The following is a 72,089-nucleotide window of genomic DNA, read 5'->3' as shown; positions in this document are numbered from 1 at the left end:
CCCTAATTTAGACAAAATAATTGGGTAAATGGAGTTCATATCTTAACAGTGTCCTATAAAACAAATACAAAGAGTAAAGAAAATATCAATCATTTGTCACCGGTAAGATATGAACTCCATATACCTGATAATTTTGTCTTAAAGGTCACATATTGTCAAAATCAACATTTTCTGGCTTTTATTATCATAATGAAGGTCTAGGTGCTATGTGTTTACCTTCTAAGTGTCTACACTGACGATTGTCAGACAAACACACACTGCCTATATTTAGAACAGATTTAGAAGCTGTGCCTGAAAACGAGCCATTTTGAATTCCTGCATTTTGAGATGTCACAAATGCCTAAGCTCCTCCTTCAGTCACTGCACACACACTACAGCTTGTTCCCTGTGGCTGCCTGCTTGTGCGTCTTTCAAATCGGCAAATCAGAAGAAAGGCTCGTGAACATTAATTAGACAGACCAAAATCGACCTGTTTTTAGCAGAGCTACTGAGAAAAGAGCTTGCAAAATGCTATTTACTTGGTGTTTGATACTTATAACTGCAAATATAACTTCATAAGTACATAAAAACGTAAAAAAATATATTAAAAAAAAGGTTACAATATGAGACCTTTTATTAGGGACTTCCCAAAACTTGTGAACTCAGAAAATGAACTAAAATGAACTTTTCAAGAACTTGACCCAACACTGTTTGCATTATAAGTATAACTTCATGTACGTTACAGACATTACAGAGAACAGCTGAGGTGGCAGGGGAGATTGAGATGACCAAATCCCACCTGAACAAAACAAGTGAAGATCTTCAGCAGTGGGTCACAGATGTTCAATTGTGGGCAGCATCAAGTAAGTTTGTTACTAAATCTAAAGAAATCATGTCATGTGTGCAAGGGTGTAAAAATGAGTTTGATATTGAGGGGGACTCATTTTAGTCAACAATCGTTGTTTTTATTGGGTGGGACCACATTAACTGCCATTAGGATCATGCCCCCCCTTCCCCACCCGCTCCTACGCCCTTCCATTTGTGAAATTTGAATGTTATAACTTTTTGAATATTGTTTATACGCTTATCGTTTTGTTTGCAAACAGCTCCGAGTAGGGGAGAACGGGGTAATGTGAGACATCGGGTAATGTGAGACACCCCCTGTATCTAGGCAATGGAACACAATTTTGGTCATTTGAACATTATGTTTTCAAGCACCTCTCATTTACCCTTGGCCACGAAGGAGAGGACCTCATGGTGCTGTAGTAAGCGTGTTTTTTTTCACAAAAATATTTTTTTTGCATGTAAAAGTAAATTTTCTTGCTGTCAACTTAATCAACTGTTGTGACAAAGCAAATTGATTCAGGTAGAAAAACTTATATCATACATGTTGATGAACTACCAACATATAAAACCATGTGATGATGCTAGCTGAAGATAAGCCTGAATTTCTAAGAGAGAGAGTTTTTTTCTAAAATGTGGCGGTGGGGTAAAGTGAGACAAATGCTGTGGGGTAAAGTGAGACATGAGGCACAAGTTAAGTTTAGTTTTAAACATATTTTAATGTAATATTACATGACATGTTTTATTTTTAATGTCATAAACATTGTAGAAAAGCCATCAAAAAGAGAAGGGGAAGCAAAATCAGTAGCCTGGGGTGCAGTAGCTGAGGCAAAGAGGTGGAGCACCTTCTCCCTCTAACCTTGTCCGAATGGAGCATTTGTCCCCTTCTCGACAAAACCCCCAAGGTCTGTTTTAGGACTGAGGTCGCTCCGACAAGAGCTCTGCACTCTCCCTGGGAACCTGCTTGGGCACGACCGGGCACCCCGACTTAACGGCCCGAAGGAGAGGGTGCGCTCCTCTGGGCCCCAGGCAACCCGGAGGCGCCTGTTTTCCATTACCTTGTCCGATAAGAGTGTCATCTCCCTCCTCTACAACACCCCGAGCGTCCGTGTTTTGGACCGTCGTTGCTTTAGCAGGAGCGCCAGCAGGTGTACAGATCTGACTTTGACCGGAGATGACCCACCATCCCTGGGGCTGGCCCGGGAGGTCTGTGAGCATATAAGATATTTTTGGACATTTTTACGAGGAGGAATATCCTCCAGTGTGTCTTTCACCCCTAGCTCACCCAGGATGGTGCACGTTCACCAGTATGCACGCCCTGGCACAGAGGGACTGGGTGTCCAAACCAGACCCTATTTACTGGAAGTCTCGCCCGCACAAAGTGCACTTTCTCTGGGCTGGGCCAGGCGGTTTCCCCACCCGATCTGACCACCACGGTTCTCTGGTCCGTGTTCCTTGTCCAAGTGGAGCATTGTCCCTCCTCCACAAAGACCCAAAGGTCTGTTTTAGGACCGACTTTGCTCCAGACGGAGCTCCAGCGGTGGCGGACAAATCCGAATCTGGCCCAGGACAGGCCACCCTCCTTGGGCTGGGCAGGGCAGGTCTGAATGCATTGACCTTCCATATGTGTCACAATATTTTGGACATAGTTCTTTTTTTTTTTAGGAGGAATTTCTTCCAGCGTGCCATTCACCCTTATCACGCCAAGGGCGTTGCACCTTCACTTAGATGTGCACCGGTGGGTCATCAAAAAAATATGCTTAATTGACCAATCTCCATGATTCTGTTACTAGTCCGACATTAGTTCTGGAATGTGTGGTTGCCAAGCTAGCTGTCAAGATTCTTACTTTTACAACATGTGTTGTTATGGAAGTTTCAGAGTGGAAAAAGTAAGCGGATCAGTTTACCCCCAGCTGGTTCACTTTACCCCCTTGATTTCTCTGGTCTGTCTCAGTTTACCCCTAAGCTGGGGTAAAGTGAGACACAAGACCTCTTTTTAAAAAACAATCATATTATAAATGCCCTTCATCCTGAATACATTCTAATAATTTCCATTGCTAGGAAACATCCTGAATTAATGGGAAATGTGTAAATTTGACTGATATATCATTTTAGCTGTACAAATGTAAAAAATGTCTCACTTTACCCCACTCTCCCCTACCATCAGTTCACATGATCCACAGGGGCTGCAGCATCTAATGGAAGGCTTGGTCCTTAAAATCCACCAAAAGAAAATAGTTGTACAGAGAGAAAGGTTTGTGATTGTTTTTTTTTTTTTTTTTTTTTTTTTGTAGGATCCTACACATTCTTGTGAAAGTAATCTATGAATCTGAATGGAAATGTCATAATGTGTGTACTTTATTAAAATTATATTTTTCTGAAATCTGTGTTCATGTGTTACCTCCTTGTAGACAGCAACAAAGACAGGCGATGCAAGCGATCTGCCATTGCTAAAGAGAAGAGCAAACTAGAAGAGGCCATAACATCATACAATGCTCTGGTCTCAAATGCAGAGGCTGTGGATCCAGCAGACACCCTTTTAGCACAAGACTTTTCAAAATGGCCTTGGGAAACAGGTAGAGATTGGAACAGGAAATATTATTGTCAACGCAGTATTTAAGTTGTCTTTGTCTTCACTTACCACAATAGTGCACAATTAGATTTCTTGTAGTTTAGTTTTATGTTACATTTATTTATAAAGAGAGAATCAGACTGGGTCCTTGGTCTCTTTTACAGCTGAGCCTTGTGGACAGAATATGTAAAATATAATTACAAGAAACATTATTAAGAATAACAATTACAGCACATTCAACAGAAAATGGTTAAAGTGTAACTCTCGCCAAAATTTAGCCTATGGTGTTTTTTTTTTTATGTATTCGAGTCAACCTTTTCATTAATAGCATAACTTGGATGTAAAAGCCATGTTTAAGATTTATTGTAGTTTCATTGTTCTGTCAAATGGCCGTTTGAATTGAAGTGATAGAGTCATGATGGCATGAAAATTGCTATTCCTAAAACCCTAAAAAGGCTCAACATAACATGAAACTTTTTTCAAAGTATCACCAGGGGCTCTAGACATGAACTCGAACATTGAGAACATTGTTTGTGTTCAAAAAGTTTACAAAAATGCAAGGTTTTGTAAAAATTATTTTTGCAGTTCGTGATTCCGGTGTCTGCCATTTTGCCAGTCAAAAAGTGTTGATCTCTGATTGCAAAGTAACAGGGAGGAGAGTAAACATGAAAAAGCTCCTAAAGCTTAGTTCCATATAAATGCATGGGTAATTTGTTGTTTTGTCATTAGTGAAAAACAATATTGACCTTGTAGTTCCTAATATGGAGTCTGTTCATTCGCATTCAGAGATCGACACTTTTGGACTGTCAACATAGAGGCGGCTGGAAAGAAAAACAGCTACGTTGAGTTGTTCAAAACATTTCTTTTTAGTAAACTCTGTGTACACAAACAATGTTCTCAATGCTTTAGTTCATGTGTAGAGCCCCTGGTGATACTTAGAGAAAATTTTAATGTTATGTTGAGCCTTTTTAGTGTTTTAGGAATAGCAGTTTTGATGCCATCATAGCAATGCCCCTATCACTTCAATTCAAACGGCCATTTGACCGAACCATGAGACTACAATAAATCTTAAATGTGACTTTTACATCCTAATTATGCTATTAATGAAACGGTTGACTCGAATACATTTAAAAAAAAACATCATAGGTTAAATTTTGGCGAGAGTTTATGCTCTAATGTGGCATGGATTTAAAATGCCCTAAAGGAACCAAAGCATCAATCTTGAGTTCTCTCTGTAAATCATTCCTAGTGTGAGGGGCATGGTAGACAATAGTTTTTCTTAAATAACTCGTTTTATTTGCTTTTTTTATTATTGAAAATATAGTGATCCTAGTTTTTTTTTTTAATTCAAATGTGCTGACAAAGTTTGTAACAGAACTAGTTCAACACAACCACAAACAATTACATAGCAACCTGGAGATAACTAAACAACTTCACAAAATAACTTCAAATGCTTTTTAGAGTGATACATCACTTTTGTGACATAAGCATTTAAAATGCTAAATGGCTTGGGACAAATGACTTATAGTGCATCTGTTTACCACTATTACCGTGTTTTACGGACTATTAGTCACAGTTTTTTTACTCGTCTGGCTGGTCTATTCTATATTGGCACTCGGGAAAACACTCATTTTAACTACTTTGTAAATATCAATGAACATATTTAAACATCTAAGTTGTAAGTAGACAAGCATACAATTATAACCATGCCTTTGGTGACCAGTAAAGTGTTTATTTAAAGGGCCTTGAAATATAAGTGCGACTTATACTCCGGTGCGACTTATAGTCCGGAAAATACGGTATGTAGTTTTATATCACATTGCAAGGCCTTTTACTGTCGGTCAATCTTTTTTGTCTTTTTTGCTATTACCAGTATTTCTCTTTACAGAATCCACTGTGCCCTTGAGACAAAAGAAGATTGTGTTTGACAAGATAATGCTGTTGTCTCGTTTAAAAGAAGAAAAGAGATGAAATTCTCTATTCTCATTAAAGAGATGAAACAACACTAGCAGTTCCTGGCTGGTGTCTCCAAGACATTAGGTGATGATATAAAGTTGGTCAGAGGTGACTTGAAAGAAGGGAGTAAGTATTCATTACTGTTTCTGAGATACTGTATAATTTGACACAGGGATGTGCACAGACATTTTGAGGAGCAGGGGCTCAAGTGCAATAAAGGCACTTCTCATAATTACTTTTTTTTTCTTTCTTATTTTTAAACAAAAAAGTATATATATAAACGTAACTCTGACTTCCTTTTTAAAAAATTTATTTAAAAAGTTAATTATTTTTATCTTCCTCAAACTCACGCAATTGTTTCATTTTCAAAAGATGCTACTGGTTTCAAGTATATATTTAGAATAACCTAAATAACTGCATCAAGCAGAGGGGCGTGTTTTACTAATAATTTGTTTATTTTTGCACAAGGCACTACATCATTTTAATTATTTTGGTGTTATCAGAATACATAACACTTTAAAATCAACACAAATATTCACTCTAAACCGAAGAGGGCTGTTGCTGCTATTTTGTTAACTTTACTGAAAAAAATCACTGCAAAAATGATTGACAAAATACAAAAATACAGCAATTTAATAAATTATTACAAAAAAAAAAGGTCTTCCACTTCAAAATAAAATCTGTTACTTCCATTCTCTGGTTGTCTCTCCTTCCTCCCTTACAGCGGCAACCTTCTGAAGGGCCATGTCCCTGTAGATGTTTATGCATGTACACACACACATACACAATAACTGATGGTGACTGACATGGACTTAGTTTCACATTTGAGGGAGGACTGTATCATCATCGTCAAATAAAACCTTCAAAATCCACATTTAGATGGAGTTTGTTTTAAACCTGTACTAACGTTACACTCTAAAAATATTCTGTGGCTTAGTAAATATTACAGAAATATTTAACTTTATTAACCTAATAAAATCTCTGAAAATCTTGATTGTTTGAATTAAACTTACCAAAATAATTGAGTAAAAATTCAATAAAAGCCAATGTCATGTATGTGGTTGTATGGAATACTATTTTATAAAGGTTTAGAGGAAATAAAAAAAAGTTAAATTACTCATAAATAAAAAGTTAATTTATAATTATTGTTATTTTTAATGTTTAATGTTAACTTATTTCTACTCAGTTTTATATATTAATGTACCAGATGCAGTTACTCAGATTTACTACATTTTTTAGAGTGTATCCTCCATCTATTTGCATCTGTAGATTTCTTCTATATTCACCAATTTAACGTTATATTTCTAAATTTCAGGGGGAAAGACTATTGATGTGTAAGTCATTAACTGGGGACGTTCTGTATGCAAATTAGGCGTCAACTAGTTAAAGGGATAGATTTTGGTATGTTTTAGCTTACCTCAAGGGCATCCAAGATGTAGGTGTTTTTTTCCGCAGTAGTTTAAATTTTGATATTTTTAGGTCAAACCATTCTTGTCTGTCAGTCGTATAAGTTACGTTAATGCAGGTCTGTGGTCAAGGTATCAAAGAGCATAAAAGAGTCCAAATTAAAACAATTCCCCATCGTCCAAATTAAACAATTCCCCATCGTAAGGCCACATTGATGGCCTAAGACACGAAACGAGCGGTTTGTGCGAGAAAACGAACAGTATTTATGTCGTTTTTTTAAGCTCACTGCCACGTCCAAGTGATCTGAGGGCGCGCGCGCATCCTGGTGTGTGACGTGTACGCAGACTGGTGCATAGATATATACACTAGATGTCGCCTTAAAGATTCGTTCCAATGAACTGCCGTAGACAAGGCTGTCACGTATCGAAACCAAACTTTGTACATTAACTCGAGACTTCAATGTGAGGATGTACAAGATAAAAAAAAAAAAATTACAAAATTTTACATTTAAATTTTTACTTTTTTAAAAAAAAAATTATTTCAGGCTAATAGACAAACCCATTTACCTATGTCTATGCAAGAGTTTCACCTCACACTTTTAATGTTTATGCATTTAGACAGTAGGTGGCACTGTTGTATTACATTTCACAGAGCTGCCAAGTCAGTGTATATACTGCATTCGTTTTTACTAGGTTTGTCTTAAAGGTGCCATGTGTAAAAATTGAGGTAAAACTATCCCAAAAATGAGCTACACGCATCAAAAGAATGAGAAGAAATAAGGGCGATGATGTCATTAAAAAAATGTCAAGTTATAGTGCTGCAGAGGTATCAACCTTAATTAGCATTAGCATTACTAGCCCACGGCCCGACAGGTGTCGTAATACCAGTTTCGGCCATGGGAGGCGGTATGCGGGTAACATAAACACCAGCCAAACATGCAATACACATTTTGCTAGAAGTTTGTTTTATATGTTTGTGTAGTTTTTTTGGGAAGTTATAACATAGAAATGTATCGAAGGCTGTTCGATAAACGTGCTAATGTTAGCGATGGCTAACCGTAGCTGCGTTTGATAATTAGCTCTAACTTACCCACAGATCCGATCCGGTTTTCACCTGTTATCTACCAGAGCCCGTCTCTACCAAGCTGATGCTAAAATGTAACATTACCTAACCTAAGAAGCTTGAAATGTCTTCGATGATAATGAACCACAAATGGACGCACGCAGGGTCCAAAACACCCGCCAAGCGCCATATGCGGGTAGATTTTCTGTCTGGCGAGTAAATCTCAAAAGGCTATCCGCCACACTGGCGGGTGAACGTTCATACCAAAATATGACATTTTAAGCGCGCACGAGGTCTTCTGCCTCTAAGAACTAGCAAAGAGAGCGAGAGCGAGCCCCGGCCCTGCGCGCGCACTCACTCACTATATTCAGAGCGGTCAAGTTTCCCCGTACTTTTTGACAAGCGTCCTTGACAGGGCGGCCAGAGCTTCTTTGCAGCTCAAGTCGGCGGCGTATACAGTTTTAGTAACGCTCTATCTGTTGACGGCGCTGAGGAAAAAGCTCCCGCCACTGGAAGAAGCTGTCGCCGCTCATTTGTGTCCTCCTGCGCACCCATCAAAGCCGTGCAGAATGTCTTCAGCACTCACGGATTGCGCATACTCCGCCGCTGGCCAGGCTGCTTCTGCTTTACACACCCTGGACGCACGAAACGTAACGGAAAACATTGCAAGGTGTAATGAGACCGAATGTTTTTTGGTGACTAATGATAACTTTGCTAGAAGTGGTATTGCTAATGAAAATCAAACTTGATATATGCTGCTAAATTAGCTTCAGGCGGGCAGCATACGTAACACTCTAAATAGATGTTGTCCCTATTTTCACTTGTATATGTGCAGCTAGGGGCGGAGCATAGAGACTATGCCGTTTCTCGTTTGTTACTCTAGGGTAGACCAATTCACTTTCTGGAGGTATACTGCCCCCATCTGGTATGGAATGTGAAGTATGACTTGATTTTTTTTGCCAGACATGACACATGGCACCTTTAATAAATGCAGGCATGAATTTCGTTTTTTGCACTGGTCTAATTTAATCATATACATTTATTAATATATACAGATTTATATGCATGAATTGTGCATTTCCAATTCTCAAAGCAGTTAATAACAAAAAAAAACCCAAAAAAACTTTATACAAAATACATCATGCTCTTCTTCGCTAACCGAACAAACAATTCATTGTCTGTGGCTGTGTTTGTGCGCACGGGAAATATGCTGCGCATGACAATAGAAAACAAGGAGAAACGCGCAGTCACATGCTCAAACAATCAACAACGTCGCTCTCCATTTGACCGTAAGTGGACTGCGAAGTGGACTTCACAGGGTTTTCCACCATCTTAAGTTAGATTCTAATCCGAAGGAAGCGAACATGTTCAGTTCGAAGGGCACTGCGCACGGCATAGGGAATAAGGGAACATCGATACATCACTTCACAGGAAGTGGAGAGCGATGATAACCCAACTGTCATTTCGCGCACCACATCATCACCAGTCAGAACGGTCATAACTAACGATGGAGGAGTTTACGTATGTGTGTAAGTATTCATACATTTCGCCATTGTTATACAAATGACAGTATTTTAACGGTTATTGTTGTGAATATTACATATACTATTTTTGATGATTATAATTTACCTCAGTGAATGCAGCCAGCTTAGCTAGTTTGTGAAGTAAAGTGATTTTATTTTAGGTAGTTGTAAAATAGTGCAATATAATTGTAAATATATAATATAATAATACAAATTTAAATATGAATGTAGTCCTATATATATTTGTTATATCATAATCTGCTCGACTCCGTCCTTGACTTTCTTTGATGACATTTGCAGGGCGTTTCAAATGAGCGGGTATTGTCAGTGAAGTCCACTTCAACTGGTATACCGTGCTCATGGAGTAGGGGAGCAGTGAACACTGCGTATGGACCCTGTTGAATGGAACGCACATTAGATGTGTAAAAACAAGTGGAAAGCGCGAGCGCGCCGCTGTCTCCTTTCCACAAGCGCTTGTTCTCCTGTGGCGTCTGTCGTTGCTATGCAACCGTGAACTGCACTCTCCATGATGACAAGAGCTGTGTCTGAAATCGCTCCCTATCCACTATATAGTGCACTATTTAGGGTGTCGGCCATTTTGTAGTGGTGTCCGAATTCTGAGTGAACGACATCATTCCCTACATTCTTCACTACTTTTACCCACAATCCTCTCTGAATTCGAGTGTACATACTATGTACACTTGCTGAGACACTATTTCCCACAATCCAACACAATAAGGCGATAGAGCGCGAATGAAAAATAAACAAAAATGTCACCATGGCAACGGTGCACGCGAGTTAGAAAACAATCATTTATAAGACCAGATGCCTGGTTATTTATTTATATATAGACGAATCCGACGAGCGTTCTTTGTAGGCTGCCATCTTGTGGCGACGCCATTACTGAGCTGTTACTAGTATGTAAACAAACCTCAGTGATAACGCAAACGCACCCTCTACAGCCAGGCAGTATGACTTGTTGGGTTGATGATGTTAGACACTGGCCTCCAGTCACAGATGAAGGTACAAACGATCTTACAGATTATTTATGAAAATTGCTTGGCAATAACTATTCTAGCTAGGCAAGCTAACGAGGAAACTATTAAAAGATCTGTCCATTTGGCAACAATAAATAAATGAATGATATCAAATAAACGAATTCATGTTTTTCATTTGTGACCATTATTTATCTCATTTTCACATTTCAAAAGGAAAGGGTAAGGTACAGCTAACTAACTGTTGGTTCTCAGAGTGAGAGTCACAGTCAAGCAAATACAGTAATGTTACTACTGCCCCAACGCGCCCCTTCGGTTGTTTTAAAGGTATTCAAGAGTATTTTCTCCTTCGCCTGGCATCCGATGATCAACAAAATGCCAACTACAGGTCACTGATAGAGGGTCAAAAAAATTATCTGAGCTCCGTATGGGTTGGTCAAATAATGCACACTCTACCAGATGATAAATACATAGTTCTTAAAGGACCTGTCCGATTTTCACAGACCATTAACAACACTTATACTGTTCAAATAACTCTGCAGAGGAAGAATAGTAAAGTTGTAGATGTAACGTTGGTGACAGTCGTAAATCGCGGGCTGTTTATTACAGTGGACGCAACCAAACCAATAGGAGGCAATGGCGCAACGCTACCCAGCAACAGCTCAGTAATGGCGCCCGCTTACTTCCGGTAGTTTCGCCGGATTCGTCTATACCGTTATATCTATATTTGAATAAACAAATGTGTTGTGTTGTGTTGTGTAGTGTTTTGTTCTCTTTTATTTTCACATATAAATGTAAAAAGTAAATAAATATGACAAGCAAGTGTTTTTATTATCTTTTTTTTTTATCAAATAACGCAATAAACGTGAAAAATACATACATACAATTGTTACATACAATTCATACAGCCAAAAAAAGGAAATATTAAAGATGGGTAGGTAATGTTTATGACAAATTGTCTGAGCTCTCTGGCGCGTGATAATTATGTCAGCGTCTGAATACTTTGCTGATGTAGTGCACTCAACTGCCATTCACTATGTAGGGATTAGTGAACGAGTGAACGAGTGAGCGGTTTCAGACACAGCTAAGGAAGTATCAGCAAAAGATTAATAGATTTCTAGCCCTTGCATTAGCTTTACTACTAGATATATTTATGGAGATGGAAAATAATAAGGCGCCCTGTACAGCTATGATCAGCTGTTCGGCCGAGCATTCAATGTTGTTACGCTGCAAGCTGATGGTTCGTTGCTGCCGAGCTCTATCACTCGCACACCATAAAGAGCAAATTGTTTTTTAATGTTTAAATTTCGTGATTAAAATGACATAATTTGGAAGCGGATAATTTCTTCACAAACAGCTCATTATGACTCAATGTTAGAATGCTGCACCTACACTCGATAGTGTGAATAAGATCAGCGCAACGCAGACCACTGCATTGACAGGGTAAAACATATGATCTGTCTACGGCCAGGGCTCAGCGGAAGACAGAAAATGCCGGTCCAGCACTGATTGAGGAATTAAATTCGAAAATAAAAGACAGTTTGACATATTTTTTCTCGCATTCTCGCATTTTTTCTTGCATCTCGCATCTATCCACTACCTGCTAACGTTAGTACACTGCACCCGAGCAAGCACACTTTGCAGTTCCTCCGGAAATGCATTTTTCTAGTTAACAATATTAACTTGTGTAGGATTATCCTTGAACAGTCCATTTCATATGAACCCAACACCACATTCCACAGTTCGGAGTGATTCCCCAGTGAACCATTAGTAAGTCATAAAACACAGTCATGGTGCCGAAATGGCTAAAGGAGATGTCACCCCCCTTTCCCTTTTTGTGCATGTCTAATCTCATACCAGCGATGCCAGGACCGCAGGAAAAGACTCCTCTTTGTTCCCCGAACTTAAGACCAAATGGCCAAGGAACCCTGTGGTGACCCCAAGGCATAAATCCACCGCCTTATCTGGAAACGAAGGATGCTAAAACATTCCTATGGCCCAGAATCGCCACAAATCCTAAACTAGGGGACACCTCCTTCCTGCAGTTGTAAATTTCAGAGACTTTTGTCTCCAAAACCAATAGACTGAAATTAACCCACTTGTGGTTTAATACAAACAACGGTCTCAAAATTGCTTCCAATAAGCTGAATTGATCACCAGTATTTACCTCACCTATATCTTAAGTATCACGTATATTTTATGTAACCTTGGAGTTCTTTCTGTGTGTTTAACTTTCATTACAGCCTATTTGTAAGGTTTTCTACCTCAGTTATATGAAATAATCACCAGAAGTTGCCTCATACATGTGTATTCTCTGTATTATGTATGCTGTATATTACTGAAGTTAATTTTGTGTGTTAAACACTTATCACAGCGAAATCCTTATTTAGTTCCACCTCCACTATGGGAAGTATATGTATTTTGGTACCTACTTGATGGGTAAATGATTTCTAGAATTTTGATATAAAGTAGATGTGTGTAGGATGCACCATATTTAAACTATTAAGTTTACTTATTAAAGCGTTTAACTAAACTCTCAGGAGTTTGGGCACACGTGATCATGTGGACTTTACGCTAATTACATGCAAGAACCGGAGAACGTAGGTCCCGCCCAAGACAATATCTGATTGGCTGTCGCTCTAGGAAGGACGGGTCAGATGGACACGCTTATAACCCAATGACAAGCAGCTATGAGTTGCCTTTTGCCCTGCCTTTTGCCTGCCTTGTGCCTCGCTTTTGCAGTGACTTTTGCTCTTGCTGACCTTTCCATCGTCCAGCGTGTATGCTTACATACTCTTCAAACCACCAAGAGCTCACTCAAAACTCATCAACTCTTCCGTAAGATCCTTCGTTGAACTTCGTCAAAGTAACCCCTCTCAGAGTCGCTCCAGACTCAGGCCCCGTTTACACGTACATGGTTATTTTGAAAAACGGAGACATTTCCCTTCGTTTGCACCCTTCGTTTACACGCAAACGGAGGATTCGTCAATGAAACCGATTCTTTCTAAAAACTCCGGCCAGAGTGGAGATTTTGAAAATCTTCGTTTGCACGTTTGCATGTAAACAGAGAAAACCGGAGTTTTAGGTAGCGACGTCACAGAATGTGACTATTTTCGGGATTCTGATTGGCTAAGGTGGGCTTGAGCTTCTCGTTACACTGCCACCTACAGGTTCGGCATGCTCTTGACAGCATAAACACAGGTTCGTGTGCACGATGTTATTTTTGAAAACGAAGAGGGGTGAAATGTCCGTTTATGAAAATAGCCACCTACGTGTAAACGTAGCCTCAGAGGAAACTCCGTTGCATAGCAACCCACAATCCAGGAAATCCCGCGAACGAAGCGCCACCCGGCAAAGCCAACCAACCACTCACCATCGAGTGCTGTCCCTCAAACGCATCATCGACCGACTGCCAGCCAATCAGCGCCGAAGAGATTCCCTCTCCAGCAACTTCGTCACAGGGAACGCACGCGCTCAGGAGCATCTAAACGCAAGTACACAATATCTCCTAATTCTGGCTGAACTGGTGCAAATCTTATTAAGAAAACGAACTAAGATTAAAGTGCTATAGGTTGACGCTCTCAGGTTGCGGTCAAGAAATAGTGTCTAACGCTAGACATTTGGGACTCCATTCACCCTCCGTTAATAACATCACTCTCTGTCACTGTTTGAATGAATGTTTGTGTGTTTTCGTTAGTTTAGTTCGTGTGTATTAGAGTAGTTCAATAAAGTCTTGGTTGATTTTACATACAAGCGTCTTGTGCTGTGTGCTTACAAGTTACTGCCTTAAACTTTAGATTTTGCTACCTTGCTCATATTAATCAGTTATCATAACTTTATGATATTATTACCGTAGGCCACGGGATAATATTCTGTCCAGAATTGATAAAATACCCTAATCTCAATTTATCGGTGGACGAATAGTTGATAAAGTGTTAAAAATTAATTCTGAATAATTTGCATAATAATTCGGTTATTATTCCCTGTAATTCAATCCCCTTTGAGTTATATTGATCTTAAAGGGATACTTCACCTCTGGGAAGATGAATGTGTATTTAAAATAGGTAATTTAAGTAGAAGCAGAAGTAGAAGCCATCTACTGGCTGTAGTCTTTAGCCTCTGTCCAGAAAATCCTCCGATGACGCAAATGACGATTTTTGCGTCATCAGAGGATTTTTTCCAGACAAAAAATACATAAATCTCTTGTCTCAGGGGGATATGAGGGTGGAAAGCATGGTAATTCGAAAATACTACAGGTTTTATAGTAATACAAAGCTTAATGCTAAATCCTGAAGTAACCCTTTAATTCCCTTATTAATCTTACACTTGTTTTTTGACTGTATAAAACGAATATCACATTCAATCTAGCCCATTCTGGCAACACAGATTAAGAGAATACTGGTGTGAAATGTTCATTTCTGTTTTTTTCCTATTTTCTTCTTTAGGTCCCTCAAATTTGGCAGCTTCAAAGCACCACAGACACACACAAAGGCACTTTTAATAGCCACTCCCATCTTGTTACTCTGTACTCATCAGTCAGTCTCTCTCTCTCTCTCTCTCTCTCTCTCTCTCTCTCTCTCTCTCTCTATAATATTTTCAAAACTCTGACAAGAATTGATGTCATGGCAATGCGTAGTGATGCAGTTGTGGAAACACGTGCATTTCCCCCTTGACGTACGTGTAGCAAATAGCATTCAATTTTAGGCTAACTACTTGCATTTTCATTCAACAGCTTGGATGTAAACCCAAAACTATATTAGACAATATGGAGAAAAACTGTTAATTCCCTGTTTTTAAAGTGATAATAAAGAATATGTTTCATTTCATGTTAGATGTGAGATTTTGAATAGGCTATTCTTTTAGATCTCTTCATGTGACCTATATGCAACGTTTGATTACGTTCTGCAACTTTAGGATATAATTGCATCCAGGGGTTAAGTGGGCCGGAATGGTCCGGAACTGCGTTCCGGCACCTCAGATAAATAAATAAATTAATTAATTAAAATCAAATCATTCTCATCAAATTCAATGATTCTCATCATTCATCAAATCAAACCGTAAAATCACCCCCTGGCCCCGCCTTCACAAACACGCTTCCCGACGTTATGTTCTCAGTCAAGGTTCTCCTGTGTCTGATTTGAATGCATCTACACCGGTTCACGCATGCAGACTTAAGCCTGGAACACACCAAGCCGACTCCGACGAACTAGCGCTGATGAAAGCCGACTGTGTTGTCGCCTCGCGTCGGGGTAAAAAGTGCACTTGAACACACCGAGAGAACTCCTGCCGACTGTCAGCTAGAAAGCGGGTTCTGCGCCTGCGTGTAAATGAGACAACTGTCTATTTTTGCAGATATATTCGTCTATATTCGTTATTCAAAAAGGGAAACGGACGCTGCCGGCTGCAGATACACAAACGTAAACAAAGCAGTGCGCGCTTACCGTTTTGAATAGCCTATCACACCTGCTAAACACTTTCTTTATTCCACTCCGCTCGTGTTAATATTGAAATATTCGCCAAGGAACACTCGGGTAAGATGACGTAACATTAGAACAGCCTTCTATCTGTACCGTTTTGACTTTGCTCGCTGTTTTGCTATTATTCTCGTGCACTGCCTCCTTCACTAAGCTGAACAGCCAATCAGAGTTCCCTCTTTCACCGACGGCCCGACGCCGATTCAACATGTCGAATCGGCCGTTACAAAGCCGACAAGGACCAATGTCAGCCGACAGAGAAGCCGTCACCAAGAAACACACAGAGAAGATTTAGTCGGCCGACGCACGGAAACTGCCCGACGGCCGACCGTCGGCTTGGTGTGTTCCAGGCTAAAGTCATTCCTCCCTCCCGCTGAATGCCAGCGATTACTAATGCGTGAAATGCACTCACGGTGGTTTAGCGCGGTAAAGTTAGTTTTAGATTCGATATTCGCCGGACATTTGTTTTCCCTTGTATTAAATTTATTATTATTATATTATTTATACCTGAGAATGCTTTGACGCGTTTCCACAGCGCATGATGCCTAAGGGAACGTGTGCCAATTCCACCAACTGCGTTAAACGTAGACTATAATTTGTTTTATTTAAAATTACTTTTAACATTTAAACACAGACGTTTTCAAATTCTTTCAAAGCTTGTAGAAGGTTCCCATTGGCAATACTGACTTAGGCTACAGCTTTCCTGGTAACCTTGAGTAAATTAACTTGTCTAAGAAAATTATTCATAAAACATATCAGTTGAGCTTTGTTTACTTTCTTCACTGACACTGACAGACGAAAATGAAAAGACTATCAGTCAAAGTTCAGCTTTAGGAGGGAAAGAAATAGGGCAGGATAAGGAGACAGAGAAAAAGACAGATGAATATGAGGACTGTCACGGTTACGTTCTTCAGCCTTCATCTGTGTGTGCACTTCATTCCCCAGAATCCTCCATGGCGCACACCTGCACTCACTCACCCAATCACCAATCATCATCACCTGCACTCCCTCATTAACCACCCTTTATATTCAGCACTCTCCCTTCACTCCTTGTCTGGTCTCGTCGATGTTCACATGACCCACAGACTTCCGAACACTTACCTGGATTCCTACCTGTCATTTCATCCTCTCCAATCCGTCCTGCCTGCCATCCTGTTCTGCCTTCAGCCCGACATCATCTGCAAAGAGAAAGAAAGACAAGGACATTACCAACCAGCTAAGCATCCACTGTTATTCTGTGTTTCTGTTACTCACCATCTGTCTGCATCTCCACACTCCCTGAAAATAAACTATTAACCTTACCATCTTGTCTGCATCCTCTGTAAAACCCTGACAGAAGACCAGACCACACGAAGCATGGAAGTTGCTCACTTCACCCTAACCCCAGCTGATCGTCTGATTCATTGTTTTCAAGATGGCTGCTCAATCGAGGAATATGTCGCCGGCTTTCTGGAGCTTTCTGTTGGGGTAAGCTGGACAGATGATGTCCTAAAAACAGTATTTTGGGGCGGACTGGATAACCATCTGTACCAGCAAGCTCCAGCGGAGGCAATCCCAGGCTCATTTGCCCAGTATCTAGATCATGTGTTGTGGTTGAGTGGCTCAAGGTTCACCGTAGGTGAGGTTGAGGACATCGCCACTCAACCACCATCTCCAGCCATCTTCACCACGCCACCCATCATCATCCGGAATTCAGTCACCAGCACTAGCGAGCCTGCATTTGACGCCAGTCCAGCCGAGCCTGCACTTCACGCCAGTCCAGCCGAGCCCGCACTTCACGCCAGAGCTGCCGAGACCAAGGCAGTAGGCGTCGTGCCCGCCGCCCCTGAGTCTATGAGCGTCATGCCCGCCGCGCCTGTGACTGTCAGCGTCGCCTGCCCGCCAGAGCCAGAGCCAGTCGCCTGCCCGCCAGAGCCAGTCGCCTGCCCGCCAGAGCCAGAGCCAGTCGCCTGCCCGCCAGAGCCAGAGCCAGAGCCAGTCGCCTGCCCGCCAGAGCCAGAGCCAGTCGCCTGCCCGCCAGAGCCAGAGCCAGTCGCCTGCCCGCCAGAGCCAGTCGCCTGCCCGCCAGAGCCAGAGCCAGTCGCCTGCCCGCCAGAGCCAGTCGCCTGCCCGCCAGAGCCAGTGAGCGTCGTTCTCCCCGAGCCAGAGCCAGAGTTTTCAAAGCCCTCATCGCTGGTCCCGTCCAGCACAAAGCCCTCATCGCTGGTTCCGTCCAGCTCAAATCCCTCTTCATCGCTGGTCCCGTCCAGCTCAAATCCCTCTTCATCGCTGGTCCCGTCCAGCTCAAAGCCCTCATCGCTGGTCCCGTCCAGCTCAAAGCCCTCATCGCTGGTCCCGTCCAGCTCAAAGCCCTCATCGCTGGTCCCGTCCAGCTCAAAGCCCTCATCGCTGGTCCCGTCCAGCTCAAAGCCCTCATCGCTGGTCCCGTCCAGCTCAAAGCCCTCATCGCTGGTCCCGTCCAGCTCAAAGCCCTCATCGCTGGTCCCGTCCAGCTCAAAGCCCTCATCGCTGGTCCCGTCCAGCACAGAGCCTTCTTCGCCGCTGGTCCCGTCCAGCACAGAGCCCTCTTCACCGCTGGTCCCGTCCAGCACAGAGCCCTTTTCACCGCTGGTCCCGTCCAGCACAGAGCCCTCTTCACCGCTGGTCCCGTCCAGCACAGAGCCCTTTTCACCGCTGGTCCCGTCCAGCACAGAGCCTAGCACAGAGCCTTCACCGCTGGTCCCGTCCAGCACAGAGCCCTCTTCACCGCTGGTCCCGTCCAGCACAGAGCCCTCTTCACCGCTGGTCCCGTCCAGCACAGAGCCCTCTTCACCGCTGGTCCCGTCCAGCACTGAGCCCCCTTCACCGCTGGTTCCGTCCAGTACAGAGCCCTCTTCACCGCTGGTCCTGCCCAGCACCGAGCCTTCACCGCTGGTCCTGCCCTGCACAGGGCCTTCACTGTTGGTCCCATTCAGCTCAACACCCTCTTCACAGCTGGTCCTGTCCAGCTCAACGCCCTCTTCACCGCGGGTCCTGTCCAGCTCAACGCCCTCTTCACCGCGGGTCCTGTCCAGCTCAACGCCCTCCTCACAGCGGGTCCTGTCCAGCTCAACGCCCTCCTCACAGCTGGTCCTGTCCAGCTCAACGCCCTCCTCACAGCTGGTCCAGTCCAGCTCAACGCCCTCCTCACAGCTGGTCCTGCCCAGCACAGAGCCCTCATCGCTGCCCAGCACAGAGCCCTCATCGCTGCCCAGCACAGAGCCCTCATCGCTGCCCAGCACAGAGCCCTCATCGCTGCCCAGCACAGAGCCCTCATCGCTGCCCAGCACAGAGCCCTCATCGCTGCCCAGCACAGAGCCCTCATCGCTGCCCAGCACAGAGCCCTCATCGCTGCCCAGCACAGAGCCCTCATCGCTGCCCAGCACAGAGCCCTCATCGCTGCCCAGCACAGAGCCCTCATCGCTGCCCAGCACAGAGCCCTCATCGCTGCCCAGCACAGAGCCCTCATCGCTGCCCAGCACAGAGCCCTCATCGCTGCCCAGCACAGAGCCCTCATCGCTGCCCAGCTCAGAGCCCTCATCGCTGCCCAGCTCAGAGCCCTCATCGCTGCCCAGCTCAGAGCCCTCATCGCTGCCCAGCTCAGAGCCCTCTTCGCCGCTGGTTCCGCCCAGCTCACAGCCCTCTTCGCCGCTGGTTCCGCCCAGCTCAGAGCCCTCCTCGCCGCTGGTCCTGTCCAGCTCAGAGCCCTCCTCGCCGCTGGACCAGTCCAGCTCCAAGCCCTCTTCGCCGCTGGTCTTGTCCAGCTCAGAGTCCTCTTCGCCGCTGGTCCTGTCCAGTCCAGAGCCGCCTTCATCACTGGTCCTGTCCAGCCCAGAGCCGCTTTCGCCCCCTGCCTCTTCCAGTCCAGTGTTAAAGCCTGATATTTCCCCAAAGGAATTTTGGGGGGGGGGCTATCAGTCGTCTCCGCCATGGCCACCTGAAGGGTCCTCACCGCCGTGGCCACCCGAAGGGTCTTCTCCGCCATGGCCACCCGAAGGTTCTTCTCCGCCATGGCCACCCGAAGGGTCCTCACCGCCATGGCCACCCGAAGAGTCCTCTCCGCCATGGCCACCCGAAGGGTCCGCACCGCCATGGCCACCAGAAAGGTCCTTACCGCCATGGTCCCCTGCTCAGCCTGTATCACCATGGTCCCCTGATCAGTCTGCTTCACCTTGGTTCCCTGCTCAGCCTGCACCGTCCTGATCACCTCCTCTGTCTGTCCTGCCACCATCCTGGAGTCCGTACTCCTGAACCTGCTCCACCTTCCCGTCACGGACTCCAGGGTGCCCACCCCCCCTCCCGTATGCTGCCTTCTTCGGCGCGGGACGCGCCTTACGGGAGGGGGGAGTAATGTCACGGTTACGTTCTTCAGCCTTCATCTGTGTGTGCACTTCATTCCCCAGAATCCTCCATGGCGCACACCTGCACTCACTCACCCAATCACCAATCATCATCACCTGCACTCCCTCATTAACCACCCTTTATATTCAGCACTCTCCCTTCACTCCTTGTCTGGTCTCGTCGATGTTCACATGACCCACAGACTTCCGAACACTTACCTGGATTCCTACCTGTCATTTCATCCTCTCCAATCCGTCCTGCCTGCCATCCTGTTCTGCCTTCAGCCCGACATCATCTGCAAAGAGAAAGAAAGACAAGGACATTACCAACCAGCTAAGCATCCACTGTTATTCTGTGTTTCTGTTACTCACCATCTGTCTGCATCTCCACACTCCCTGAAAATAAACTATTAACCTTACCATCTTGTCTGCATCCTCTGTAAAACCCTGACAAGGACAGAGCAGGTATTGACAAATAATCTAATGACAAGGTTTTAAAGCTATTTCTTATTTAAAAAAAAAAGGCCTTCAAAAGCCCTAAATAGCACATAATTATGTCAGAGAAATCCAAATTTTCTCGGGGGAGCATGCCCCCGAACCCCCCTAACTACCTTACATTTATGTCAGTTTTGGACTTCCCATTTTTATGTTTAAATTTACATTGTGAAAAGAAGGGTTGTTTTACATATTATGGTGGTCAGCAATATAAGTGTAGATGTAGATGGACCAAAATAATACCATTGAAATATCAAGTAAATTAGTATTGTGATACTTGGTGCCACAGTGACACTCTTGTCCCAAAAAGTACTACACGATGCTCAATATGCTGTCCCACGGTGAGTAATTTTTCCCTGTTGCACCTACACAAAATTTGAGGGTTCCCCCACCTGCCAAATCCCACTTTAACCCTCGTGTTATGTTGGAATTCTGTGCACTCCCCTTATGGTCCGGGTCAAATTGACCCGCATTGGATTCAATACAATTCCTCAAAAATCACACTATGAAAAACAACAAAGATTCAGGTTCAAACTGTAAACTTTTAATATCAGCATTTGTCAAATATTCCAAAAAATATATATCTGAAGATATGATTTAATGAAAATGTTTTTTAACCATTTTTTAAAACTATTTAAAATTTGAATATACGTTATATTTATATATATTTGCATATACATTTTTTTAACTTTTTATTTTTTTTTTTTTGCTTAGAACATAACTGAACAATTAATCAGTTAATCTGAGCTATTTTTTCCTGCTGTCTATGTCGAAGTCTCAAGATATTTCAGATATCTTGAATATATAATGAGAGCTTATTTTACTATCTGTGTCTGTCAAAGATGTTCATTTGTAATTTGCAATTAATTCTGAACACCATGATTTAGCTTTTTCAAGTGTGTATGGTTTGGGTTAGAGCACTTTTAGATACACTTACACTTTAGAACTGGAGTTGATGCCCTGACATACATAAAATAAATGTTTTTATTTTGTGTCTGTACAGTTGCTTTTGAATAGCTGCCTATGATGGACATCACAAACGTAATAGTAATTTTGTTTGTATTTGTCAAAAAAAACAAAACACCAGTATGTTGAAACTTTGCATGCATGTTCATGATCAAAAATAAAATAACAAAATATAACCAAGAAATGTTATTATTTTGGTTCCGTACAGTTGCCTTAGAGCGTTAAAATATGCGGGTCAAATTGACCCGCAAACATCACGAAAGGAACATTTATTTTGTTTGTATATGTCAAAAAACACCAGCATGTTGAAACTTTGCATGCATGTTCATGATGATAAATGAGAAAAAGTCACAAAATATCAAAAAAAAAAAAAAAGGTTTAATGTTATTTCAGGTAGCTTGAAAAAATAAATGATAGGTAATTTTTACCATCTGTGGCTGACAAAATATTTTTCTATATTGAAATACGTGTGTAAAACAATTTTTTTAGCTTCATAAGGTAGTAATAAAATAAAATAACAAAATATAACCAAGAAATGTTATTATTTTGGGTCCGTACAGTTGCCTTAGAGCGTTAAAATATGCGGGTCAAATTGACCCGCGAACATCACGAAAGGAACAGTAATTTTGTTTGTATATGTCAAAAAACACCAGCATGTTGAAACTTTGCATGCATGTTCATGATGATAAATGAGAAAAAGTCACAAAATATCAAGAAAAAAAACATAGGTTAACCAGTATTTCCAACAACTAGAAAATCTAAACGGGTCAAATTGACCCGCAACATAACACAAGGGTTAACCACTGATTGCATCCAAATATATCATGTATTGGTTAAGCCTAAAAATATGATTAGGCCTATTATTCATCATGGGACGACATGAATACAGTCAAACCTGTATATTTCATGATACAATTTAAGTCATTTTTCGTACATTTTTGATCAGCTAATATACAGTATTTAGGACATGAATTTGCATGTACACATGCATCCCTGATCCAACCTTTACTGTCATTGGATCCAACTAACGTGTGTGTCAAGAGTTATTAGTGTGTGCGTGTGTGCGCACTTACTCTTCTTCGTTTGTTGATTACAATAGTCCAGACAGCCCTCCGACAAACAGCGTCCCCTGCTGTGTCTACGACCACTGCGCATTTTTTTCTGTCACTTTTGTCACTACTAGAATGTTGTGCAGATACAGATTGTCCGAAATAAATACATGACTAAAGTAAACCCATTTTAAAACTGTATTATATTACTCAAAATCTAGACTGCAATTTAAAAAAAAATAGAGAAACATTATGTAATGTGTTTGACCAATTACATCATTGAAAAACCCAGGTGATTTGATTCTACAAATAAATTAAAAAGTACACATAATATAATGCTTCCAAACCGCTCACTCGTTCACTCATTCACTAATCCCTACATAGTGAATGGCAGTTGAGTGCACTACATCAGCAAAGAATTCGGACACTGACATAATTATCACGCGCCAGAGAGCTCGGACAATTTGTCATAAACATTACCTACCCATCTTTAATATTTCCTTTTTTTGGCTGTATGAATTGTATGTAAAAAATGTATGTATTTTTCACGTTTATTGCGTTATTTGATTAAAAAAAGATAATAAAAACACTTGCTTGTCATATTTATTTACTTTTTACATTTATATGTGAAAATAAAAGAGAACAAAACACTACACAACACATTTGTTTATTCAAATATAGATATAACGGTATATATAAATAAATAACCAGGCGTCTGGTCTTATAAATGATTGTTTTCTAACTCGCGTGCACCGTTGCCATGGTGACATTTTTGTTTATTTTTCATTCGCGCTCTATCCAGGGGGGTAATCAAGCTCTCGAATAGCATACCACCCCCGGCGGCCGCCATTGGCTATCAAGCCTTCACCTGGTGTTAGCATCCCATTGACTCCCATTCATTTTGGCGTCACTTTGACAGCGAATAACTTTACATCTGAGGCGTTTAAAGACTCCATTTGTCCATTATTTATTTCTAAAGAAACATGACAATGTATAAAATGCTCCATTACCTTGTATCTTACATTATGGCCCCATAGAAGCAGTTTTTTGTAAAAACAGGCTAACGATTGCATCATAACCACGCGACTCTCTGGAAATTACCGTAGAGACAGGAGGAGAAGCGCGCAGTCAATCGGGGGGACGTGGAGGCATAAAGTCCGATAAAGTCAAGGGAGAAGCTCATAGAGAATCATAAAGTTGCTCCTGCTCCTAGCTTATGGACAGATCCTACTGTTGTATTACATATTTATTAAATGTTTAATTTAGTTTTTCCACTGCAATAGTATATAAACTGATACAGTTTATAGACTGATTTATTGAGTCTCCAGCAAGGGTCTAATTTCCTGTCAGACCTGTTTTCTCTATTGTGTTTTAAATAAGTCAGATCACTTGATTCTCACCTTTCGGAGCCCAGACGTTGAATCGTTAGGTTGATTGACTTTCACCTTTTGTCTTTAATGGCTCTGGGATGGCTCTTGGAATTGGAGTTCATGGCCAGTATCAGCATGTGAATAGTTATGCTGATTCAATTGGACTCAGAGTAGGGTGTGTTCCTATTTCATTTGCATGGTTTGTTCAGAGTCTCCACCTCTATGTAATCCCTCCCCCTTGGAATGTATATAACTACAATGCAAACTGTATTAGAGTTAGATCATGTTGGAAGTTTCTACAGCCACGTACAGAGGAGTTCTCAATAAAGAATAACTTCAGTTGAACGCAATCCCGACTGTCTCACTGGTCTCTGCTTTGAAGAAAGAAAAACTTTACAACAGATGGTGCCTTGTGACCCGGATGGAGAAGAAGGAAACTCAAAGAATTTTAAGCTCAAAGAACTGCATCTTGAAACTTCAAGCTCAAAGATCTCAACGAAGCTGACTGAGTTCCAGACTGAATCTTCTGAATCCAGATTGAAAACTTCAAGCTCCAAAAAGATCTCAAAGACTGAATTTTTCCAGACGGAATCTTTCTCTACAAATGAAAGACTCGGTGAGTTTCACTCCATTAAAAGAACCAATGCAGACCAGTACAAATGTTTTCCTCTGCGCCGTTCAGAGAAGTAGTTAACAAACAGCTGTAGAGTTTGGTTAACTAAAGATAAGCCTCTAAAAAGTTTTACTTTTAGAGATGAAATTTACCCTCTCTTGTTGGCAGGGAAGATTAACAGTTACATGTTAATATTGTGTGTATGCTCTTGCTAGAGAAGACCTATCTGTAAGCTAGAGAATTAGCTTTAGAATTAGATTTAGCCTCATGTGCTAATAAGATTGTACCTTCTGTTTGCAAGACAGTAGAGAGAAGTTTTTTTAGTGTTTGTTTGTGGTAACAAAAATTCACAAAATGTTTAGGAAAAGTACTAGACAGATTACACCTTTTTGGACAGATAGTGAATTCAAGTCTTTGTTATCAGAGCACATGGACTCAATCATGACTGAGGAAGTCAGATTGAATTTAACAAAGAAATTTGGCATTGATCCAGACAAAGTTTGGTCAATCGAAGATTGTAATAAGGTACTAGGAGAAAGTATTCGCAAGAACAGTGTGAAAAGTTTTATCTGTTGTCACAGAGAATTTGGTTTAACCCTAACTACAGAACAGTCTAAGCGCAACTCAGAGCTAGAGAAACAGATCAAAGAGCTCCATGCTAGAATATCTTCGTTGACTAAGAAAGTAAACCGCAACAAAGATGCAGAAAAAACTGATGTGGAAGAAGTTAGTCAGCCTGATAACAATTATCCTGACTTAAAAGCTTTCTTTGAAACAAATGTAGCCATCCAATCAGTAACTGCTCAGCCTGTAGATTCAGTGCAGGTTTGTGGGGCTAGGAGAAGATCTCAGGGAACTAAAAGTGTTACTCTGAACTCTTCTGTTGTCCAAATACAAACGGTTGCCAAAACATCTTTAGGTCCTAAGGATATAGATAGACTCTCCCAGAGTTTACCCTCAGCACGCACAAATTTTTCTGAATTTAGAAGAGCATTGTTCAGTAAAATGCATCTTTACGACATGTCGTTGCCGGAAGTCACACAGCTGATGTCACAAATTCTAACTGAATCTGAATTCAACAATTTTTAGTCTACTGTTACTTCCGAACTGCAACATGTCAGTAAAGGCGATTTGAAAGAAGGTGTTTTGAAAATCCTAAAGAATATCTTAGGACCCAAAATCGATTGGTCGAGAGTTACTAGCTGTGTACAAGAAAAAGAAGAAACTGTGAGTGAATATACTGAGAGGTTCTGTCAGGTAGCGGTAACGTACAGTGGAATAGTGGATGATTCCGAAAGTGTGTTAGCTGACAAAGGAGCTCTAATCCGAATTTGGGCAGATGGTCTTGTAGCTGAGTACAGAACAGCCTTGCCATTCCTAGATATTACGTGGGCTAAAATAACTCTCAGAAGTAACCTAGAAAGTTTAGCTATTTGGGAAAGAGATTCTGTTGTCAAAGAGAGAGTAAGAATTGCAGCAGTTTCTGTTAAGGTCAACTCAGAGAAGCCAAAGAAACGCAAAAGTCCTAGAGAAGCCAGTTGTTCTTACTGTGGCAAGCACAGACATTTTGGAAAAGAATGTAGAAAAAACAAAAATAACTTAAGACAAGTTAACAAGGTTAACCAGCTTCTGCTTAGCCTGCTTGATATTCTGAAGCAGCCCCTCCCCTCCTCGTTAAACTCGTGGGGCAACTTGATACAGTGTTAACCATTTAGGCTGTGATTGCTTAATCTCCCCAGTAACTTACAACAAAGATGAAATACTTTTTTTTGTTTAATAGAACAAAAGGAAAGTGACTGTCACAGTCTTTGTTTGGGGGACATTCAGAAAACTCACAGCCTTAAATGTTACAACACAGAAATATTGCAGTCAGACAACAATCCTCTGTTAATGATGTCTACTAAGACTGATGTTTTACTGGAGAATGGAAATGTGCCAATTTTCTCACACACTGTACAGTTGTTTCCCCTACAGGGATAGAATAGGACACATGGACCAGTGAGGAGCCCAGGAAGAACTGGAAGCAACAGGCTTTCGGGGGCCAATCCTGTGGTGAAGATTCCCTTATAGGCCCTTCCCAACCATAGTCCATCCTCACCTCACTGTTCCTTTTAGGTGTCTCAAATCAATTAAGAAATAGGGAAAGAATGAAACAACAACACTAGACTCTGAAAAGGCTTCAACCCTAGTGTTTAAACAAATACTGCTACAACCCTAGTGTTTGGACAAATACTGCTCTGTCGTCTTTTGTTTTCTTTCTTCCTCTGTGCAGATAAACACTTGATGGCTCTCCTGAGACCCATAGGCAAAGACCTCCTCACCTGCATATGAAGCCACAACCTCAAGAAAACAACTAGACCCACTGCTGAGCCAACCAACACAGAAGAAAACTACACAACGCAAAGACATACGAAACCTTCAGTCATCCATCGACATGATCAAGACTACAAGCCTGCACCATTACATGAGTGCTGCACCGGGTTAATGTCAAGTTAACCAACAAGCAATCTTGATCTTTCAACAAAATTACACCAGATGACTGAAGACAATTCTTCATGGTTCGGAAACTTGATTGGTAAACCCTGGCTGTGGATTAAAGAAATAGCAATTCTGCTGTTGTTTCTCCTACTGGCGTTCTACGTATGCGTCCACAGTATCAAGTGTTTCATTCAACAAATGACTCATGCCTCGCACGAGAACATGACTGGTCCGACCATAAAAGAATATTACCCGTAAGAACTTCACGGACCCTAATTGCATGTTTGTTTCTGTGTCAACATGCAATAGTGTCAACATGCAATGACAAGTGAACAACACAGAACATGCTATGTGCCTGTAACGATCAAGTTACAAGAATGAACTTTTAAGTGTTTAACCCTCTGAGGTCTGAGCTGTTTTCTGGGCCCTGGAGGTGTTCTGACATGCTCTGACATTTGTGGTTATTTCTGTTACTTGTGACATTTTCATGGCTAAAGTCTAATTACACTGTATTCAGCACAAACTCTGCTACATTAATATATCAGTAGCATGTATGTAAAAGTTTGTAGTTTTGAGATAATGACATTTATGCGTGGTTTGTGAAAATACAAAAATAAATTCTCACTGAAATAAGGTCATGAAACCCATACTGATTATTTCTTCACAAGACTTTTGAAAATTGTATCACATAGCCTAGAATATTTGCTCTAAAACTATGTGAGAATCACCCTGACTGCTCATTCAGAGAAGACAATATATTGATTTAAAAATTTTACGACGTGTTTTGTGTTAGAAAGCAATATGCGAAGGGGCGGATCACCTCATTAATATGAAAGCTTTCCACACCTGAGAAAGACAAAGAACCTCCCTAATGGCCCTATTAGGAGCTTATCAGGGCCCATCATTCTGACCAACCTTGCACAAAGAATGAGGAGATTTAAAAAAGAATGGCTTTTAAAATTGTTTGGATTTATTTACAACACAACATAATCCAAAGATACACAACAAAAAAGCACTTATTGAAGAAAGAGACCTTTGTGCCATTCCTAAAAACATTGTACATACCTTTCATTTTCTAAGGTGTTTGATTTTCACTTTTTCACAGAGACATGTACTGTGAATGTTGAAGTCAGCAGGACTCAGTGGCATCTGGGCCCTGAAAAAAAAAAAGTGAACATACTGATATCAAGAGAAAGGCCTGCACGATTTTGGGAATACATTTTAGATTTTTCTTGTTAAAATTGCTTTTTAAAATTCACAGAATACACACACACACTCACACAAATGTTTCCAACAATATATAATGAACACCAGGTTTGTTGTACCTTGTAGGTATAGGCTATGCGCAGTGCTGCATAAAATAATAACAATATAGCAGCCTATATATATTTTCAAAAAGATTTCAGTAACAACTAAGCTAGAGAAAAATATATTGATTATCATGTTACTTCAAATGTTTCCATTCGTTATGATGATATGAAATGAGATAATAGTAAAAACATGAAGCCGTTTGGAGCGTTTTGCTTTTCCAAAATATGATACATTCAAACGCGATCGCGATCAAAAATATGATACATTAAAACGCGATTGCGATCAAATATAAAACATTATGGTTAGGCCTACCATATACATAGCCTATCTACGTTTGAGCAGATATCCACAAACACAGTAACAGTAAACACGGGTCTAAATATTATAATATTCACCATATATCTAGCAACAGTTCAACTGCAATGTGAAATTTATGCAACAATAGCAAACTAATATGTAAGAATTACTTACCTTATCTTTCTTGTCTTCATATCGTTCTTCTTCTTCTGATGTAAATCCAATGTAAGCTCAGGCACGTCTTTCAAACTCGACGAAAAGTGAAGTGAAGTGTTTTGTTGTTGAGGTAATGAGGGCGATCGCGTTCCATGTGGAGATTTGCATGTGAATATCTTTTGCGCGAGTGGGCGTGGCCGAATTAAAAATAATTAGGAAGCGTTTGAGAAGCTGGAAATCTTGTTGGTTTTATACAAATTACTTAAACAGAGAATATTTGTTTTCGTTTTGAATCCGATCATTTAAAAGTACACACTTAAATGTTTATAAAGGTGTATGGCTCATAAATGTGTGACAAGTATTCGCTGAGTTTTGTTTCAGTTTATAGACGTGCTCAAGAAAAAAAAGTTCACCGCGACGGAGAGGCAGAACGCACACACTGTTTATTTTCTTTATTTTACAAAAGCACAATGTTTTGATTTGATTGGAAGTGGACACATACAAAAGTAGAAATACCACAGATTCTTTTTTTATATTTCTTTTTTCTGTATGACCATAAATGACGGAGAAATTTAAGTTTATAGTGCTACAATGTGGAGAAAATCCAGCAAAACGCGCCGGCGCGTTTGTCGACCTCAGAGGGTTAAATTTGTATTTTTGTGAGAGTTATTAGAACTCTCAAAGGGGGAAGTGTTGTATTACATATTTATTAAATGTTTAATTTAGTTTTTCCACTGCAATAGTATATAAACTGATACAGTTTATAGACTGATTTATTGAGTCTCCAGCAAGAGTCTAATTTCCTGTCAGACCTGTTTTCTCTATTGTGTTTTAAATAAGTTAGATCACTTGATTCTCACCTTTCGGAGCCCAGACGTTGAATCGTTAGGTTGATTGACTTTCACCTTTTGTCTTTAATGGCTCTGGGATGGCTCTTGGAATTGGAGTTCCTGGCCAGTATCAGCATGTGAATAGTTATGCTGATTCAATTGGACTCAGAGTAGGGTGTGTTCCTATTTCATTTGCATGCTTTGTTCTGAGTCTCCACCTCTATGTAATCCCTCCCACTTGGAATGTATATAACTACAATGCATACTGTATTAGAGTTAGATCATGTTGGAAGTTTCTACAGCCGCGTACAGAGGAGTTCTCAATAAAGAATAACTTCAGTTGAACGCGATCCCGACTGTCTCACTGGTCTCTGCTTTGAAGAAAGAAAAACTTTACAACACTACTCACACTCTCCGTCTCTGCGAGATTCGGAAGGGAATGATTCAGATTTTTCTTGGCACAGCTCCTAGAAGACTTACAACTGTCAGACAGGCTGCTCACGTCACATCCTGCTCACGTCTGCGCAGTTCGCTCGGCAATCAGGAGATGAGTTCTTCTAATTTGCTTCACTTTTCTCCGTTGAAACCAATGGGGTCGCTGTGTCCAGTTTATATACTGTCTATGGCTCTATCGCCTTATCGTGTTGGATTGTGGGAAGTCTCAGCAAGTGTACATCATATGTACCCCCAAAAACGAATTTTTTATACCTTTTTCATATCATCAAGTCTCCAATGGATACCCTCAAATCTATCTCTTCCCCTCTGTCACACCTGGTGACCTTGACATAATTAGCTCTATTGGTCAAACATCTCAAAACCTTACATAATGGTGTCCTGTTTCATACAGTATTTTGACACCTTGCATTTCTTATGCATACTGGGTATTTTTCCATTCTCTCATCCTTTTCAGACCTAGTTTTTCATGCTTGTCATTTTCATTGCATCATACTTAGACATGAATCAAGGGAAAATTATTCAACAGGTCCTGGACTTCTTATTCAGATACATGGCATCGTGGATTCTATCAAATATCAACAGATAAAAAATCAAAACCTGATGGCCTCTGCTAGAAATCTTATAATGGGCCGTGGTTGGATCTTCCTTCAGGACAACGATCCAAAACAAACATCAAAATCAAAAAAAAGTTAGGGAGCACAAAATGAAGCTTCTGCCATGACCGTCCCAGTTCCCTGACCTGATGAGTGGAGTGAACTGAAGAGAAGAAGCACCAACATGGATCTGGGAATCTGAAGGATCTGGACAGATTCTGCATGGAGGAATGGTCTTTGATCTCTTGTCAGGTGTTCTCCAAACTCATCAGGCATTATAGAAGAAGACTCAGAGCAGTTATCTTGGCATAAGGAGATTGCAAAAAGGTATTTAATAAAAGGGTATGAATAATTGTGGCCAACGTGTTTTGGAGAAAAACATTTATTTTATAATGTGATCCCCCCCCCCCACCCCACACACACTTTCAATTCTTTTACTTCAATGAAAGGTTAGGATATTGCCAATTTTTTAATGAAAGATCAAAAGGATAAACGATGCAGATTTATTTTTTACAGCCATTTTGATCATATTTACCAGGGGTATGATTAATTCTGAGCACGACTATATTGTAAGGACATTAACTCAAAGGGGAAATATTAATAATAATCCATAATTACCAATTATGATTAATTATTAATATTTGGGTCGGTTAATTAGATTAACTTTGAGGTAAGCTAAATTAATATTACAATCAATTTATCAGTTATTCTAAGAAAAGTGTATCTTTCATGGTCACTGAAAAATAATTATTCCTTACGCCCGTTTCACACATACTCCGTGTGCAGTGCATATGCGGTGCGTGTTGCAGTGCGTGTGCAGTGCAGGAGCAGCACGCGCAATAGTGCTTTCACATATGCTGCGTTTGCAGAGCATAACTGATCCGCTGTTGTAGGCTATACCACAAATACATACATAGGGGAGAGTGGGGTGATTTGTGCCAGGGGGGGAAGTAGTTCCACCCCTTGTTCTGGAAAACCATAGAATAATTTGGTCATGTGACCACATAATTTTGAAAAGCAATCAATTTTACTCATGCTCCAAAGAAGAGAGATACATGGCATGAGAGTTAAGCACATTTTAGTGCAAAAAACTGTTTTTTCCCTTTCAAAGTAAATTTTCTTTGATTAAGGTTTTTTGATTGTAGTGTCTGGACAATTATAGACAAGTTTGAAAACATTTCACACATGTTTTAGTGCTTTAGTAGGCTACACAATGAGTCTATACAGTTAGCATTATGTTAGCTCTTAACTGCTGGATCATGCTAATTATTCAAACTTGTGGGTCTGGGGTGATTTGTGCCAAAGGGCATGGGGTAAGTTGTGCCAGATCCAGACCACCTAGAGACCTACATACTCACAGGGGATAATCTTGAGAAGTGAGGAGATGGGCATGCCTCATCAGTGTTTGACTTAGGCCTGCCTGCTATTTGTTTAATTTAGCTAACACTGATTTCAGTTTTGAGTTTGCACTATGTTAATAAAGATACGTTTTATTCAGTTTTTAAGAGGCTAAGTCACAATAGGATGTTTAGAAATTAGCCTAGTAACTTTATTCTTATGTTACATAATTGACAGACAGCGTTCTGTCAACAGGCATCTATTGCCAAAGCCTTTTTTGCCTGAAATGATTGACAAATATCATATATTGTGTTGCTATGGTGCTCTAAATGGTTGCTAGGGCGTAGCTTTATAGCTTCACAATGATCCTGAGAGACTGATTGGTCGTCTGAGTAAAATGAGCCCGCCCCCTTGTCTCTGTGACACTGTGATCCAGAGTTGTGTTCAATACAAAATCCCTATGCAATTGACCATAGTAGGAAAAACGCATGCTATGGTATTCCAGGGTGACAATATCTAAATAAACCTTAAATTAGTCATTTTGTATTGAATTTGTCTTGCTTTCATATAGCATACGGTTCATAACATTAAAATGCTCTGTTTTACTTCAGAAAGCAGTGGCACAATTTACCCCAACATATTTCCCCAAAAGGCACAACTCACCCCGCACCAGGGGCAAGTTGTGCCATGAGACCACTTTTTTCCCAAAAGCTATATTTCTGAAACTATTTATTTCAGATCCAAAGTTATTATTCAGGGATGCACAACATCCTGAAATACATGTACATCCTTAAGTTGAAGGCATTACTGTCATGGCCTCACTTTAAAGTCACTTTGAGTAAAAACTGGCACAACTCACCCCACTCTCCCCTACTTATTATTTGTATTTCAAATACAGAAGTTATCAGCAACTTTTATTTCAAAAAATGTTTTTGTCAGCATTGCGATTCTCTTTGTACACATATACACTGTTTAATAGACGTATTCACGTTTAAACACAATTTAAACAACATATTATTAAATGCATTACTTCTATATAATTATATATTAAGTTGCTCAAGCAAGTGGTAAAAATATTTTACCATGTAGGCTACTTATAGGGCCTATTAAAATCGTATAGCCTACATTTTAAATTTAAACTTAAAATTGACAAAAACAGCAGACTCATACCCTTGCCTTTCTTTTGCATAATTTAAATCGTTATACAATAAATCTTGCATGTCACAAAGAACTTGTTTTTCCACCTCCACGAATGAGACGAGTGTTGTTCATTATGTTGTCTTGTTGAAGTAAATGGTATTTTCCCTTGATTTACCCCTGTCTTAACGTCTCAGCATTGCGATTCTCTTTGTACGCATATACACTCTTAAACAGACGTATGCACGTTTAAACACAATTTAAACAACGTCAGCCTATTATTCAATGCATTACTTCTACTTATATTAAGTTGCTCAAGAAAGTGGGCAAATATTTAACCATGTAGCCTACTTATATTAAATCGCAAACATTTTAAATTCAAACTTAAAATTGACAAAAACAGCCGACTCTCATGCCTTTTCTTTTTCATTTAAATTTTACAATAAATCTTGCATATCACAAAGAACTTGTTTTTCCACCTCCACGAATGAGACAAGTGTTGTTCATTATGACACCTTGTTGAGGTAAATTGTAGCTTTCCTTGCTTTACCCCGGTCTTAAAGTGAAAAAAAAAAAAGTATTTAAATACATTTATGTTGAGATTACTACATTTTATTTAATTAATCGCATTTATGGTGAAATTGCTACATTTTTAGGTCAATCTGTGTTCATTTTGACCACGAAACATGCGCTGTCACTTTAATTCAGCGTGTGCAGCACAGCAAAAATAGACGCGGTGCGGAAAAGATCTCTGCACTGCTGTATACGCACCGCAACTGGAACGGATCGCCGGACTGCAACCGCGTGCAGTGTGAAAGCTCTAACCTGTTAACATGGGTACGGAAAAAAATACGCACCGCATACGCACTGCAAACGGAGTATGTGTGAAACGGCGTGTACAGCACTTAAAGCATGTAACAGGATCAAGACCGTAAAAGGGACTTTGTATGCAAACAGAGAATCAGAAACCAAATGCATAATTGTGCACAAGTTTTATTAACTAAATCACAAACATGACTAAACAAAACAAAACAAACAAACATACATACATTCATCCATACATGCATACATACATACATGCATAGGTCAAGTGGTGAGTGTTATGGAACCGGAAACAGGAAATAGAACTATGGAGCAAGATCTATTTTGGTATGAAAAGAACCATCAACTAATCATTTTCAGAGCACCTCATTAAATTGATTTACTTGCATGGTCAGTTGCAATCCTGGACAATTCTTGAAGTGGTTGAAAAATGAGTCCGTTGGGGGGTCCGTGAAGGTCAAAAGTCATGGTGCAAGTTGCAATCGTTTCTTCTCTGGTGGATGAAGAAGATAGGATGAACTTGTATTGTCGCTGTTCTGATGGCTGGAGTGCAGATTATGGCCTACACGCTCTGGGCCGGCAGGACACAAAGAGCACCCCCCCTCCCTCCCCCACAGAATTCACTTGGAGCTGCAGTTTAGGTCCGAGGACAAGAGCTAAGAGGGCCGGATCTTGTGAAAAGGCCTTTTTAAAGCTTGACAAAGGACAGCCCTATGCAGGCTGGTTCACCCAATGAGAAGGGTAGAATTTCTGGCGGGAGTTTCCTCTGTCACCAGGATTTACAAGCCTTTGTCTTAAGCATGCTCACTTGCGATGTGTACCTTCATTGGGTGTTTAAGAAAAGAATCTTCCAGATTCTTATAATTCTAATGCGTCATAAAGTTAGCAAAATGTAATGTAAATTAACAAATTGGGGACGCAGATTGGAGTTTATAGAGACCAAATCCTCCACACATCTGATTTTGGTAAACCATAGTATGCAACAAAGTCTGAAAATCATGAGGTGGGAGAATTAGATACATGTCTACACATTTCTCAAGAGGTTATCCATAGGATACATATGATTTACCCCTTAACGCCCACTGTCGCGAATTTGCAACAAACCCCTTCCATTCAGACTGCAGGCGAGATAGCGTGTGTTTTCCCCCAATGCCTGTTTGTGCACATTCAATACATACCTAGGAACATTTTGCACGCACTGGTTTCTCGTAGGAGCGGTCGGAGTGGGAACTACATCCGGTTCACCGAAGCTAATATTTTGGTTTGCAAAATCCACATATCAAGGGCGCAAATGTGGAGAAATTGCCCAAAATGAGTTAAGTTGTGCTAAGATAAAAATATGTACCAGCTTATTGATTGCTTCTATAGCTATGTTATTCATATAGACTTCATGTGACGAATATTTTTTACGTACTTTGTAGATTTCTGTTTGTAGCAAATTTGCGACATTGGTCCATAACGGCTGGATTGGGCTAATGGCTACATATTATAATAATGCTGTATTTAGATGGATTCAGCCAAAAAATTATTATTATTATTATTTTTATTTTTTTACAAAAAATAGCATGTTAGGATATAACACTATAAGAATATATAATGTATGCACTGGAGAAACAAGGAAAGAGTTAAACAGAGTGTAACATGGAATGTATAAAAAACTACTGTCAATGTTAGGGAGTAGGAGAGTGTTTTGTTTCTTGCTGTTGTCAAGATTCATTAATTTGTCATTTAAAGTTTATAAGTTCTAACAACTTTGTGCCATGAATAAAATCTACATACCTGAGATGGGAAAATGTGTTTTATTCATTTTACCATTTTGTAAAAAAATTACCCTAAATGCCTGTTGTCGCAAATTTGCAACATATCAGAATTTCTATTTATTTGTTGCGCAAAAGTGAAATTGATAATCTCAACATTATTTACCATCTACTTAAAGGCAAAAACACACATAATTTTTTTTTTATATACAGCTATATAAATTCAGGCGTTATAGGGTTTATCTCTCCTTCTCAGCGAGAATTAGGTGAGAGTCCCGTTTTGGTTGTATCATCAAATATATATCAAAGTATATACATAATAGTACACAAAACATCACACTCATTCACACAGTTTCTGGGATGCACTTTCATTCTATATCAGTTCGTTTCTGGATATTTCAGCGAAGTCTGCATGGAAGTTTGTTTCTGTCTCCCCATTGTCTCTCTCTTTCTTGCATGTGACCACATTCTTTAACACCCATAAAACCTTATCTGATTGTAAATTGTGTGTGTGTGTACAGTACCAGTCAAAAGTTTGGAAACGTTACTATTTTTTATGTTTTTGAAAGAAGTCTCTTATGCTCATCAAGCCTGCAGTTAAAAAAAATAATAATAATAATATTATGAAATATTATTACAATTTAAAATAATGGTTCTCTTTTTTAATATACTTTAAAATGTAATTTATTTTTGTGATGCAAAGCTGAATTTTCATCAGCAAGTACTCCAGTCTTTGGTGTCTTATGATCCTTCAGAAATCATTCTAATATGCTGATTTATGATCAATGTTGGAAACAGTTGTGCTGCTTAATATTTTTTTATAACCTGAGATACTTTTTTCAGGATTATTTGATGAATAAAAAGTTAAAAAGAACTGTATTTATTTAGAATAGAAATCTTTTGTAACAATATACACTACCATTCAAAAGTTTGGGAACAATAACTATTTTTTTTTTTTTAAATTAGTACTTTAATTCAACAAGGATGCATTAAATTGATAAAAGGTGATGGTAACGATTTATATTGTTAGAAATGTTTTTATTTTGAATAAATGCTGTTTTTATGAATAAATGCTGTTAACGTTTTACTCATCAATGAATCCTGAAAAAAGTATTCCAAAAAAATATATTAAACAACACAACTGTTTCCATCATTGATAATAACTGAGTATCAAATAATCATATTAGAATGATTTCTGATGGATCATAAGACACCAAAGACTGGAGTACTTGCTGATGAAAATTCAGCTTTGCATCACAAAAATAAATTACATTTTAAAATATATTAAAAAAGAGAACCATTATTTTAAATTGTAATAATATTTCATAATATTACTGTTTTTTTTTTTTTTTTACTGCAGGCTTGATGAGCATAAGAGACTTCTTTCAAAAACATTAAAAATAGTAATGTTTCCAAACTTTTGACTGGTACTGTATGTATATATACATAGTCGTGCTCAGAATTAATCATACCCCTATATATATATATATATATATATATATATATATATATATATATATATATATATATATATATATATATATATATATATATATATATATATATATATGATATATACTGTATATGTATATGTGTGAAGTGATTCAGTGGTGAACCATTCAATTTTTTTTACAATTTTTTTTTTTATTTCCAACCAAAAATAGGCTACATGTAACATTTCAAAAGATACAAAGGTTTCATGTGTAATACTCTAAAGAATTCCATAGCATTGTAAAACCAGTAATAACATTTTAACATTAGGTATTGTATATGATGAACATTAAGGTATCTTTTTGACCCCAAAACGTTTGTTGAAATAATAATGAAAAAATTGTTCCCTTCATCTAAATGGCATGAGACTTGATTTCGTGGTTGACACTTGCTAGCTCTACCAAAAAAAAAAAAAAAATTGGAATGATATCTGGTTGTATAATAGCAAGAAAAAAAAGTCACACTCACACTTTCAGGGTCTCCAGAGACCACAGACAATAAAATAATATAATGTATTTTTTTAAACAAATGTAATATCTCTAACTTAATTAATGTTTTAATTATGGAGTATATTTTTGCAGTGTTGGGGGGTTTAATTATATATATATATATATATATATATATATATATATATATATATATATATATATATATATATATATAAGAACACAAATACATAGAAGTGAAGTGGCAAACTTATAGCACATCCACAATGTGGAAAGCACTGCTCCACCTTTAATCTGCGATGATATAACATAATGATTCATTTATGTACAGGCAAAATGCTTTGAATGATGGAGAATAAAACATTGCAGCCAAGTTGAAAATAATGTGTGATCTTCTGTGCTGATTGCCTTGTGGGGAAGGGAGGGGAGCCTTCAAGCTTGGAATTTAGCCCAAACCCAGAGTACTCTCCCCCATAACCATGGCTGGGAATAGGTGGTGGAGGGATGCAGAAAACTAACTAGCGGTAACTAGAGTCGGTTGTGTATATATATATATGCCTCCTCTCGAGCTGATTAGATAAACCAATTGATTTTGAACGTGCTCCTCCCGAACTTTGTTTATAAAACATAATTTGTTGCTTGAATTCTGCAATCTTTTGAGATGCAGACATGTTGGCTGACAATTGCTAAACATATATTTTTAATAGTGACACTAATAGCCTACATTTTAAAATCTTTATTTGAATATGTCAACATGAAAGCTCAATATTTCTATGATTAAATTACTGAAAGAGACCCCTCCCAATCAACCAATCACAGAGGGCATAGTTAGTATGCGTGTTGACATCATCCATAGCAACTAAGTCTCTGTTCCTTAGTAAAAGGTTGGTCTCATCAGCTTTGTGAATAGGTTTTAGGAGAAAACTCTTAACTTAGAACGTTTACTGCTATTTAGGAGAACTCTTAGTGGTAAGATAAAAATGTTTTGTGAATATAGCCCCAGAAATGTAATCTTGTAATCGAAAGACAGAAAGGCAAAACCAGGCAGTTTATTTGTGTAAATGAAGATAACACAGTCAACATACACAGGCATGTGTGGGTGGTTTCTCTTTGGCTGTATAGGAATGATAAACAATGAGTGCCACTTCATTATTGACTGTTATCTAATGTAGTGGTGGAACAGTCACACACCACCAATGAAATTTATAAAAGTACTGATTTTCACACAGGACAAATTCAATTACTATGTACAGTGTTTTAATATTGTGCAGTGTAGTGTTCAAATTGTACCTCCAATGCAGTCACAAGCCATCAAACATCTGTTCAGCAATGTTTAATGTTTGAAATGTCAACTAAAATCTCAAACAGATCTTATTATTGATAGATATAACAATAATAACCCAAAATTTATTTAAAATAAAGACATCTTTAGACCTGTCCAAGAAAAATCGCTATTGTACTGTATAGTATTTTCACAGAAAAGTCATTAATTGTTTTCAAATTTCTTCTATATGCCTTAAAATGCAAGTAACCTAAATCTTCAAAAGACACTTTTGAACCAATCTAAGGCATCAATGATAATAAAACACAGACACATGCACACACCCAAGTACTAATGCATTATCTTCCAAAACAAACTAAATTAGATATTTCAAATTATTCAAAAGCCCTATTAAAATCAATAAAACAGGGGAAAACCAGTGGATGTAACCTCTCACTGCAGATAAATTAGTTCATCCAGATGCAAAGACTTTTTTAGAAATTTAGGCATGGCTTTGAATTTCCACATAATATACACATACACATACAGGGTAGCACATACAACAGTGGTTTTCAGTCCTGGTCCTGGAGAACCATAGCACTGCACATTTTGTATATTTCCCCTATTTAATGCCCATCATTCAGACCATATGCTCCATTAACTGAACTGACTGTGTCAGACAAGAATAATATACAAAATGTACAGAGCAGTGGGTCCCCAGAACCAAGATTAAACCACTAAGTTACAGAAGGCTCTTCTCGCTTCTTTATTCACCTTCATTCATGAAACAGACAAAACAAGATGACAACGCCTTTGGCGTTTTAATAATGCTTTTATCAAATCTCAACAGTTTCTTTATATAATACTAAAGAGAATGCCAGTGGTCAACCACTGGCTTCACACAGATACTTCTGTAGTAGCTACAGTAACGTCTACCTCAGCCGAAAGCAGGGGGTGGAACAGGAAATTGAAGGCGAAAGCAATGGCATTTCGGACGTTAACCCTCCAGTCCTGCTCGATCTTGACCTGTCGTCGTATTGGTACAAGCGGTGAAGCACATGTCTTGCAGTGCAAGGCTTTGAGTTCAAACACTGGCCATTTGCTGCCCAGTCTACCTTCAAGTACCGTGCTGAACTCCACCACACTGCCTGAGCTGAGTGCCAGTAGGACGTGTCTGAATTCACTACTAGCCCGAAGCACAATGTCTTTGGTGCCATCATCGAAATCTTGTGCCCCATTGCGCCCCTTCTGCGGCATCCCCATGGTCACTTCAAACTTGTAGTGGTCAAAACGTTTGACATGGCACTTATGCTTTGCAAGTGCCTTGAGCTGACACACCGATTCAGCGGGTCCCGGCTGGGTCTTGTCACAGACAGGGTACTCCTCGCCATATAGACATCGGACCCAGTCTGCTATAAAGACCGGTAGAAGGTTGATGACAGCTTGCACTCCATTCTCGATCTCAGTGACACGAACGTACTTAAACCGACCCTCCCACGTCACCCGGTGTCCCTCCAAGTGGCTGCAGAGGATCTGGGCGTGTGCCATGTTACGCTCCTTCCAGGCACGAGGGCCACACAGGTCGCTGTACTCCTGCCAAGTCAGGGTGGAGTTGTATACCTTCCTCCCCTCAGAACGGTACACGTAGAACCAGCTGAAGAGTACCAGAGCTGAAATCCACACAAGGATCAACTTGACCACGCTGCTACGCCGTAAAAAGTGCAGCACTGCCAAGGGTGACACGCTAAAACGTGTCCACCAGCGCAGCAACACAGGCAGCACACAAACACACGCGGTTACAACCATTTTGGTCAGTTCCAGGGCGAGGAACCACTGCACCAGCTGCACCAGCATTACGGCTGCTAGAGCCAGCGAAACCACGGGCAAAGCGAAGAAGAAAAGGAGGTAGCCCACAGCTGTGCGCATTAGCCCCAATGCAGTAGACTCTTGCAACAGCGTGACGGACAGTTCACACCAGATGAAGCACACCAGGAAGGGCAGTAGCACACAGTAGGTGCCACGTGCACCACCTGCTGTGGCCATATGGGTACACTGATACAGGAGGTAGAGATACAGAAAACAAGGCACACCCACATGCAGTACCAACCAGTCACCAAGGTGCATGTTGAACCAAGCGCCACCAACCATATGACCCACCCAGCCTCCCAGCAACTTATTCAAGAACACAGAAATGGCGGAGGCAACCTGGGAGAGCAGAGCAAGTTTGGCATGCTGCTGCGCTGCTGGTCGCAGGCTTAAGTAGCTGCTTACAGTGAAGAAGACTGCAACTGTAGCCAGTTCCGAACATGGCAACCAGGACTTGTCAGCCATGGGAATCGAAAGGATGAGGAAAAGCGAAGAAAGGAGGAAGTAGAGGTATGGTTCAAGATGGTTCCATGTGAAGTTTGACTCTGCCTGCTCGAGGTCTATGCCCGGCTCAAAATGAGACAACATGGCCGTCAATGCTCGAAAGTTCTCCCAGGCCTTGCTGTTCTGAAAGACTCGGAGAGTACAAGTTACCATTGACAGAAAAGAGAGGTAGAATATAATGAGAGGAATGACAAGACCAAAGAACTCCAGGGTTAGGTTGGAGATGATGAAGAAAAAGATGAGGGTATTGACATGATGAGTAGGTATGAGGGCGCTAATCCACTGCATGCCCACACGGGACGCCCAGTCAATCAACACCTCTTTCACCTCCAACACTGCATGAAGGGGAAACTTCAATACCTGTAAGTATCAAGACAATTAATTAGTTAGTCAAAAATAATATTTAGTACAGTATAATATTGGCTGTGTCTCAAGATACGGTGAGCTGCTAAATAGCTGCTAAACAGCTGCTAAACTAAATAGTAGGGACGTCAATTTTCAAGAATACTTAGTATTTGTTGTCTTAAAGGGATAGTTAACCAAAAAATGTCAGTTTTTCTAATCCCATAAGGCTTTTGTTCGTCTTCAGAAAACAATGATATTTTATTATTCTCTCATAATTCCAGGCAAGCCCTTTTGAGCTATCGTTGACAATATTTGATGGAAACACTGATCAAAACGCATACAGAGCACGTAAATAAAACCCCTAAATGAAATCTGCTCATGATATAAAGCAACGAACTTTAGTAGACCTGATAAAAATATTCAAATCATATGGTTTACTTTTACAATGTCTTAGTGCACCTTTTGAAGCTTGAACATTTTGTGTTACATTGACTTTCAATGAGTGGACTGAATTATGAGAGAATACAAAAAAAAATTAGGGATGCTCCGATCAGGATTTTTGTAGCCGATACAGACTACCGATTTCTTGTCATCATGATCGACCGGATACAGATCCTGATCCCGATCATTCAATCTTTATATAAGTGATATGTAAGCTCTCTGTTGGCTGTCACTTTTAACCCCTTACACCCTTATAAGACTGGAGAAACTGGAAGAACTGGAAGAGAGGGCTACTCTCTGAGAAAACAAAGGAAATTAATATTTTAACTCTCTTGCTATATTACCATCCCCATTCGAGACACGATCACACTTGAGTTGATCACCTCCCAATTTACACATCATTCCCTTCGCCCATCCCTACCTGAATTCACTCAAAAATCTATATGGTTTAATTTGAACAATTGTCATACAGTATTGTACATGTTTGGTATCATCTGAAATGTCTCAAGTGCGACTGGTAAAAAGGTCTCATTCCCACATAAATAAACCAAAAAGGTAATAAGGTGTGGAGAGTTTAGAGATATCTTGTTAACTGCTGTGGGTGTGCCCCCATGTAAATCAACTTCTGTCCCCAGTCAGTCTGGGACGGTGATTAATGCAAATTCCCACTGTGAACTCATGTTTACATTTGAAAAGAGGTTTCTGTTATGGTCTGAGTATTTAAGGAGATGCTGAAGAAGGCTCAGGGCGATTTGTAACTCAAATTAGCCCGTGATGCGGAGTATATGCAGGCACTCTGCATCATGTATTTTATAATGTTAGGTTCGCATCTTCTCTCTTTATTCCAGAGCTTTTGATGTTTTGTATTGATTATCTTTGAACTGATTATGAAATTGGCATGATACATTTACCTGACATTATAAATTGTTACATTTGATTTTATTCCGACTGACCCTGAAATTGTTTTCCCAAGTAGATTAAACAGATTTGTATGTTACCGCAAGTTTTGTGTCAGATTAGTGACGACTATTAGTGGCACTAATTCAAGTGTACTTGGTTTTGCAAAGAGTGCACAGAAAAGTGAATTTCCATTTAGGACAGCAAAAGTGTTGCTTGACCAACCTAAATCTGGGTGTGTCTTACCTCCGTTTTAATTTAATGTTACTTGTGTTATGTGTACGTGGGAAACCACGGCATGGCCAATCCAAAGCTATTATGAGAGAAGTAAAGTTGGTTGACTTATATCTGTAGTAGTGGCCATACCCCTACTGAAGTAAATGTTACGTTAAATTCAAGTGTATGCAATTCCATGGGGGTTATACCAAATTATCTTTGATTGCGTAAGCGTGAATGCGACCGATCTCAGGTATATTGCAATTACCTCTGTTTGGTGACCAAAGCTGGCGAGATTGTGATCGTGAGACCCACGTTAAACAAGGCGTGAGGACCTCTGAGCGACATGGCTTCCTAATATGAACGGGTAAAATATAAGTAGAGAGTTAAATAGAACAATCAAATGTATTGCTAAACTATTATATAATTGACCAATAACCAATTGCCAATCTAACTTAAATCCGAGGTTGTGATAAAATGGAGTCAGATAAAAGCTTAAATGGAATTAAATTACTTTGCGCAGAGACCTTCACCCGTTCAATCGGATACCACCTTACACCCTTTTTAATGATTTCACGTGATTTCAAGTTGCATACCTAAAAGTAATGGTTTACTTTTAATAACTCTACAAAAAACAAGCTATCATCAAGTTTCATTTAATAGAAAACCTTTACAATTTTGAATAAAATGGATTTTGGTCATGTTTGGAGGTTTTTATGTTTCCAACATTGCTGAGAAAACCCAAGAAAAAGTGATGCAATTTGATTTAATTTGCTATTATTCATGTTTGACCTGTCATATATAGGAAGTTAGAAAACCAAGTTTGGTGTAGTTTTTGATGATCTTCCAGCGCTGTTTCAGCTGTGCACTCCTTATTTTATTCCGTACGGTAAATCAAAATGTGTGATTTATTATGGTTTGCTAATGTTTCATGAAGTTACAAAGCAGAACATGGCGCAAAAGCCTCATCTTTATACTGTTTACATGCGTGTCGTCTGCAATGTTTTACGGGTTTACCTCATCAAATTGCGATCGCTTCGTAAAATCAGCCAAATTTAGTAACTCCCGATCGAGTCATAGAATGTGATTATCAGCCGATGTCAATCGACCGGAGTATCCCTATTAAAAATATCTTAATTTGTGTTTTGAAGATGGAAGACGGAAGCCTTCTGAGTCTGTAAAAAAAAAAAAGAGTGTGAGTAAATGATGACAGAATTTTCATTTTTGGATTAACTATCTGACAATCAATTAATCATTACATTAATTCCGCAGAACGGAGGAGAACTCCAAATATTATGTAGATGTGGCCGACTTTTAAGGTAAGAACATGCACAGAAAATATGCACTTTCAAAAACTCGCTGTGTCGAGATGCTGTAGGAACGCGTAATTGCATCGTGAAGCACGTGTGAAATCAGTTCAATGGTGTGACGGAACGTCATAGGCGGGTGACGTCCCGATCAGGAAACTATGAAGCACACCCAGACCAAACAGTGTTAGCTTCTGTCATCAGCAAGCCCTCTATGTGAAATAGTTTGTCCCGTTGGTGTTTGTCTGTATCAGAACAGCATTTTCTCTCTGTTAGTCAGAAGTTTATCAGAGACTGATTCCCTAAGCAGATTTTCTGGAAGCGTGGAAACTACTGCTAAATACTGTACATACTGCTAAATATCTGTAGTAGTGGCCATACCCCTACTGAAGTAAATGTTACGTTAAATTCAAGTGTATGCAATTCCATGGGGGTTATACCAAATTATCTTGAATGCGACCGATCTCAGGTATATAGCAATTACCTCTGTTTGGTGACCGAAGCTGGCGAGATTGTGATCGTGAGACCCACGTTAAACAAGGCGTGAGGACCTCTGAGCGACATGGCTTCCTAATATGAACAGGTAAAATATAAGTAGAGAGTTAAATAGAACAATCAAATGTATTGCTAAACTATTATATAATTGACCATCTCAATGGGTACTGCTGACGATAGAAAAGGGTTACAGGATTCAGTTCGGGTCTTGTCCGCCAAGGTTCAACAAGGTTCTACAGTGGTAGGCCCAAGTAGGCTCTGGTTATGGAGCAAGAGGTAAAGGCTTTGCTGGACAAGGGGGCCATAGAGCATGTTCCTCCACCCAGCAGGGAATCTGGATTTTACAGCCGGTACTTTATCATCCAACTCATCTGGCATGTTATTAGAATTATTAATAATGTTTTTGTCTAGATCTCTAGATTATGAAATACCCGCTGACAGTGCTGCTTTTTTCGGTGCATTTGCACAGAACTTCTTTCTAAGATAATTAATTTCCACAGAACTTAATTATTTATATTATTAGCTAAATAAATTATATATAGTGGATGTTAATATGTCTAAGCATCAACCCGAGAGGTAACGGCAGTAAGAACGCTACTTCACAAGACTAATGATGAGCAGACAACAGAGAGAGAATTTAATTCAGCCCTTTTATTTTTAACATGCTGGAATTGCTTTATTTTCATTCATGGCTGTTTTATTTAATTCATGTAGTTACTTCTTTATTGGGACATGACTTGATGGATTACGTGACTACGTTGTCTCTATTTTTTTAGCGGCAAGTTTAAACTAAATTAAGCATTTATGTAACATCTTATTTGTACTCATTTGGGCATTAATGGCTTTTGTGTGAAAAGATTTATCAATTAAAGGGATAGTTCACTTTGAAATTAATTTTTGATATGTTTTAGCTTACCTCAAGGGCATCCAAGATGTAGGTGTCTTTGTTTCCGCAGTAGTTTCAATTTTGATATTTTTAGGTCAAACCGTTCTTGTCTGTCAGTCATATAATGCAGGTCGATGGTCACTGGCTCAAAACACAAGCACAGAGTCCAAATTAAAACAATTCCCCATCGTCCAAATGAAACAATTCCCCATCATAAGTACACATTGATGGCCTAAGACACGAAACGAGCGGTTTGTGTGAGAAAACGTACAGTATTTATATCGTTGTTATCTCTTGAAAACAGCACACGTCCAAATGATCTGACGGCGCGGGCGGGTATAGATATGTACATAGATGTCGCCTTGGCTACTGCAGTTCATTGGAACGAAACCGTAGCCAAGCGACATCTATGTATATATCTATACCCGCCCGCGCCGTCAGATCATTTGGACGTGTGCTGTTTTCAAGAGATAACAACGATATAAATACTGTTCGTTTTCTCACACAAACCGCTCGTTTCGTGTCTTAGGCCATCAATGTGTACTTATGATGGGGAATTGTTTCATTTGGACGATGGGGAATTGTTTTAATTTGGAATCTGTGCTTGTGTTTTGAGCCAGTGACCATCGACCTGCATTATATGACTGACAGACAAGAACGGTTTGACCTAAAAATATCAAAATTGAAACTACTGCGGAAACAAAGACACCTACATCTTGGATGCCCTTGAGGTAAGCTAAAACATATCAAAAATTAATTTCAAAGTGAACTATCCCTTTAAGGGATGCAAGTTATTTTTCCTTTGAACATCATTGTTGACTCATCTCCCCTCAGTGCTTTAATGGTGGTCTTGCGCGCAATTCTCAAAACGCCATTTATCGTGAATCCGATATTACAAAACTGAAACCCGATTATGGAAAAACGCTTTAATAGCTGGAAAAATATCGGGAAAACTATATATCGGTTATAGTCGATCTCTACACGAGAGTGCCGGCCTGGGATCTGGCCATTGTATTGGAAGGCATTACTTTGGCTCCCTTTGAGCCTATTGAAGAGGTTCCAGAAAAGTTCCTCACTCTTAAAGTTGTGTTCCTCCTCGCTATCTCGTCTCTCAAAAGAATCTGAGACTTACAAGCCCTGTCGGTAGCGCCTTCGTGCCTGGAATTTGCACCTGGCATGGCGAAAGCCTTTCTCCACCCTAGACTGGGTTATGTCCCTAAGACGCTCTCTCGTCCTATTGTGCTCTCGATTTCACACTGACAGGAACGTTCAATTATGGCGGTGTGGGTATGATGTTCCCAGAGCGTCTTGACACAGCGCTAGTTCCCTTGAAAGGGAATGTCTCCGGTTACATCTGTAACCATGGTTCCCTGATAAGGGAACGAGACGATGCGTTGCCCTGCCATAAATGCTTGCCTGTGATCGACTTGCTTCAGCCTATCAGAAGGTCTGGTCTGGGTGTGCTTTATAGTTTCCTGATCATGACATCACCTGCCAATGACATTCCGTCACAACATTCGACCGATTTCTCACTTGCTTCCTGCCGCAATTACGCAAAGGCGTTCCCACAGCATCTCAACGCAGCGTCTCGTGCAGCGCAGTGTGCCTTTTCAGGGAACCAGGGTTACAGATGTAACCGGAGACATTTTCTATCTAATTAAAGGTCTATCATTTCATCCAGTACATAGGTGTTTTATACTGTATCGGCACATTAGCCAACATCCTGTGTGTAGCTGTCCATGAAAAGCACCTCATAACAATTACTTAGGAGATTCCACTTTAGTTTGGGCGGGATTTGTGTGGACAGCTGGCCATGTAGGCAGTACACAATAAGTAAGCTTGCCAAGTTTTACCATGCATAGATTCAAGCAGAAATAATAATGGCACCTTCTGATGCAAAGGCAATTCATCAGGGTTCTTTACTGGCCCTTCATCATCATCATCATCATCATCCCCTGCTGCTTCCATGGCAGGTGTTGGTGAAATACCCTCAGCATACTGTTTAGTATACTCAACAAACTCTTCTACACCAACATATTCAGCCCCTGCCACAGCAAAAATACACAGATTCAGGTTATTATATTCATATTACCACATATGTAATATAAGTCTAAAACATTTTTGACTCTGCAAAGAAAACACAATGAATTCACCATCTCTGGCGACCAAACTCTCCAAAACTTTTCTTTGTTTCTGTGCTGGGCTTGAGAGAGGGCTGCTGGGAGCACCATCTAGAGGAAAACACAACATATGTTCAAAAGATAGTTACAGTTGACCCTGTTGATTAATGGATAACTGCATGAAGATTCTTAATTTTTTATTTGCCATTCCTCAGAAAAATAACAACAGCGTACAGGTTGAGAACAATAAGAGTAATGACAGAATTTTCACGTTTGGATGAACTATTCCTTCAGCATTATCCAAATTGGTTGATCACAACAACATTTCACCTGTCTCAGTGTTGATCTTGCTGACATTTTCCAGAAGTTCAGAGGCAGTGATGTTTTTCTTCCTCTCTGGATTGAGTTTCCAGTACAAGAGCAGAGCTGCTTTCCTTACACTGCGCTGAAAACGGGATTCACATGCCAGGGAGCACACCTCCTCTCTGTTCTCAGCTGTGATGCCTGGCGCGCACACACACACACACACACACACACACACACACACACACACACACACACACACACACACACACTATAAAGTCTGTCTAAATGTAAGTATAGAGAAAGGGATGTCATATGTATACAATCTAGATATAATACGTATCTGCTTTACCCCTCCTGTCATGAAGGCAGTGTTGTAGCAGCTTCACTGCATCTTTCCGTCCATTTTTCGCCGCCTGGATTAGCCATGTTACCGCAGTGACAGAATTTACTTCTTCGTCTTCTTGCTCGGCTAATCTCAGGTAATATCTACCAATCTGTCCAACAACAGTGTAAGTTTTCAAATGACTAAAACAATGTATAGTGCGAGTGTGTTTTTGTGGCATTCAGACCTCTGTCTGTGCTTTTGCATCCCCATTCTTTGCCCTCTGTTTAAGATCATCAATGCTTAGCTCCTCTGGGATTTCACCTGGAAAATGAAAAGAATCACACACACAAACAGCCTTACACTCACATTGTACTGTCACAACAAATATGCATGTATAAGTATGGACTGTGCAAAACATTGATTGTTTATACACAGGGGATTGTGCAATATACTTTCTACTGCTTATTTTCTATTTCTTGCAGCTATGTTGAGTTGTATGTTGTGTGTTACCTTTACTTAGTGTTTTGTATTGTGCTTGTGTGTTAATTTTACCACAAGGAGTTGCACTTAAAGGGCAACTCTCGCCAAAATGCAACCTTTGGTCTTTTTGTTAATCTACCCGAGGCAAACTTTCGTTTAAAAGCATAATTAGAATGGAAACGCCACTTTTAAGTTTGACCGTATTTTCGTTTTCGGTCAAATTGCCTTTTGAATGGGAGTAAACTTTTGATTTTTAGTAAACTCTGTGTGCACAAACAATGTTCTCAATGCTCCAGTTGATGTGTAGAGACCCTGGTGATACTTTGAGCAAAGTTTCATGCTGTGTTGAGCCTTCTTAGTGTTTTAAAAATAGTGATTTTTGATGCTTTCATAGAAGTGCCCCAAGCACTCCCATTCAAAAGGCAATTTGACCGAAAACAAATTCTAATTATGCTTTTAAATGGAAGTTTGCCTCGGGTAGATTAACAAAAAGACCCTAGGTTGCATTTTGGCAAGAGTTACCCTTTAAGAATTTCGTTGTACAGCTAAGTGCAATGACAATGAAGACATTCAATTTAATTCAATTCAATTATATTAAAGCAAACCAGTCCAGTTTGTACTTAAGTTGTTACAGCAGATTTCCAAAAATATTTTTTTAAATCAGATCTTTAGGACGACTGCCTACACCACTCTATCTGCAACTGCTCAAAGTATATCGGGTGTTTAAGCAATGCAGTTCCAGCATATCTAATGATAAACTGAGAGTTCTACACACACACACACACACACACACACACACACACACACACACACACACACACACACACATATATATAGCTCAACAACCTTTTGACAAATCATTAATGTATTCTCAGGTCTTTCCCATAGTGATGGATGACTATTAGAATTTGGCTGGTGTGTCACTTCATATTTAGAGCACAGTGAAACCGATAGTTTGTTTCTGATCACTGAAGTGAACAAAAAAAAAAACTTGCATATGAATGGGAATATACTAGATTTTTAGCCATTAGAATTTGTAGCGGTGCTTGGGTATGTTTAGGGGTGGACTTTCATGCTTACTTTTTTCTAATAACCATATGTTTTTGTATGATTCAAATTGTACAAATTTATACAAAATCGCCACCTCATTAAATAGTTATATTTTCCCATAAGATAGTTATATTTTCCCATAAGATCGGGTTGATTATGAGCATGAATTGTGTGCTGGTAAACAGAGTGAATCTGTACCCTGTGGAGGAAAAGATGATTGTCCTGGAAAGGCAGTGCTGGCTGCATTCAGCTGGGATCGACCTGTCTGTGAGGCAAGGTGTGGGGGTGGAGTCATTGCTGAAGGGGAGGAGCTAGGCTTAGAAGAAGAGGACACTGGATGGATGGTGTGCCCAGAGGCAGAGAACGCAGTGGGGACAGGTGATGCTGGGGACGACAGAGGAGATTCAAGAAGAGAAGCATCCATTTTTAAGCCTTGAACTATGGCACAAAAAAGACAAAGAAATAATTGAGAGAACAAAGCTAATGGCTGCAATCCTGCTTTTACAGCCAATCCTAACTTAATAGAGAGAAGGGAAAAATCATATTAAAACATAATATAATATCAAGTAATATGAAATGAAACAATATATATATATATATATATATATATATATATATATATATATATATATATATATATATATATATATATATATACACAGTGAGTACATTTTAGTATTTTATTGGCATTGGTAATTTATTAGTATTTTAAATGTGTATACTTTAAGATGAAAAAATGATGGTTATTACATAAAAAGCAAATTTACACAGTCAATTTACAATATACCATGGTAACCATATATTTCACCACATAACCATTACCGTGCTACAAATTTGAGTGCATTGTCGATTCTTAGGGAGTCCCCCATGTTCATTTAGTACACTTTTGCAGTAACTGAAATATTTACTTTAACATTACATGGAAACTACGAAAACGATTTAAGGAAAGCTATTGTTACCATGGTAAATGCAAATGTTGTATTTTGCACCAGTCAGAGACGCAAATGAGGTTGAGCTGTCATTCTGTCATTGCTCACCCGTGTCACCTTCACTACTGACCAGCAGAACAGAAAGTAAAGTTACAGTCAAACAAACACACTTGAATGTGTGGAAAACAGCGTCAAACACTGACAAACAAGTAACTTACCGGGGAGCAAACAGAAACACATCCGAACATCATCAAACGCTTAAACTCTGTATTTCTGCATGTCTGTTCACATACATAAATAAATTAATTCTGTATTACAGCGAGTCTTCAATGACCGACTGCAATAACATTTCTGTCGCTTTATTTCTCTTACCTGAGCTCCTCCATCAGTTCATCATGAGTATGTATGAGCTGTCAGCACAAGCCTGCAGTTACTTCAGTCTGTGACTCTAGACACGATGTAACTAAAAAGTGAAGAGCAGAGGCCCTTCCAGATGCTGCTCACTAAATAAACCCTCCCTCACTGACTGACTGGACCAGAATGTTGACATTGTCCTATTCAAGTTCCTGCCTCTTCTTCTTCTTCTTGTAATTTCCGGCAGGCTAGACGCAGCTATGGCGTATTGCTGCCCTCATCTGTTCTCTAATCGCTATTTACAACTTATTTAATACTACTTGTCTACATCTTTTTATATACTACAATGTTTCGCAGATACTCCATCAGTTTTTTTTTTTTTCAATTTGTTCCAGCTGTCCAAATTCAATAAAGAGCATAAATTAAAAACAGTTTCTCCAGTTGCTTCCAGTTCCCTGAACAATTTCTTCCTTTGATGAGAGTACCTCCTGCACTGCACAATACATGCATCACTGTTTCCTTATCTCCAATGTTGCAATGTGTCTTCCCTTTCCTTCCTGTGTCCACAACTCTTGCCATCTTTTCTTAATTATGTTTTTGATTAAGCCCTTTATTTCAGCTTTCCCCAGAGGGACATTAGCATTTAAAGCTTTTTTGCCAACTCATCTGCTATTTCATTTCATACTCCAGTCATAATATGCTGATTTGGTGTTCACGACTTGTAGGTAATTAAATAAATAATAAAGGAACTTTAATTTTCTTATCAGCTATTACAGTCCAAAACTACCTGAATTCTGGTCTGACAGTTGATCGGACAAAAATTGAGACAGGATTTTTTCTTTTTTTATAATTGGTATCAGTTAGATATGCCTAAAAATGACTTGTGGGATGTCAATGTAAACAAAGCCATATTCAATTCTGTCAATGTTAAAACAGCCTTAACCACAAAGAGCAAAACAATACAGCTTGCTAATTTATTATGCCCTTCATAAACACTACCAGACCTCCAGCACTGCCTTCAACATGACTACTTGATAGATGATGTTCTGTCAGCAACTACTAGTTCCACTGGTTTCCTGGTACCAGGACCATGACTATATGACAGAACATTAACTGAAATCTCCCACCCAGATACACACACCCTCACACAAATTCAAAGTCATACACATAAGAAAACATGTAAGACAGAATAACACACATATGTGCTAATGGCTCATCTGTTGGTCATTTAGCATCAACGGTAATTATTATAGCAGGCTAGCAGGACCATAAGCGCACAACCCACCCTGACGTTTGTTTTAAGTACCCAATGCCCACATGAGCAGGAATCCAGAAAAATAAGACTTTTATTCCCAACTGATGGATTCGAAACAGGGTCTGAAGAGTTTTTTTATAAGATTGCCGTGTCTTGAGTCAGATTTTCCTTTTTTCAGAATTATAAGACTTGATAAAGAATCAGGACAAATAACAACTTGAGGCAAATACCTCTTCCACCCACTGAAGGGCCAATTGAGTAGCAATCAATTCTGAGGAATAAACTGATAAGAAATTAGATGTTCCTTTACTTATTTTAAAGTCTAGCTGTGGAATTACTGTTGCAGCTGTATACCCAGATTCAGGATCTTTTGAGCCGTCAGTTTATATTTGAGTACAATAATGATGTATGAATGATCTCTTGATGTACATATTGTTTCACCAACAAATTTTTTTGAAATCTTTCTCTGAGGGTCTTTTATTTCTTCCAGTAAGAAATGGCATTAGGAATAACCATGGAGGTATAGCTGTATTGCCACTGTCTGACTATTTTCATGACAAAAAATTCTCATTCTTTATGCCTCATTATTAGCATAACTGCCTACTTGTGAATATGCAGCATATTCCCAACAGTTCTTAAGAACATCTTTAACAGGGTGACGATTCTTGTGTCCTTTTACTGATATCCAGTAAACAATTTTCAATTGTTGCCACCTATTTACCAAAGGCATTTCTCCCATTTCCACCTGTAACGCCACTACTGGTGATGTTCTAAAAGCCCCACAGCAAATTCTTAAACCCTATTGTATACTTTCAACCTTTTTTATCTGCAATGCTGATGCGGTTGAATAAACAATGCTGCCTAAGGAGGACTGTGCAAATGTGAATAATTAATACCAAGACTTATAATAATACTATATTATACTATACTATACTACTATATTATACTACACATATTCTAGTGCATCATTTATTAGGCTACTTGGCTCTTTTTGCATCCACATTTCCATTTTCTGGAGTATATGGTAATGTTAACATAGGCTACATAGTGAAAGTGTTGACAGCAGTCTGTGAACTTGATCATTTTGCCAAAGTTAGACCTTTTGCAGTACAGACATTTGATCTCTTTAGCCAGGTGGGGATCTTTGAAGTGACAGATGAGTTCTGGCTAGGTAGGACACCTGCCCTCAAAATGCAAAACTTTAAAACATAAAAGCCTTGTCGTAAACATTTAGCGTAGAAAGAGACCCGGGGCCTATACCATGAAGCCGGTTTAGGTGGCTAGCCAGGTATGTTTCAGTTTGGTTTGCGCCAACTCTGGGTTTTAGGCACCATGAAAGTGGTTTGGCTGTTAACGCTCCACGGCTAACCTGGTCCGGGTCAGGTTATGTTACAGGTAAGAGGTTGCAAACCGAACTTGGACCAATCAGCTGTGAGCAAAGTGTCACATGTCTGATGTGATAAAGTCACTCCTCCTGTTTCTACTCCAAATTAAAGGTCACTACATAGCAAATGATTTTTAAAGACAAAATTGTATGGCTTTTAGTAATGCTTATTTAGAATAATAGATTTGTATGATTTAGATATTATTTATGTAATTATCCTTAATCGATCACGTTCATCAATTATCATTACGCAGAGTTTAAATTAATTAATATATAAAGGTAATATAAATACATGAAGCTATAAAATGACTACATTTGAGCTTAAATGTTCAATTCTCTCTATACCCAGACAGCATGATAACATTGATTCAATATTGAGTTTTGATCCAAACCATCATTTTGGTTGACATCAAAATTTCAATGTTTAGAGTGTGTTGGATCAGCATTGAAATGTTGATGAAAGGGAACAGCACACATGGTTGAAGACAGTGACATTGAACTAACAGTGAGTCTTAGGCTACGTTTACACGTAGGTGGCTATTTTCATAAACGGACATTTCACCCCTCTTCGTTTTCAAAAATAACATCGTGCACACGAACCTGTGTATATGCTGTCAAGAGCATGCCAAACCTGTAGGTGGCAGTGTAACGAGAAGCTCAAGCCCACCTTAGCCAATCAGAATCCCGAAAATAGTCACATTCTGTGACGTCGCTACCTAAAACTCTCTGTTTACTCTGTTTTCTCTGTTTACATGCAAACGTGCAAACGAAGATTTTCAAAATCTCCACTCTGGCCGGAGTTTTTAGAAAGAATCGGTTTCATTGGCGAATCCTCCGTTTGCGTGTAAACGAAGGGCGCAAACGAAGGGAAATGTCTCCGTTTTTCAAAATAACCATGTACGTGTAAACGGGGCCTTAGTTTATGAGCACAAGATCTTGCAGGCATGTATCTGTGCAAAACACTACTGGGTGTTTCACAATCAGTGGGGCGTTTCAGTTCATTATGAGCACTTTCAATGGTGTTACCTCATTTGTTCTAATACACTGGGGGTTTGGTTTAGGGGTGGGCCCTCATGATTTTAGCAAGTCTTTTGAAAAACCAATTGTAGTTTGCACTAAAAGTTGGCACTAATTGGTATACGCCCATTTTGGTTTTGCATGTGGGCTTCTCAGTAGTTAATTGATGCTTCCTTATTAGAGAGAAAACACAAGGTGTATCCTATACGGAAGTCTTGTGTGTTTGACATGCATGAACTCTCCGAGTTTCAAACAATGGTGCATATAATGTATTTCTGTTTTTAGCATGCTTTTTACTTGCATTTTATTTATTGTTACTAAATCTACTAACATACATTAATTTTCCAAGTAAGTAAAGTGTTGAAATAAATCACACAGATAGCATGGGAACATTAATACAATGTTGAGTTTTGATCCAAACCATAATTTTGGTTGAGATTGACATTTCAGTGTTTAAAGTGTGTTGGATCAGCATTGAAATTTTGATGAAAGCCAACAGCACACATGGGTGGAGACAGTGACATTGAACTAACAGTGATTTGTAGTTGATGAGCACAAGATCATACAGGCAGGTATCTCTGCAGAATACTAGTGGGTGTTTGTCTATCAGTGGGGCGTTTTCAAACCACAATGGGCATTTTCAACCGCTTTACCTGATTTGCTCTAATCCAGTGGGGGCTTGGTTTAGGGGTGGGGTGGTTTAGCAAGTCTGTTGAAAAATGGTTGAAAAACATTTATTGTAGTTTGAAATTGGCCACTGATTGGTAAACGCCCATTTTGGTTTTGCATGTGCACTTCTCATGTGCACTTCTCAGTAGTGTAATGCTTCCTCATTAGAGAGAAAACACAGGTGCATCCTATACAGAAGTCTGGTTTGTTGAAGCACCTGACATACTTACTGTACATGACTTCTCTAGCACAGTTTCAAACAATGGTGCATCTACATACTTAAAAAATGCACATTACTTTAGTAAAGTTTATTACGAATTTCCTGAATAAAGTTCTAACGTCATTTAACACATTTCTTGAAGTGCAGAAGACATGAACATGAGCAAGAAAGTTACACTGCAAACATAGCCCATGTCTTGCATCCATCAGTGCTTGCATGCAGAGCACATTGCTCCTTTAGTAGGAATGAAGGCCGACGAAGATGGACAATAAATAAATAGAAAGCACCCCCCTCCTGATAATGCTGACATTGATTATACACTGAGTTGTTGTCGACAGCATAATCACCTGACCTGGGACTTGATGATATCCTGTGCCTTATCACTGCTTAATCAGGTAATCATTCATATTCCTGAATCTGTATTAAATTTGAGAAATTTCCACTGAAACACAATAACAAAAAACATCTTGTGTTTATTAAGAAAGTGACTGACATGGCTATTTTATTTTGTGATATTTGAAGAGATTAAGTTCTACATAAGGTGAATCTGCAGCTTCAAAGGGATAGTTCATCCCGAAATGAAAATTCTGTCATTATTTACTCATCCTCAAGTTGTTCCAAACCTGTATGAATTTCTTTCTTCTGCTGCACACAAAAGAAGAGAGTGAAGAATGTTGGTAACCAGACAGTTGAGGGTAGCCATTGACTTCCATGGTATTTATTTTCTACTATGGAAATCAATGGCCATCGTCAACTTTCTGGTTACCAACATTCTTTAAAATATCTTCTTTTGTGTTCAACAGAAGAAAGAAACTCATACAGGTTTGGAACAACTTGAGGGTGAGTAAATGATGACAGAATTTTCATTTTGGGCTGAACCATCCCTTTAAAGAAATTTTCATTGTTAAAACCAAAGTTATTTTATTCTACAATATAAACGTGTTACTTGAATGCTATGTAGTTTCACAGAAATTGAACTGAGATATTGTTAATGGCTATAGCCCATAGGTGTTTGTTCCTCTTCATGAAGTCATGAGTTTAGCTCCAACACCTGCCTGGAAGTTTCCATTGATCCCAATGACCTTGATTAGCTTGATTAGCTGCTTTAGGTGTTAAATTAGGGCTGGAGATAAAATCGGACACCCCTGCCGTAGTGATTTTTTTTTTTTAATTGAAGCATTAATAGATTTTAAAAAAATAAATGAAATAATCAGAATTTAACGATACTTTAATCATAGTTAGAATATTTTGTGTTCAGCAATTTTTTTTTAAAAAGCGAATCGTATTGTTTAGTATATTAACATTCTTGAATGTGGCAACTGAATTGACTTGTTCTCGAGTAACATCATGCTTTCTTTTTCGGATTTCAGAGAACCCAGAGGAAAAGAGGCAGTAGTCTGATGTATGGCAGATTTTTAAAAACCTGAACCGTTGGACCACCTGTAGTTATGACATCAGACTTCTGAAGCCAATTTTATTTTTAAAGGTTGAAATGCTTTTGTCCTATTTCTCCCCCTTTCTTTTTTAAACAATGATCTTTTAATATATTTTTGTCATTGATTGATTGAATAAAATAAATTAACTCAACTGCTGGAAATGTGTCATTTATATTTTAAAAGGTTTTTGCCAAATTTTTGGTCAGGAATTTGTTGACGCATCATTGAAGTGTAGTTGAAATATTAATGTTGTTTCAACATTAACTTAGTACATCAGATGGCAACATTGGTTGACATTCCTTTTCAGTTGTATTTTCAGTGTTTCAACAAAATGTATTTAGAATCAACATCACATTGTAACATTGATCAAACCATATTATCCAAGATTATTTCTGTTAATTTCAGTGTTGATTCAACAGCAGTGATGTAGATTCAACATCATAGTGTAACGTTGATTCAACAATATTACCATCGATTTATTTTAGTTAATTTCAGAGTTGATTCAACAGCAGTGATGTAGATTCAACATCATAGTGTAACATTGATTCAACAATATTACCATTGATTTATTTAAGTTAATTTCAGTGTTGATTCAACAGCAGTGATGTAGATTCAACATCATAGTGTAACGTTGATTCAACAATATTACCATCGATTTATTTTAGTTAATTTCAGTGTTGATTCAATAGCAGTGATGTAGATTCAACATCTTAGTGTAACGTTGATTCAATATTACCATTGATTATTTGTGTTAATTTCAGTATTGATTCAGCATTGGTGATGTAGAATCAATCATAGTGTAATGTTGATTCAACATTAACTGAGGGTGCAAAAGTGATGTTGATAAAACATCACTTTGTAATGTTGAATCAATACTATTACCATTGATTTTTGGTTGAAATCTAAACATTGCTTCAGCATTAACTGAGGGTGCAAAAGTGACATTGAAACAACATCACTTTGTAATGTTGAAGCAATATTAACACCATTGATTTGTGATTGAAATCTGAACATTATTTCAATATTAACCGAGGGTGCAAAAGTTACGTTGAAACAACATCACTTTTTAATGTTGAAGCAATATTAACACTATTGATTTGTGGTTGAAATCTGAACATTATTTCAATATTAACTGAGGGTGCAAGAGTGATGGTAATACAACATCACTTTCTAACGTTATTTCAATGTAATCAGCGTTGACGCATCAACACTGACTCAACATTGTTTCAATGGTTACATGCTATCTGGGTACCTTTATCAACTAAACTAACTTCACAACTTTTACTTGAACTGATATACTGTAGCGAGACTTTTTCTTTTAATTGTCCTCTTTCATAGACAGCTATTTTCTTCTTGCTGTGTAAATTTGTTTAAATTCTTAATATTTTAATACTTTTATTTAATAAGTGAATTGCTCTGCTTCTCTCGGGAGAAATGAATCGCAGTTTCACTCTTTCTCAGCATGTGATTGGCAGTTCGCTATTGATATCACACCTAAACTCAGGATCAAAGCCTGAGCTGACAGAGAGAGTTGATGATCAGCATCATGGTACCAACAAAGCCTGGTTGGATTGGTTTTGTCTATTCGAAACTAACCCTGCAACCCTGACTTTGTTCAACTACCATCATGGTACAGGCCCCTGATTACTAACTTAACGTTTTAACTTAGCCTACTAGTCAACTTTTGTTAGTTATATACATAATGGTATACTAATATGCAAATGAAACAAACAAACAGATCCAACTCTCAATAAACCCAAGTTTATTAGAGTCAACAAGAATTGACAAACAATGCAAAATCTAATAATTACAATGTTCTTTAACAGAACTCTGCATAACAGATAGTGGTTTTGCTCCCCTCAGGGATGCAAACACATGTATGGTCATACTTACATAATTGTGATGAATTTAATCCTTTTTAAGTTATCTACACCTTTAAATATTACATAAATGTATTAGGTATTTTTTATTAAACTTAGTGAGTATATAAATCAGCAGCAAAAAGTAATTCTTGAAAAAATCTGCACAGTAATTTTATAAAAATCTAAACATGTTAATAAAAACAAATTACTATAAGTGCTCTTATAAAATTCAATCAGGCAATCATACATTTCACAATTTTATATTTATATATGAATGTCAAGAATACAGAAGTGTAGGCTATATATAAATAATATACAATTAAATGATGCTTATTTTAAATGTATTGTGCAGGCTAGGTATAAAAAATATGTGCTTGCCGCAGCATGCAGACATAGGCAAGACAGCTCGCGTGCCTATTGGCTGACCTGCGGCAACTGCAGCAGCCTATCGAGAGAGGCCTCTTGTGACGTCAGATCCAATGAGGGCGCTTTGCGCCCACTGCGTCACGTCCCGCCGAAACAGGCGTGGCTTAGGCCTATAAATACGGCTCGACAGGCTGATAGAATCTGATTTTTCATTCCTTCAGCAAAGCTAACACATCGCTGGATCCGGAGAGAAAGAAGCCGCGCCGTCTGAAAAAGCCTTTCAGCGGGACGAGCCACTGCACCTGAAGCCGCTGCCCGCGGCGCCTTCAGTCGCCGTTCCTGCTGCACTATCCGGCGTTATATCCTTTTCTCTGCCACTGTGTTTTGTGTGTGTGTGTTCGCCGCCGCGACACACACTCTGATTGCACTAAAAGAGCCGGGCGTCTTTTTCAAGATGCCCCTTTCTTGTGGCTCGTGTCAAGCCCCACTCAGCAACGGGGACCACCATGTCATCTGCGCTTCCTGCCTGAGTGAGGATCACGCAGCTCTCGCGCTCGCTGACGGCGGCTGCCCTCACTGTGAGCTGATGCCCATGGTGACTCTGAGGACTCGCCTGGCATCTTTCGCCGAGACTGCATCTCCGCCCGCTGCGGTGCCGCGCCGTAATAGCACCGTGCTCAGCGGGTCCCGGAACCTCCTCCAACCAGCAAAAGCTCGCCGGTTCGCCCACCAGCTTCGCCTGCTTCGCCCGAGTCTCTCACTGTCGGACAGCGGCCGCAGTCTGCCGCCGTTTCCGTCATGGATGACGATGAAGAAGCCGCGTCTATGTGGATGGATGTTTCCTGCTGCAGGGCTAGCTTTCTTTACGTTACAAGAAAGCTACCCTGCCCCGTTCACGTGCGTCACTCACCGGCGACAGGAGGAAAGAGAGTGATTTAGTCCCGCCGAGGCCGGACCAACCTCCATTTCTCACACATTTCTCAGTCCCCTCCTAAGTTCAGGCGACTGGAAATATCAATATTGCAGTAAACGAGTCTGTTGTAATACATGCACGCCTGCAGACGAACGCCGTCACAAGACATGATGACACTCTCTGGATGGATGTTCCTGCTGCAGGGCTAGCTTTCTTTATGTTACAAGAAAGCTACCCCGCCCCTCGTGTGTGTCACTCGAAAGGAGGAAAGAGAGTGTTTTAGTCCCGCCGAGGCCGGACCAACCTCCATTTCTCACACATTTCTCAATAATATCAATAAACGAGCCTGTTATAATACGTGCACGCCTGCAATCAAACGCCGTCACAAGACATGATGACGCTATCTGGCTATCCGCTACCATTCTCTATGGCGCTCTCGCTCTGCTGGCCGCCACTCCCCTCTGCGTGAGCCCCGGCCTAAGATTGTGGTAAAGCCCGAGGCCTCAAAGTCTTCCTAGCCCGCCTAGGAAAACGATGGTGTTCAAGTCCCGCTGCGGCCAGACTTCCACCAAAACTTCTCGCTCGTTCAGTTTCAGAAAATGCGACTGTTCCAGTGTATTTTGCAGAAAACAAGCCGGTACCACAGCCCGTTTGCCTGCACACAAACGCCGTTTTTACGTCGGCCCAGATAAATCTCATAAAGAGTGTATTTTCTGGTATTCCGGCCACGGCCGATGGTGTTATGAGTGTAGTAAAATGCCCACGCCTAGTGCCCATTCCTACACACAAGCACAGCCCGCCACATTCCAGGGCTCGCACACATAAAATCGACTCATGTCGATTGTGCATTAAATGTAGTGAATGTGCCCACGACCCAGTGCCCACAAACACTGCACACTGCATGTCTCACGGTTTCTGTAAAAACGAAACCAACGCACATACAGTTGACTCAAGCCGACGGCGTTCTCAGTGTAGTAAATGTGCCCGCTGTCCCGCGCCCACATTCACTCACAGACATGACAAGCCCCACGGGTTTCGCCCCACAGGTCCCCCCCCCCCCCGGCCACGGCCGATGGTGCTATGAGTGTAGTAAAAATGCCCACAGTTTATTGGCAAAATGGACAGACTTTCAGCTGTTTGTAATGAACAAATCAAACAAAAGTAATTGAATATAGCTCAACACAAATGTTTCAAGTGGTTTTCCCAAATTCAACTGAAAATGCAACTTTTAATGACTCCTGCAGTCTCAAAATTATCCAACCCCTTCATGGCAAGCCTCTTTAGTACTTAGTAGATTTTACTGTTATGACTTGCTGCAAATGAGACCAGACACCAGCTTCTGGGAGCGTTTCTGAGGAATCGTAGCCCATTCCTCATGAGCAATGGCCTCCGGTTCAGCAATATTCTTGGGTCTGTATGCTGCAACCACCTTATTCAAATCCCAACAGATATTTTCTATGGGATTCAAGTCAGGTGACTGTGAGGAAACTCTAGAATCTTCCAGGACTTCTTCTGCAACCAAGCCTTGGTGGAATTCGAGGTAAGTCTTCAGCTTCCTCACTGACAGCATGACGTTTTCTGCTAGGATTTCCTGATACTTCTAATGAATCCATTTTGACTACCACACGCTGCAGGTTTCCAGTGCCAGAGGATGCAAAGCAACCAAAGCTATTATCAACTATAGCAAAGCTATTCAGGGTGTTGAATAATTTTGAGACTGCAGAAGTCATTAAAATTAGAATTTTCAGTTGAATTTGTGAAAACCACTTGAAACATTTTTGTGTTGAGCTATTTCAATTATTTTTATTTGATTTGTTCATTGCAAACAGCGGAAATTTTGCCAATAAACCTGATTTGCAATGGGGTTCAATAATATTGATGATAACTGTGTCTGTTTTCTTTATATATTCAATAATTTCAAACAATGTAAGTTTATAAGATAGATAGTATGTAAAACTGTGTGAAAAAAGTCAATCAAAAGATTAAACACAAATACAAGCCAAGTAAACTTAGAATACTTAATTTTACTTTTAAGTATATATCGATCAAAAGATTGAGGACATGTATAGCCGTTGTGACTCCAGGGCATCCGCATTTTGAATTACATCGACGATTGGCTGATACTGGCCCAGTCTCAAGAGCTTGCACTTTGACGTCGGGATGTCACCCTCTCTCATCTTGTTTCTCTGGGGTTGAGACCAGTGGCGGCTGCTGGTATTTCAAAGAGGGGAAGCTCATTTTCAGCCTACATCATAAAAATTGTCCATTTATTTATACGTAAATTCTACATTCCTTTTCAAGAAAATTCTCTGTGACCCTGTCGTTCCAACTAGGCGTCTTTTCCAGTGACTTGACCAATGTCCTCTCAATGGCCAGCAGAGTTAGGTGTAATTGTATAAATGTAATAATAATATAATAAAGTATAATAATACTACTACTAATAGTGTTTTTTTATTATTTTAATAATTATTTTTTAATTATTACTAATAATAATATAAAAATTATAATAAGTAATAATAATCTATGCAGCCTAACATTGAATTATAAAAGTCTATAATGTGTTATGTGTATGCTAGGTCAAAGAGATGTGTTTTTAGTCTAGCTTTGAACTGACAGAGTGTGTCTGCTTCCCGGACAATGGTAGGAAGACTGTTCCAAAGTTTTGGTGCTAAATAGGAAAAGGATCTACCGCCAGCAGTTGATTTTGATATTCTAGGTATTATCAACTGGCCGGAATTTTGAGATCGCAATAGACGTGAAGGACTTTAATGCATTAAGAGCTCGCTCAAGTACTGCGGAGCTAAACCATTTAGTGCTTTGTAAGTAATCAGCAATATTTTTAAATTTATACTATGTTTAATAGGAAGCCAGTGCAGTGTTGATAGAACTGGGCTAATATGGTCATACTTCCTGGTTCTGGTAAGAACTCGAGCTGCTGCATTTTGGACCAGCTGTAATTTGTTTATTAAGCGTGCAGGGCAACCACCCATAATAGCATTACAATAATCTAGCCTTGATGTCATGAACGCATGGACTAATTGTTCTGCATTTGTCAAAGAGAGCATATGACATAATTTAGATATATTTTTACGATGGAAAAATGCGGTTTTACAGATACTAGACACGTGACTTTCAAATGAAAGATTGGTATCAAAGAGCACACCCAGGTTCCTAACCGACGACGAAGACTTGACAGAGCAGCCATCAAGTGTTAGACAGTATTCTAGATTATTACATAAGGAAGTTTTTTGTCCAATAATTAGAATCTCTGTTTTAAGCCTGCCCCGACATGATCTCTGCTACCAGGCCGTCCCCCTGCGGCAAAAAAATCCAGATCCAGCTGCAACGTTGAGCCCTTCAGGAAGACGCTGCCGCCCGTCTAAATCCATAAAGCAGTCGGGAAAACACCACCCCTGAGACAGGCGATCTTGAGATGGAGGGAGCTGCTCTTCCCCCGGAGGAGGGCCAGATGGAGGCTGCAGACACCACCTCACGTGTCTGCAGCCACTCCCTCGCAGGAACCATGGAGCCAGGTAAGTGTTAAATCACACTCAAGGCCTCTATACTGGGACGCTATGCCTTCCGGGTTGGGTCCCTGTGCTCCACCTCGCTGCCCCACTGCGGGTACGTCTGTAGTTCCATTGGTGCTGCTTGCATGGTGTTTGGGGGCTGGCTAGCGCATCCCAGCCCATGTTGTTGGTTCATTTGGACGATCAGACTCGGCTATGCGATTCAGTTCGCCCGGCGTACCCTCAGGTTTAGCAGTGTCCGGTTTACCTCAGTGGCAGACCTGGTCCTGCTGGCGAAGGACACAATAGAGTCGGTCCCTCCAGCCGGGATGTGGTCAGGGTTTTACAACTCGTACTTCATCATACCCAAGAAAGGTGGTGGGTTACGGCCGGTCTTGGATCTGCGTGTCTTGAATCAGGCCCTTCACAAGCTTTGTTCAAGATGCTAATGCAGAGCCACATCCTCACATGCACTCACCTCCAAGATTTGTTTGCAGCGATCAACCTGAAGGAAGTGTACTTTGATGTCTTGACCCTACCTCGACAAAGACCGTATTTACGCTTTGCTTTGGAGGGGCGGGCATATCAGTACAAGGTCATCCCCTTCAGGCTGTCCTGTCGCCCCGTGTCTTCTCCAAGGTCGCGGAGGCTGCCTTTGCCTCGCTAAGGGAAGTGGGTATTCCCAATCTTACTATCTCAACAGCTGGCTCATTCTGGCCTACTTGCAAGATTAGTTTTTACTGATATCTAAAAGTTTGGTGTAATAACTGTACCTGTCTCATAACTGTTTCATGGCCAGTAGAAAAAAAATTATGGCCAGTAAACCTGCTATTGGTAGATGTGGCAAAAGGTTTTAGGCCCTGTGAAAAACACGTAGTATCTTGGCAGCAATTTTTGGATGAACAAACACCATTCATATTATCTTCAAAGAATGTAAAAATCTAGTTTCCTGAAGTATGCGGAGCAATGAGAAGAGCAATGAGGCAGCAACATTTTCAGATGTTTATGAACTGTACAACCTTTAGATGGCAGTATAAATATATTTAGCCTACTGAAAATGCTGGTGAAAGCCACCTCCAAAAATGGTAACCTTTGATTAAAAAAATTAATTATGAATGATTTATCAATGCACCTTTTCAGATGTAATTGTATCGAGGAGAGTCTGAAGGAAAAAGATTCTGAGGGTCTAGAAAGTGTCTTGACCTATACAGTAAATGTCAGGTATCAAATTTAACAAGTATGGCAGAGATTCAGGATATCATCATCACTATACTCTTTTCAAAGTCAGTGCAAGAGGTGTACTATTTAAAGGGTCACAAATAATATGAAGTCATTGGGTTGACATTACTTTTTATATTCTCTAAAGAAAATATGCGTGGCACTTGTTTTTGTTTTTTGTAATTTTTGTTAATAAATTTAGCCATTTATATGTATTAACTCTAAGATCTGCTGAAACAGTTCTGGAAGCTTTTGTTTGTCAGCCACGGACTTGTTTAAAGCCAGACATTTTCCAGACTTCCTTTTCCTGCGTATCTAGCAGAGGTTGACAGACATGTGGTTTACTTCATTTGAAAGCCAGTGAGACAGGATCAGTTTCTGAGTTTAGAATAAAAAACTACACAAATTGATGGCACCCGTTCAAGGGATTGATTTCCACTTCCACATGGTTACCATGTACCGCACTGAGCTGCTAATGTTTTTATAACGATTATATAATATGATACAGAATCCATTAATGGTATGAAATAATATACTTAGAATTAAACATGGTCTAAATGGAAAATATGATATTTATATTTAGAGAGAAAATGTGCTGAATTTGGCCTCAGCACAAAAACTCATTTAATTTCATTACCCTGGAAAACTTGGCAGTGAACCATTTTAAACCTGTATTTAGTAGTTGGTGCTAATTTAAATAGTTTTACACATTAAGAAATAAATTGTGTTTTTTTCTACATCTGAATGGTGTACACTCACATGACATAAAATCTTTACTCATACATTTTTTTTTTTTTTTTTTTATAAAAAGTGTTTTGGTCACACCTCTCATTGTCGCCAGGTTTAAATGCTGTGAATCTGCAGAGTTTTACTAAATGTTGGAGAGAATCCTCTCATTGGCTGCCGCATCTGTAGATACTCTTGTAGTGTAGTGTTGTTTGTAAAATAACACTATAGTGTTCATTGTATAAATTAAATATAGATTAAAATGTGTTATTTTGCAAGCTGTGTTTTGTTGTTTGATTAACATTAATGGCATAAACAGCAGCAGGTCTTTATAGGCTGCTGTCACTTTAAAAACTAATGCACGGATCCAATTTAATGATACGCATCCGTTTTCTTTCTCAACTGTTTACATTCACTTAAGATATAACCGACTATGTTTAAGAGAATACTTGCCGAGATGGGTATTTTGACATAATTTTGTATGTTTGTGTCTGTTTAAGTGCAAGGAGATGCAAAAGAGGAATCAATTAATTGTTTGCACGCTGTATGAAACACCTCTCTGTATGTACAGCTGTACGCACAGATAACAGCGCTCAAGTACAAAATTGATTCCACTTTAGTATCTCCTTGCGTTGGAATGGTTTAAAATTGCATGAATGTGCAAATCGCCATGACAAAACGTGTAAAAGATAAACTTTTACTCTATGAACTAATTCACGAATTACATGCATGCCGGAACGTGGGACCTGGTCCGAACACATCACGAATAACATCACACATCACATCCCGAACACAAATATGTGTACACTTGATATGATCATTTTGATTTTAATGAGGGGAAAAAAACTATACGAGGGCAGATTAGACCCCGGAACCTCTGACATGCTTAATAAGAGTTATCCCATCAGACCATCAGGGAATACGAATGCTGATTGTGGATCTATGTGTTTATTCACTAACGTGAAAAATCTCGGGACTAACAATATATTGTATTATAGTAGATGTAAGAATGAAACTATCACATTAAACATGAGTGCTATGTTGATACATTGAACTCAGTGTAGCCTGATTTTTTTCTACAATTGTTATTTTACATACCGGATATGGCATTGTATTAGCACAGGGTTTCTCAAACTCGGCCCTGGAGGGCCACTGTCCTGCACAGTTTAGCTCCAACTCTGATCAAACACACCTGAGCAAGCTAATCAATGTCTTCAGGATCACTAGAAACTCACAGCTAGGTGTGATTGATCAGGGTTGGAGCTAAACTGTGCAGGACAGTGGCCCTCCAGGACAGAGTTTGAGAAACCCTGTATTAGCAAGTAGGTTAAAAGGGTCCTATTATGCCCTTCTTTTGAAGTCTTCATTTTGTTTTTGGGGTGTACTAGAATATGTTTTCATGCTTGATTGTTCAAAAAACGCATTACTTTTCACATATTTTACATTATTACAGCTTCTCTCTCCCCAGTTTGGTTGAACGCGTCATTTTCGTTGAAGCCCCTCCTTCCGAAATATGAAATGTGCTGTGATTGGTTAGCTGGCACGGTGTGTTATGAGTGGTAGCACTCAGTGCCCACACCCCTTCATAACCGCAAGCTCTACTCAGAATTAAATATTAACAATGGCATCAATTTTAAACCATTTCGAGCCAGATTCAGACCCTGACAATGTTAACGAACAAGAGGATTGTGCTGAACAGATTTCAAGCACTGGCTTTGCAAGCATGGATTTCACCGGACATTTCAGAGTGGTATGTTCTTTATTAAAATTTCCTTATAGATGGGGTCACGTGATGTTTTGAGAGCGGCAAGATGTGTTCGACCGAGCTCCTCGCCATGTAGCTGAATTTTTGTTTTACTGTAAATAGTCTTCCCACTCGTTTCAAAAGTTTATAGAATTGATGATTAAATGATCAGGATGTCCCTTGACACTTTTTGGTCGCAATCAGACTCGACAAACAAACAAGCTAGAAGAAACACACGCCAAAATAAGGGCACGGTCGCTGAGCAAGATGGCGAAAACTCAGGCCCAATTCAAGTTGCCTCTAGTGAGACCACGATATCGGGAGATGCAGTGAACTGTATTGTCGAAAAAGTGTCGATGGTTCTTGAAAACCAGCTGCAGGCGATACGTGATCCAATTTCTGAAATATCAGGCAAGTTGGACAACATGATCAAGAGTCGTGGAAGCCGAGCAGAGAATTTCTGACCTCGAGGATAACCAAGCTAATAGCTCAATGCGCTTTGCATCTATAGAGTCATCCCAGAAAAAACACTCGAACGTGTAGAGGACCTTGAAAACAGTAGCCGGCGGCAGCATATCAGAATTGTTGGTCTCAAGGAAGGCACTGAGGGGAGCGACCTGATAGCTTTCTTTGAATCATGGATCCCGACCACTCTAAAAATGAGTGCCAAAGACGGACGGATCAAACTGGAAAGAGCGCATCGCACCGGACCATTGAGAAACGAGGGCGAACATCCGAGAGCGAGACCTGTGATCGTGCACCTACACCATTACAAAGACAAAAGAATGATTATAGAAGCAGCGAGACGTTTGAGCGACCTAAATATTGAGGGGAAGAAAGTGTCGTTTTTTTCAAGATTTCTCGGCTGGCGTGCAGAAGAAGAGAGCGGAGACGGCAGAGGCCCGGAGGCGACTGCGGGAAGCAGGATTCAAATATGCCTTCATCTACCCTGCCACTATAAGAGTGATCAACGCAGCTGTTAAAGACACATACAGTACCTGTCTACGACCGCGGAGGTGAACACCTTCTTGGAATCGACTCCGCAAATATAATATCCCCCTCAGGTACTTATAGTATAATAAGACTCCCACGCTGTTACCTCTCTGCCTTGTGTTTTCCTGGCTAACGTTACCCTTAACAGGATCAGCCAGCGAATGTGAGAGGTTCCAAAATGCTATATTTTTTGTTTTCTCAGTGTTACATACCCTGTTCGAGTTTGGGGCTAAAAACACACTATACCTGCACAGTTCTGTTTTAATGCAGGAGGGTGTTTTTTATTTTATTTTTATGTTCCATGTTTCAAGCAGCTGTGGTTTACCCTCTTACTCAGTTATTGCTATGCTTTTTATTTCCTCTTTGCAGTGTAAATGAGTAGTACCTATAACTCAAGCATAAGGCCCATACACAAAAGAAATATATTGAAATATATTTTAAAGTGTCAAAAATATATGTGGCATATATTCCAAATGCATTGAAATGTATTTGCATTGTTGTTCACTTATATTTATCATTTTAAAATATATTCTGAAATATAACAAAAATATGTGATGTTAAGTGTGAAATATATTTACATTTATAACATGTATTGTAAGATATATGACAAAATATATGGTCATAAAATGTTTAGCTTGCTAAAGAAGGGTCGAAAATGTATTTTGATCATAGTAATTCCTCTACCTTTTCCCCTATACACAACAGTAGGCTACCATATTTCACTACTGTATTATGACACACAGCTATAATAAATACTGTACTTACATTTAAATGACTGCAACGTAAAATGACAGATAGTTGCTTTCCTAGGACTATTAGGCCATATTAGGTGGCACATACCTAACACTAAGTGCAAATATTAGATTTATTGTTGTTTTATTGACATCTTTACTGAAGTCATTTAAATATTGAAAATATGCACAATATTTATGATGCAAGTAAAGCAGTGACACTCCAACAGTGAAGTGCACTTAAACAATAGATAGAACTCAGTGTCTAACACTGCATACACACACTACTAAATAACTGTATTCAATTCTGTAAAAATAGGGGAAAAAAACTCTGCATTCTGTGTTATTTCCTACATAAAATTGTCATTTTAGGCCAATAAAGTCAGTAAAGGGGCAGCTGTGGCCTACTGGTTAGGGCTTCGGGCTTCGGGCTTGTAACCGAAGGGTTCGATCCCTGACCAGTAGGAAAAATGTGGGCGGGGGAAGTGGCACTGCTCTCCCATGCCCACATCCACAGCTGAAGTGGTCTATCTAAAAAATAAATTGAAAATGTGTTGTTTGTTTGTGAAAATGTTAACTTTTTAAATTTCTAAATATATTTAAAATGAAACAATTTGCAAAAGTTAAAACATATATGAACATATATGTAAACATATATGAAAATATATTTACATATATTTAACTAAAATATATTTATTGGGCCAATTTCAAATATTTGCATATATTCCAAAAATATATTTTGAAAATATATTTCAAATATATTTCTTTTGTGTATGGGAAGACTGGCTGATAAATCAAACATAGGCCCGATGACTCTATCAGACCATGCACCTGTAACCGTTACTATGTTACCACCTCTACCCAATTATCAATCCTGGATATGGAAATTCAATCCCTTCCATCTCCTTGATGAGAAATTAGTTGATTATTTAAAAGGCCATATTAGGCCCATATTAGGCCTCTTTAGGCCATATTACATCCAGACAGATGTATATTTTCAATGTAATGATACAGATGGAACGGATCCTAGAACAATATGGGAAGCTTACAAGGCTTTTCTTAGAGGAATGATAATTGCCTACACCAGTAAAAAGAAAAGGGACGCATTATCTGAGCAAATTAAACTGGAAAAGAGAATTATCACAATAGAAAAACAGTTTCACTCCTCTAAATCAGCGCAACTTCTTGTTGAACTTAAATCTCTGAGAGCTCAATTAAACCAATTGCTCGCTAGGAAGGCAGATAGGGATATATTATTTGCGAGACAAAGATTTTTTGAAATGGGTAATAAACCTAACCGCCAACTCGCTAGGATAGTTAAAAAGATGTCCATAAAAGGATATATCCCAGCGATTAAAGATCCCTCGGGATGCAGAATAACAGAAAACAAAAAAATAAATGGGATGTTTAGACAATATTACGAAAAACTATATACACTGTTAGACTTTTCAAGGTTTTTTTACAGTAACTTACTGGCAACAATGTTGCCAGTAAGTTACTGTAATTAAGAGTTCCAGTACTGTGGTGTATTTAATACTATTAATATATGCATTAAGGTTGACACTTAAGACTTGCCGTTGTTAGCTATTGTGTCTTCTGTGCATGTCATAAGTTGAGTCTGTAATACCCTCATGTTGAGCCTTGTGTTACGCCCAGATCTCACTTATAAAGCGGTAAAACGCGTGCCTTGCCTAGTTATTTAAGTACACCTCATAATTGGCGACGAGATAAATCGGTTTAGTTCGTGAAAATGGCACACTTTTCCCAAAGACCGGACGAGTTCAAGCCGGAGCATGAAACGTGGTCTGCCTACGTTGAGCGCATGGAGTTGCTGTTTGAAGCTCATGATGTCGACGATGGAAAGAAAGTTCCCATATTGTTGAGCTCGGTCGGCGCAGCAACATATGGCCTTCTACGCAACCTGGTCCAGCCTGACAAGCCAAAGGACAAAACTTTTAATCTGATTGTGACCATTCTAAAAGATTACTATGAACCTAAACCATTGGTCATCGGCGAGCGTTTCAGGTATCGTAAATGTGTCCAGAAAAGTGGCCAGACAGTGACGGAATATGCTGCTGAGCTGCGCCAACTCGCTGCAAAGTGTGATTTCGGCGACAGGCTGGATGAAGCTCTACGTGATTGATTTGTCAGCGGAGTCAGTTCTGAGCATGCCAGCGCAAATTACTCTCAGAGGATAGATTGACTTTTGCGAGAGCTGTGGAGCTTGCTGTTAACATGGAGACAGCCCACCGAGATGCGCAGCAGTTGTGGAAATGTGATGATGTCACCGCTGTTCACAAGGTAAAGGGGAGACGGCGCTCGCCTTCAAAACAAGAAGGGTGCTAAAGATGTAAAGGAAAGGATCATAGCGCCAGTGTTTGTTACTACAAAAATGTAAAGTGTCATAAATGTGGCAAAGTCTGGCATATTCAGACGACATGCAGGACTGGGGGGCGGACACGTGAGAGGTAGGAGAAAAAGGGAAAGAGA

At 39.7% G+C, this 72,089-nt stretch overlaps 1 protein-coding gene across 5 annotated transcripts; it reads right to left on the bottom strand.

Annotated features, from left to right (window-relative positions):
- Nucleotides 1-38,757: 38,757 nt before the first annotated feature.
- On the bottom strand, nucleotides 38,758-51,798 carry wfs1b (Wolfram syndrome 1b (wolframin)). 5 transcript variants are annotated; one of them, XM_081383099.1, is made up of 9 exons: nucleotides 51,575-51,798; nucleotides 51,421-51,483; nucleotides 50,472-50,657; nucleotides 48,988-49,064; nucleotides 48,768-48,912; nucleotides 48,443-48,616; nucleotides 48,146-48,223; nucleotides 47,880-48,037; nucleotides 38,758-41,765 (listed from the first exon to the last, which is right to left on the bottom strand). In XM_081383099.1, the coding sequence occupies exons 2-9, from the start codon at nucleotides 51,440-51,442 to the stop codon at nucleotides 39,933-39,935; spliced, it is 2,673 nt and encodes an 890-aa protein (XP_081239225.1). In that variant the 5' UTR covers nucleotides 51,443-51,483; nucleotides 51,575-51,798; the 3' UTR covers nucleotides 38,758-39,932. The 5 variants fall into 5 exon arrangements, with proteins under 5 accessions (XP_081239225.1, XP_081239226.1, XP_081239227.1 ...); XM_081383100.1 differs by lacking the exon at nucleotides 51,421-51,483 and adding an exon at nucleotides 49,909-49,990 and having other exon boundaries at nucleotides 51,575-51,781; XM_081383101.1 differs by lacking the exon at nucleotides 51,421-51,483 and adding an exon at nucleotides 49,909-49,990 and having other exon boundaries at nucleotides 50,472-50,711; nucleotides 51,575-51,744.
- Between the last annotated feature and the right edge of the window lie 20,291 nt (nucleotides 51,799-72,089).

Source organism: Scardinius erythrophthalmus (genome assembly GCF_964197995.2).
Source record: "Scardinius erythrophthalmus genome assembly, chromosome: 13".
Taxonomy (NCBI): Eukaryota; Metazoa; Chordata; class Actinopteri; order Cypriniformes; family Leuciscidae; genus Scardinius; species Scardinius erythrophthalmus.
This window is presented reverse-complemented; position numbering and strand designations above follow the sequence as displayed.

Coding starts and splice junctions, on each gene's coding strand:
- wfs1b (XM_081383098.1), bottom strand. CDS start 50,697: ATGGATGCTTCTCTTCTTGAATCTCCTCTGTCGTCCCCAGCATCACCT. Junction 48,617..48,767: donor CTGCCTTCATGACAGGAGGG/GTAAAGCAGATA, acceptor TGTGCGCGCCAG/GCATCACAGCTGAGAACAGA. Junction 48,224..48,442: donor CAAGATCAACACTGAGACAG/GTGAAATGTTGT, acceptor GTTTTCCTCTAG/ATGGTGCTCCCAGCAGCCCT.